Source organism: Boleophthalmus pectinirostris, unplaced genomic scaffold (assembly GCF_026225935.1).
Source record: "Boleophthalmus pectinirostris isolate CB_2022bp ecotype Guang Dong unplaced genomic scaffold, ASM2622593v1 HiC_scaffold_23, whole genome shotgun sequence".
NCBI lineage: Eukaryota > Metazoa > Chordata > Actinopteri > Gobiiformes > Gobiidae > Boleophthalmus > Boleophthalmus pectinirostris.
The window spans coordinates 33491652-33563740 of NW_026571207.1; the positions used below are offsets into that span (position 1 = coordinate 33491652).

The 72089-nt window shown below is 40.9% G+C and overlaps 2 protein-coding genes across 2 annotated transcripts in view; both read right to left on the reverse strand.

Annotated features, from left to right (window-relative positions):
* Nucleotides 1-4764: 4764 nt before the first annotated feature.
* On the reverse strand, nucleotides 4765-28270 carry mtnr1al (melatonin receptor type 1A like). Its single transcript, XM_020920573.2, has 2 exons — nucleotides 28000-28270; nucleotides 4765-5534 (listed from the first exon to the last, which is right to left on the reverse strand). Exons 1-2 carry the CDS (start codon nucleotides 28268-28270, stop codon nucleotides 4765-4767), a joined length of 1041 nt encoding a protein of 346 aa, XP_020776232.1.
* Nucleotides 28271-40787: 12517 nt separating this feature from the next.
* The window catches only part of fat2 (FAT atypical cadherin 2), a 230789-nt gene continuing 199487 nt past the window's right edge, over nucleotides 40788-72089 (reverse strand). Inside the window, 8 exon segments of the mRNA XM_055158976.1 lie at nucleotides 40788-44192; nucleotides 59006-59059; nucleotides 59062-59270; nucleotides 60554-60702; nucleotides 62418-62517; nucleotides 66265-66379; nucleotides 66382-66417; nucleotides 70684-71137. Of these exon segments, the coding sequence (XP_055014951.1) occupies nucleotides 43642-44192; nucleotides 59006-59059; nucleotides 59062-59270; nucleotides 60554-60702; nucleotides 62418-62517; nucleotides 66265-66379; nucleotides 66382-66417; nucleotides 70684-71137 (1668 nt within the window). The 3' untranslated portion in view covers nucleotides 40788-43641.

The following is a 72089-nucleotide window of genomic DNA, read 5'->3' on the forward strand; positions in this document are numbered from 1 at the left end:
CTTTCACCTGTCCCCTCCCCTCACCTGTCCGTTCCTCCCTCCCCTTACCCGTCTTTTCCCCCTTCCCCTCCGCTCACCTGTTAGCTCTTTTCACCTGGCCCCTCCCCCTTCTCTCACCTGTCTGATCCTCCCTCTCACCTGGTCCCTCTCACTCACCTGTCCCCTCCTCTCACCTGTCCAATCATCCCTCTTACCTGTCCCCTCCCTCTCACCTGTCCGATCCTCCTTCCCCTCACCTGTCTCTTTCTCTTTCCCCTCCCCTCACCTGTCCAATCTCTTCACCTGTCCCCTCCCTCTCACCTGTCTCTTCCCCCTTCCCCTCAATTTGCCTCTACTCTTACCTGCCCCATACCTCACCTGTCCCCTCCCTATCACCTGTCTTATCCACCCTCCCCTTACATCCTCCCCCTCACCTGACCCCTCCCTCCTCTTCTCACTTGGCCCCTCCCCCTTCCCCTCTCACCTGTCCTTTCTTCAGTCTCACCTGTCTTCTCTGATCTTCTTCCATCAGACCAAAGCCGGTACCCTATCCCACAGCGGTAACGTAGACAGCCTCTAGTGGTGACGTGCGAGAAGGCAACAGAAGGCGGGTCAGCCGGTCTATTTACAGATGGTAGCTTTAAAGTTTGTTTCAGGAGGTCGGGACAAACACACAGACTGAACACAGACAAATACAGAAGGTCAAAAACAAGACGTCAAACCCGACAGGAGGAGGTCATTTGACTCCAGGACAACAGAAAAAGGCTATTGTTTGAAACAGGTCAGAACTCTACGGTGGAATTTGTTGTTTAACTGTCAGACGCAGATTTGTTGACCTGGTTTACGGTTCAAGTCTCTAATTACTCGGCCTAGCCACATGAAACAAAAACTGGATCAAAGTTTGGCGTTTTCTCTGTCTGTATAAATCAAGATGTGAGTGTTGTCAGTTGAAAAGACTTTAAAGGTTGTATAGAGGATTTTTTTAAGGGAAGTGAAATTCAGCGACAGTCCTTTTTCAAATGTTGTGCATGAGTAACACCACCTTCCTCCTCCGCAGCTCCCTCAGTAGAAACACCTCCTCCTGCCTCCTTACTCTAGAAATCACGCTTGTTTACAGACCTGTCGAGAAATAATTTAGCGACCGACACATCAGTTTTTGGACCCTTTGTCTGCTTCAGTCGCGCCATCGTTGGAAGGAATCTCCAAGAATCACCTCAGTTTGTCTTCGTTCCTTTTCCCCTTCTCTTCTTCTTTCAGCGACCTCAAAAACAGACTTTGTTTTGCGGCGAACTGGTCGTAAATTCTCGTCCGCAATCGCAACAAACATTGTGCAAATTGCGAGGAAGCTACAGTTTGAAAAAACCTCTAAGAAGCGCTGCATAAACCACGTAATCTTCGCACACCGGCGAATCAGTTACACTAGAAACATAGGAAGTTTTATTGACAACCTAACAGCCAATAGATAAAGAGGGAGCCTCGTTGTCTATTGGTTGATGTTTATCTGGCCTCACTACATCCACAGTTGATAGATTTTCATTCTTTTTATTTGGTCATCATAATTACAAGGCTGCTGCTTCTCTGTAATGGTATTTTAAATGACAATTTGAAACAAAAAAAATCCTCCATACAACCTTTAAGCCATGAGATTAATATGACAAGTTTGTTGAGCTGATCCCAAACAAATAATAACGTTTCAACATTTTTGGATCAGACGTTTGGAAATTTCTGTTCTATGTTCTAAATTGTATGTAAACACCGCTTAAACAATGGTAGTTTTTTTACAAAATGCTGGTTTATGGTTAATATCTCTGTAATAATTTTCCTGGACAGGGTTCACATTTTTGGACAATATATCTAAAAAGAAAATGCACTGTTAAATAATTTTATGTAAGAAGTTCTGTCCACATACTCAAGCTTGTGTCGTCAACTATTATTTTTTACTTTTTGTGAGTTCTGGGTTATAAAAATCTAACCTTGGTTGTTTTGTGTTGACAGAGAAGACGTTGAACTTTGTCCCAGTGTTTGTTTCATGTGGATAACCCCGGTAATTACAGAAATATGAACCATAAACCAGGTCAACTAATCTGCATCTGACACTTACAGCAAACTCCACCAGAGACTCTGACCTGTCTCCAGCTCAGGTTCAACTCTTGGAACTCTACAATGTTGTGATCACATGACCTCAGTCCCCTGTTCTCATTCAGATTCTCTGTTGGTGACACAGTGTTGTGGTCAGAACTTTATTTTTTGTATTTTAACGTCCCCATAAAAACCATAACTTCAGCAGCGCCCCCTAGAGGTCGGTCTGGGAAGTCCACAATACAATGTTCATTAGAGTTTTTTTCAAATGAGGTCCAGTAATTAAAAAGTCTTCATTTCTCCAAAGAGGAAGTGAGATTGTCCTTTCAAAATAAAGTCTTTACTAAGCATAGTTCTTCATCACAGTGTTTTGCGTCCATGCTACGTGCACTTCTGTTAAAATACTCTGGTAAAACCAAAATATATTATTTCTTTGAGACAATTCTGCAAAACATTGATTTAAATTTGAAGACAAAATAGTTAAAATTTTGGCCCATTTTCGGTCCATGTACTATTGGTTCTTTTGAATTTCAATTACGAACGAAAAACAATAAAATGGGAAAATAGATTGTTATTTTGTTCTTACGTTTTAGTGTCAAACAAAAAACTGATTTCAACCTCTATGTCCAATATTTAATTTAAAGTTTATTTAAAATATCACCAGTCAAAAATCTGTTATTGTGCCATTATTTTCTCAGTTTTTTTTTTTTTTTTTTTGCCCGAGACATTCTGCTACCTGCTACAAGGACTTACCTGAAAAAACATAGTGAATTTGTGAACTTCTTTTATAGCAACGTGTTTACTTTTGCATCTTAGAAAGCAAATAAACCACAGACAATTAAATATCAAAATAGAAATAGGCACAATAACAGTTTTTTGATTGGTGTTATTTGTGGGAGGAATGTCTGAGGGAGCGAAACATCATACCGATAAAAGAAAAACCAAGAGTGAGACAGTGTGCGGGAGTTTTTCTTTAAAAACTGATTGGTGTTATTTGTAATAAACTTTAAATAAAATATTATAGATGTTGAAATCAATTTTTTCATTTGACACTAAAATGGAAAAATTAAATAACAAACCGTTTTCCCATTTTAGTTTTTTGTTCTTAAATGAAATTCAAAAAACGAATGGCACACAGACCATTTTACCTTATTTTTTTTCCCAGTTTACACTGTGTAACTTTACATTTTGCCTGTAATGTTCCACAGTAAGGCATTAAACTTTTTCCATTTAATAAGCATCAGCTGTTCTTCATGCTAAAAACAAATACCTTGCAAAACGTGCATTGCATTCTTACTGTGAGTGCTTGCCTCTTCACAGATCTTACCTATAATTTGGCCTGTTGGCTGTTTGTCTAATGCCATATCCTGGAACATTCTAGCAATAACATCTTCATAGAAAGGCGGCCAACTCTCCACAAGAAAAGTTATATAGTGCAACTTTTTATTATTATTATTATTTTAGGTGTTTAATTTAGATTTCAACTAATTATCTGCTCATTTTGACGTGTGGTTGGATAAATACAGTGCGTTCTGGAGCCTTTACTATAAAAATACTTTAAGACTGATACAGGAGTACGAACTTTTGTCCCAATAGAGGCTTTGCACCATCACGTGTCCCCATGGCAACAGTACCTACCCTGCCATGACACCGGGCACACTATGTCATTGACTTCACTAGCATCGGTTTTGTTGTGTATTTGGTTGTTCTAGACGCTCTGAAAGGGATAAAATGATTCGTTTCTTCACTGTTCCTCTGGAAATGACTCATCAGGAGCTCAAACAAGGGAATTATCGAAAAAAGACGGGAATTATGGCTAGAGAACATAAACCACGAAGAGATTTCCAATGGTACCATCAAGACACACTCACGTCACTTTCATCAAGGTATTTGCTATTTAAATTGTTTCATAGCTTATTTAATGAGAGAAGCACATTTACTGAACTAAAATGTAAAAAGAAAACATTTGCAGTGTGAGTGGCAGTAGAAACTGTATCTTCCAGTGCACATATAAACATGTCACTCGTCGTAGGACCCATGTTTTCTTTATTGTCTTGCTTATCCACAACTATGTCTTCTAGAATTAATCGCTTTTAGCGAGCGGATCTTTCTAACGTTCGTGAGGATCTTTTCATGGTCGATTCTTTCGAGGTTTGGCTCACAGACTCTTCGACTCGTGCTCCATGTTGATCATAGGAGCCCAGTGTGGGTTTGTTGAATCGTAAACTAGTGCGGGTTTTCCTGGATAAATTAATGAAATTTTAGTTCAGTAAATGTGCTTCTTTCATTAAATAAGCTATGAAACAATTTAAATAGCAAATACCTTGATGAAACTTCGGGGGTCTTGATGGTACCATTGGAAATCTCCAATGTTCTCTAGCCATAATTCCTGTCTTTTTTTCAATAATTCCCTTGTTTGAGCTCCTCATGAGTAATTTCTAAAGGAACAGTGAAGAAACAAATCGTTTTATCCCTTTCAGAGCGTCTAGAACAACCAAATACACAACAAAACCTGCCCATGTTCCTCCGATGCTACTGAAGACAATGACATAGTGTGCCCGGTGTCATGGCGGTGTAGGTACCGTTGCCATGGGGACACGTGACCGTGCAAAGCCTCTATTGGAGAGAGGGACTTAAATATACCGAAAATGAACAATATTTTGCAGAAATTTAGACCTACACATTTCCGTTTTGTCCAGTCTTTCCTCAGCAGTGAAACCTAAATATTATGAGCACGATCCTTTTGTACTCCTTCCTGAAATTATGATTCAAAACGCCGTACACCACTGCGTTCAAACAGCTGTTAAAATACGCCATGAAGTAGCTCGCCGTGAACAGCCACTCTGGTATGGCGGTCCCCAAACGCGAGTCCAGCGCCACGGCCAGCCCGATGAAGTTCAGCGGTGCCCAGCAAACGGCGAAGAGCACAAAGACCACAAACATCGTCAGGAAATTTCGGATATCGTGCGGTTTGATTTTCGCCCTCGTGTCCGGCTTCACTCTACGACGAACTTGAATAACCAAAATCCAAATCCGTAGATAGCAATACGTGACTATTCCGATGGGTAAAATAAAATGGACAACTACGACGGTTATGGTGTAGAGGGAGCTGACGGACTGGGCAAAAGTACAGGAATACACTCTTGGATCGTACTGCAAAGACTCTACGAACCAATTTGGCACGATAGCGAGGATGGTTAGCACCCAAACGAGCACGACGTAGCACATGGTATTGGCATTGGAGAAGAGTTTGTCGTATTTCAGGCTGTGGCAGATGTAGCAGTAGCGGTTGATGGCGATTCCGGTGATGTTGAAAATGGAGCCGATCACGCTGAGTCCCATGAGGAAGCCGCTGATCTGACAGTGGAGGTAGCCCGCGATCCAGCCGTCGTTAAAGATGGCCGACAGGACCAGCGGGTAAGGGTATAGCGCCACCACCAGGTCGGCCAGGGCGAGGCTCACTACGAAGGCGTTTCCTGGAAGAAGAGAGACAAAGAGAGAGTGTTGAGGAATATGGAGGCTATATTCAGTGAGAGAAGTTGGTAGACTTATCCTATTTTTTTTTTTTTTATTACATTGAACTGAAGACAGTATATATAAGTGGACACAGGAAACAGGAAGTGAGCATGGGCGCAGTTTAGCTCCATTGACTCACTTTTTACTGAAAAATCATCACCCCTTTCTCCATCACTGAGTGCGTTTACCTGCACAGCAGTGTCCCAGTTATGATCAGGTTTTTTGAATATCTCAGTTTCGTCATGGTACATGTATACACAGAATCCTGCTCTCAGTATTCCGAATAAGGCAGCATCCCGGTTATAAGAAACCTGGATACTGTAGCTGGGATATTCCAATAGTAACCAGGATACTGTGGCATGTATACACAGTATCTCGAATACGGCAGCATGAAGTTGAGTGCTCATGTGTCCAAAAGACAAACACACAGCGTCATGAGGTTGAGGACCAAGAAGGAGGAAGAAGCAGCAAGGAGAAGACGCTCTCACTGCTTTAGGTGGATCCTGTTCCTCCTAACCAGCGGTGGGAACAACAGCTGTTCAGTAAAAACTACAACCCCCAGAAAGTGCACCACCCTCCACTGCAGTGCGGAGTCTTATGAGAATTATTTACACCTTTCAGTCTGTTCATCACAACGGAGCTGATGTAAATAAAGTGACGGTACATGAATGAAATGACTGATGTTAAATAAAGAGCTGCGCTGAATCTGCACACGTATGATCTGCACACGTACGATCTCTGAAAAGTTGAACATAAACCATCTCCAATGCAATACACGCACAGAACAGACTCACCATCAGCAGCACATCCTTCTGTCACAGAGAGAACACTCATATTCCACTGAGTCGTGTCCTTTAGTCTGACAGAAACTGAACCGCATCAGGGCACAAGGAGCGAGCTGTGTTTTTCAGCACTTATAGTTTATGCAAATGAACCATGTGGCTTTAAGTTTTGTTTCTGTAAAACATAAACAAATGTGCCAAAGCTACATTAAACACATTATAATGTCAAACGGGCTGATGTGGCTCCATAGTGGTTATGATTTATGTTGTAAAGTTCAGTTTATTTATGCAGAAGATTTGTATTGTGTTGTGTTGTGCTCTCATTTTATTATTTGTATGTATTATAGTAGAGACTTATGTTTTGCCCAATGGCGTGTGAAAAGTCTTGATCACGTGAGGCACAAAATTCTGAATGGCCTGCACTTGTGAATAAAGTGAAGCGTGTGCCCGTGGGGAACAGGGTAACCACACAAAAAGAGAATACAACGTGAACTGTGTTTTAATGGTCATGACAACGCTGCTAACAATTTATGCAGAAGGTTTGTATTAATGATCTGATGCAGCCTCATAGCTCCTTATCACAGGTCAGGAACCTCCCAAGCGTCTTACGCTAAAGGAGCTCATGGTTGTTTGTATATTTCCTGGTTTATTAAATGTAAAATTTTTGTGCTTGCACATTTTAATTGTAATTATGTCAAGAAACAGGGATACTACGTTTGTACACATGGATATGAGTATCCCGGTTTTTAGTGCGGATGTAAACTGCATGTTCCGAATACTGTCATAACCGGGAAATGCCTAATAACCAGGATACTGATGTTCATATAAACACACTCACCAGTTCATTTCTCTGAAGTTCAAGACGCCATTTTGCAAATCTACCCCAATCTCTTACTTCTTCAGTTTTATTTTCTTAATCAGTGATACATGTTGGGCAGCATCACATAGTCATTTTGATCCAAATGTAAAAAAAAAAAAAAAATGCTCTGCTCTAGTGTGATGTGCAGTTATCCACAGGAGGGGCCCACAGCATGCAGCACTTTGTTGTCACGATGTTTACGGCGGAGTCAGCTCCCATTGGACACCACAGTTTTCTAATGCAGAAATCAGAGGACTTGTTTCTTTTGTTAAGTCATTTTAGATGAATATTGTGATTTCAAATGTCCAAATTATATCTTCATGATTCACAGATACCACCCACTAATAAATTAAAAAAAAATTCTTGGCTAATAAATATTGATTAGTTGAAGCCCTGTATTCCTGTTTATTTTTGTGACAGCAACAGTGAAATTTCCCATGGGGACAGTTAAAGGTGTTATATTACACAATATTGACCCTTGTCAGCTTTAAGACATGTTGTTATGTTTTTACCTCCTCAAAATCAGACCTGGAGTTGTGTTTTGTTTCATTCACACATGTTGGAGTAACACTGAGTTTGAATTGAGTTTATTATTAGTCCATCTACATCTCCAAAGCTCAACACGCTCTGTTCCAACTTGTGATGTCATGTAGTGGTAGTTTTCTACTTAACAGTTCCTTTTACCTTTAGTTCAGTAGAGTTTGGCAATTCCAGATCTGAAATTACTCAAATGATGAGTTTAAAAAGACAGTGGAGCACTTCCTGTATTACCACATGACATCACAAGGTGGAACAGAGTGTTTTTGATGTTTGTGATGATTGGAAAATAGTGCAATATGGGACTTTAAAGTGTGTCTGTTTGTATCATATGGATCTAAATGATATTTTCCACACCCTGTGCTCTTCTTTCTGTCTGGACTTCTCGTTTAAACCCTCCCTTCACTGTGATTACAATATTTGTACTACACGTCTGACTCTCTCAGCTCAGAGCCTATTAACCTCCTCTCCAGTCTTATTAGGCCAATGTAGAGATTTTATTGGGCTAGTGCCCTTTCACCAAACACTCCACAGTATGTTAATGGGAGGCAGAGGTTACAGGTTCAATTCCCCGGCTCCGTCACTGTTTAAGTGAGGCATCATGTGCACTCCGATTGTCTCATTAAAGCTATTAGCACTGACCTGTAGATTCATTTAAAGGGCCTGTACGTGATTTTAATTTATTCTCGTTAAAGAATTAAGCTAAAGGAATAAAGAATATTACTCTATTTTCTGATCTATGTTAGAATGTTGTTTCTTCATCACAAACAGACCTGGGGGGTGTTCCATAAAGCGAGCTAAAGTGAAAGCCTGGCCTTTTTTTTTTTGCCAATCCAGACTTATCAAAGCCTCAGTTCCACCAATGTGACCAACCTGAGGTGCTGCAGTAACAAACACCAGGGAACAAAACTGGTCAGGACCAGACTAACTGTCAAGATTATTTTAGCTCTGTCTCCAAGAGCGTCCAGGATATGACGGGGAGTCGTGTCTTTCCTCTCGCTCTTCAGATCAGAATGACAAGTTCCGTGGCTCAAACCCTGGCTGTGTGGTTGTGCGCTGTGGCTTCTCACTTAGTCAGATCATAAAAAACATCACATTTCTGCCCATTTTCTGTGATGTTGTTGCTCCATTGCTCTGCTCACACGTTTAACACACAAACCCTGTATATTTAGGCTCAAACAGAATACACTCTCATCCACCTTGTGATGTCATGTGGTAATACAGGAAGTGCTCCACTGTGTTTCTAAACTCCACACACCTTCACTAGAATCATTTGGATAATTTCAGCCCTGGAATTGCCGATCTCTAATGAACTAAAAATAAAAGGAGCTGTGCACTTGAAAATCACAAGGTGGTACAGAGCATTTGGAGCTTTGGAGATGTAGACAGACTAATAATAAAGAGTTACATAAATGTGTGAATTAAACAAAACACAACTCCAGGTCTGTTCTTGATGAGGAAACAACATTAGAACATAGATTTAAAAAATTGCATAATATGTGCCCTTTACTGTTCAAGGTTTTCAAGTCTCCACTGTCCTCTTGTCTCATTTGCATTAAATATTGACTCCAGCCCCTCGCCTCCCTCTTCTGTCTCAATCTGTTAAAGATGTCTGTTTAAAATGTATGAAGTGCATTTCTGTATCTTATCTCACGCAAACAGGAGATGTCTTCACTAATGAGTCCGTCACAAAGACAAATGACGACCAAACGAAGCGGTTGTGGTCCTCAGTGTGAGATGTTCCTCATTGAAATGCTAATAAATGCGCTGATCACAGAGTTATCTATTGGATCAGACATCACACTCAAGAACTTCACAAGAACTTATCAAGGACTAAGAGAGGACTAAACCAGGACTAAACCAGGACTAGACCAGGACTGAACCAGGACTAAACCAGGATTGAAGCAGAACAGAACAAGGACTAAGAGAAGACTGAACCACATCTAAACCAGCGCTGAACCAGGACTAGACTAGGACAGAACCAGGACTGAACCAGGACTAAACCGGGATTAGACCAGTACTCCTACGGGGGATCCCAGGGCGTTCCCAGGCCAGCCCAGAGACATAGTCCCTCCGACGTGTCCTGGGTCTTCCCCGGGGCCTCCTCCCAGTGGGACATGCCCGGAACACCTCCCGAGGGAGGCGCCCAGGAGGCTTCCAGAACAGATGCCCGAGCCACCTCAACTGGCTCCTCTTGACGTGGAGGAGCAGCGGCTCTACTCCGAGATCCTCCCGTGTGACTGAGCTCCTCACCCTATCTCTAAGGGAGCGCCCAGCCACCCTGCGGAGGAAACTCATTTCGACCACTTCTATCCACGATCTCGTCCTTTCGGTCATTACCCAGAGCTCATGACCATAGGTGAGGGAAGGAACGTAGACTGACGGTAAATTGAAAACTTTACCTTTCGACTCAGCTCCCTCTTCACCACAGCGGTCCGATACAACGACCGCATCACTGCAGACGCTGCACTGATCCACCTGCCAATCTCATGCGAGATTAAACAAAACTAAACCAGGACTAATCCAGGATCTGCTTGTCTGTGATTTACCAGTAACTGTTTTTGAGGGTCACTAATAAAATATATTTCTGTTGGCTGCATTGAAACAGAGCAAAGGCTCATGGTCTATGTAGTTCTAAGCAGCAAAACGTATTTACACAAAAGGGACAAAGTCTTCCTCAGAGACACAGTATTCACTTGGACACGATTGGACAGCTCATGTTAACCTATGCCCCCCCTTAAAGGTCAAATGAATAAAACTATACATCTGCTATACGCTATACTAACCCCTGTGTGAGGCATTGTGGGTAATTCTCTCCATAAAAAAGGTTTCGGATAGACACATTTAAATTTAACGCAGAGGTAAAAATCGTAAATATTCTCCAGTTCCTCGTAATAAAGCACACAAACAGACCAGACCGTGTTCTGTAGGAGAGACTGTATGATGGACACAGGTTTAGTGGTGGTGTTTTTGTTGTTGTTCAAGTTTTAACTGTTCACGTAACATTACAACATTGAAAATCTCTATAACCTAAACTGAGCTGGAGACAGGCCAGAATTCTCTTGTGGAATTCACTGTGTAACTGTCAGACTGCAGATTTGTTGAGCTGGTTTATAATTAAAAGGTCCATATGACACTATTTTCTCATATACTGTATGTTGTAATGTTGTTTCCTCATCACAAACAGACCTGGAGTTGTGTTTTGTTTCATTCACACAGGTTTAACAAACAAAACAATGCATATTAAGTTGAGTTCTTCTCTCAAAAACACCATCTTGTGATGTCATGAGGAAATACAGGAAGTGCTTTAATGTGTTTTATAACTCCATACACACTAGGGTGGTCCAAACATTTTTTTTTAGATCCTCTAGATTAGAACTCTGCATTTGGTTACATATGTGGCCAAAATATTTGGGTCCAAATTTGATGCAAATGAATTAATATTTAGAGGTTGCTCAAGACACTAGAAAACTGCCCTATGGCTTAGACTATAAGATAGAACCAAATAAATAAGGCGTATGTGAATAATTTGTCATTTTATTCTGGAAACTTGAAACTGAAACTTGCATAAAAATTACTTTAAAAGTCCATAAAACAGTCCACCACACATTTTGACTGTTTCTGATCTTCATTCTTTGTTCGGCTACAGTTAAAATCTTGCATAAGCTTCAGCCCCTTTCAGCAACATCACTGACAACTTTCCTGGGATGCACAATTTTGAAGCAAAAAGTCTGCAACATCAGCCCAGTCTGCTGAGGAAATGTTCAAAATGTTTTTGGCAAAGTTTTTTCAAAGAAACGCATGGTGCTGGTGGAGACAAACTCACTGATCTGCTTCCTTCATAATCTGCTTGATTAAGAGCATCACGTCGCTTTGGTGGAACCTCTGAACTTCCTTTTCCATAATATTGTGAAGCATCAGCTTCTTCTGTTCTTCTGTCACTCTGGAGTTGGAGGATCCAGTCCCACCATTTCTTCACTCAAGTACCAAAGATGTCGGCCCAAAACTGTTAAGGCTGATTTCTTCTGTGAAGCTTCTTAAGGAAAACCAAATCATCTGCAGGAGCTTCAGAACTTCATGCAGGAACTTCAAGCACCTTGAGCAACCTTTAAAACTTCTCCTTTTTCTTCCCAATGTCTTCATAATTCATCTTTTGGATGCTAAAACCTAATGCAGGGTTCTAATCGAGGTGATTTGAAACTTAATTTTTGACCATGCTTTGTTGGACCAGCCTGCTACACATTCACTGGAATCATTTGGATCATGCAGCTCTGCAATTACCAATCTCTACTGAACTAAACGGAAAATGTGTCTGTTAACTTGAAAACTGCCACTTTGGAGTTTTGGAGATGTAGACCGACTAATAATAAAGAATTACTCAAACATGAACAGTGTTGGGGAGTAACAGATTACATGTACCAGAGTTACATAATCAGAGTACAAATTATGAGTTGATTACAGTTACTGTTTCAGTGAGTGATAATTGGATTACAGTTACTTGGTTGAAATAAATGGATTACATAGAGGTATTTTCCAGTTTTTACATTTTGGGCTATATCCATTTTTTTTCTGGTAATTCCACTCATTGCCGGACACTAAAACCAGGTCCAAACCAGGACTAAACCAGGTCCAAACCAGGTCCAAACCAGGACTAAACCAAGACTAAACCAGATCTAAACCAGGACTAAACTATATCTCAAACAGGATTTAACAGGACTAAATCATGCTGCCGTGTCTCCTCTTCTTCTATCAATAATATTTTTAATTTGGTTCAGGAAAATCTGGGCTTTTTATTTTCTTTTATCAGACAAAACTTCTTATGTGAAGATTTCCTCATCATTGCTTCTCTACAGCAAATCAAGTAATCCAAAGTATTCAGATTACTCACTTTAAGTAATTTAATTGATTAAGTTACAAACTACATTTTGGGGTATGTAATCTGTAATCTGTAGGGGAATACATTTTAAAAGTCACCTTCCCAACACTGCACATGAATGAAACAAAACACAACTCCAGGTCTGTTTTTGAGAAGGAAACATTATTATAACATGTCTTAAAATGAACAAGAGTCACTTTTGTGTAACATAATTCTTTTAAAGTGTCCTTCACACAGTCTGTTTCTCCACCTCAGCGCTCTGACCTTGTTCTGCGTCACTCTAATCAAACCCGTGACGGATCATTTCATCAGAGACATTCATTTAAAATCATTAACGTGACGTCAGAGCAGAGCAGCTCCTGTTTGTGGATCGATGGATAATAAGGAACACGGCTGTAATGTGTCTTGTATTGATCTGAAGGAAAAAGAGCTCCTGCTTCAGTCTAAGGTTAAACTACTTTATTTTTAGAGACTCAAATGTGCTACCACTAATAACGCACATTTGTTTTTATTTAAAGTGCCTGTTCCTGATTTTTTTTTACCCTACATATTTGAGCAAACTGTGTCTTACTCCAGTGAAAAAAAAATACTAAGAAATCAAAATAAATCTAAATAAGTCCTCTGTGTACGGTCTGCATCTGATTAGAAAGCGTTTTATTCTCTGATATTCAGGAAGTGTACAGTTAGCATGCTAGATTTTGTTAACGTAAACATCACAGAAAACTCTGCTCTGGTCTCTTCTGAAAGTTGAGGAAAAAAAGGGAAAAAATAAATAAAAAAAGTGCTGATAAACTCAACACTGTGAATAATTAGGAGGCTCTGAATGGATAAAGTAAGTGACAAGGGAATGAACCAGGACTAAACCAGGACTAAACCAAGACTAAACCAAGACTAAACCAAGACTAAACCAGGGCTAAACCAAGACTAAACCGGGTCTAAACCAGGGCTAAAACAGGGCTAAAACAGGACTAAACCAGGACTAAACCAAGACTAAACCGGGTCTAAACCAGGGCTAAAACAGGACTAAAGCAGGACTAAACCGGATCTAAACCAGGGCTAAAACAGGACTAAACCAAGACTAAATCCGGACTAAAGCAGGACTAAAGCAGGCCTAAAGCAATACTAAACCAGGACTAAACCAAGACTAAATCCGGACTAACTCTGGACTAAACCAGGACTAAACCAAGACTAAATCTGGACTAAAGCAGGACTAAACCAGGGCTAAACCAGGACTAAACCAAGACTAAATCCGGACTAAAGCAGGACGAAAGCAGTACTAAACCAGGGCTAAAGTAAGACTAAACCAGGACTAAACCAGGGCTAAAGTAAGACTAAATAAGGACTAAACCCGGGCTAAACCAGGACTAAACCAAGACTAAATCTGGACTAAACCAGGACTAAACCAGGGCTAAACCAAGACTAAATCCAGACTAAAGCAGGACTAAACCAGGACTGAACCAGGACTGAACCAGGACTAAACCAGGACTGAACCAGGACTAAACCAGGACTAAACCAGGACTAAACCAGGACTAAACCAGGACTGAACCAGGACTAAACCAGGACTAAACCAGGACTAAACCAGGACTAAACCAGGACTAAACCAGGACTAAACCAGGACTAAACCAGGACTAAACCAGGACTAAACCAGGACTAAACCAGGACTAAACCAGGACTAAACCAGGACTGAAACCAGGACTGAACCAGGACTAAACTAAACCAGGACTAAACCAGGACTAAACCAGGACTAAACCAGGACTTAAACCTGAATCGAGCAGGTGATGTTTTGCACTTGTCTCTCTTCATTACGCTCAGACTCGTTCAGAATCACGTCTTTAAACTGTCACAGCTGAGTCCTCCGCACGGGGAAACACACACACCACCTGTTTCACCCTCCGCTTCAGACCACGTTTCATTATTAAAGCTGCACTGTGGAACTTTCCTGGGAGGCTCTGTCACCTGCCAGTCTAAATGGAGATTAAGTTTTATTGCATTTTTCAAATGAAATGCTCTTGGACATCTGTAGCCTCCTAGGACCTGGTGTCACACATTTTGGGTTGTTCAGACACTTAATAAATAGTTTTTTATTTTTTTATTCTCTGGCTTTTATTATTTTATTACCTCCGCCAAGGAGGTTATGTTTTTGCCGGCATTTGTTGTTTGTTGTTTGTTTGTTTGTTTGTTTTGTTTGTTTGTCTGTTAGCGACATAACTCAAAAAGTTATGGACCGATTTTGATGAAATTTTCAGGATTTGTTGGAAATGTGAAAAGGAAGAACTGATTTCATTTTGGGGGTGATCCGGAAGAAATCCTGGATTCTGGATCACTTTGAAATTTTAGTTAACATTGTGGTAAATGGGGCCAAAAATTTTGTTTCTCAATATCTCGGTTAATTATTGACCAAACCCCATGAAATTTGACTCAGGGATGAACAATGGGATCCTCTTTCATATTCCAAAGGCTGATCCGGATCTGATCCAGAAGACTGATTTTATTGCAATTATATAAAAAATGGGGGTAGTCCTTGGCGGAGGTCTGCGCTCTCTGAGTGCTTTTCTAGTTTTATTTATTTTTAATGTATTTTATTGGTTTGACTTATTTAGTGCTATTCTATGATTTTGCTCTTATTTTTATTTTTTATTATTTTAAGACTAGTATGATTATTTCAGTAATTTATTTTATCATGTTATTATTGTTATTATTATGTATTTGTGCAGCACTTTGGAAAATGTCTGTGAAATGTGCTGTAGAAATAAAACGGATTGGATTGGATAGTTTTTGCAAATCATTTTTCAATTGTGATTTTACTGCGTTCCATCGAAATGATTAAAACATAAAATCAAGGCTTTATATATCATATGTAGACATCATTTTTTCTCAGAAACTACATCATGTAAAAATATAATTCTTTGGTTTTGGTCCCAGTCATATGAAGGTAAATATGTTGCAAAATGAGAGAGTTTGTAAACTTGATTTGAGAACTTGTAGAATATAATGTGAGAATGTGTAGAACAAAACTTTGAACTTGTAATGACCTATTTTCATCTACGTGTGTGTTGAATTTGCAGTCAGTGAAAAAAAACACACGAGTGTCTGAAAAAAATGTGTGCACTTGCAGACTGAAATTTTCACTTGTGGAAAATATTTACACACACTGGAGAAAAATATGAATAAATGTGTCGATTGATATTTGCATGAACAGAGTGACATCTGCATCCATTATGACAGATACAAATACAGTTCATTGACTGCTACTTCTCAAATGTGTCCCAGCAGGTTCAAATCTGCGCGCCTTGACTTTTGCAACACGTTTTGCGATGTGGATGTGGCAAAACTGATTTGCACTTGTAGAGAGCTGAGGGGAGGGGGGGAGGAGGGGCTGACCAGTCAGAAAGCGGGAAGATGAAGAATCCACATATCATTCGTTTTTCAAAATAAAACCAAAAATAACAAAATGAAAAAACTACAGTTTTCTTCATTATTTGTCTACAAAACCAAAATGAAAAAAACAAAAACAAAAAACGAATAACGGCCGAAATTTCCCGTTTACGTGACTTAAACACACGTATATGAAAATAGGTCATTACAAGTCCAAAGTTTTGTTCTACACATTCTCACATTCTATTCTACAAGTTCTCAAATCAAGTTTACAAACTCTCTCATTTTGCAACATATTTACCTTCATATAATCAGCCCAAATAACAGAGAAATCAATAAAGCCACAAGAGCTCGGGTTCTAGGAGGAGAACTCCATTCACGAGAATCATTTGCAGTGTTGGGAGTGTTACTTTTAAAATGTATTCCCCTACAGATTACAGATTACATACCTCAAAATGTAGTTTGTAACATAATCCATTAAATTAATTACAGTGCGTAACGTAATCTGAATACTTTGGATTACTTGTTTTGCTGTAGAGAAGCAAAGACGAGGAAATCGTAACATAAGATGTTTTGTCTGATAAAAGAAAATAAAAAGTCCAGACTTTATTTAACCACATTAAAAATATTATTGACAGAAGAGGAGGAGATATGGTCCACACAGCATGATTTAGTCCTGTTTAAGTCCTGTTTTAGACCTGGTTTAGTCCTGGTTTAGACGTGGTTTAGACCTGGTTTAGGTCTAGTTTAGACCTGGTTTTAGTCCTGCTTTAGTCCTGGTTTAGACCTGGTTAAGATCTAGTTTAGGTCGAGTTTAGACCTGGTTTTAGTCCTGGTTTAGTCCTGGTTTAGACCTGGTTAAGATCTAGTTTAGACCTGGTTTAGTTTCCAGCAATGAGTGGAAAAAATGTGAAAACAGGAAAATACCGCAGTGTAATCCATTCATTTCAACAAAGTAACTGTAATCCAATTTGCACTCATAGATACAGTAACTGTAACCGAATACAGTTACTCATAGTCTGTACTCTGATTAAGTAACTCCGGTACATGTAATCTGTTACTCCACAACACTGATCATTTGGACAATTTCAGACCTGAAATTGCCAATTTCTACTGAACTAAAGGTAAAAGGAGCTGTTCACTTGACAATAACTGCTTCATCAATGAAGGAATGTGCAATCAAAACTGCACATAGGTTCAGGGAATGTGCAGTTGTTAATAGAATATAAGAATGCAAAGGGCTTGCCTGTTAAGAATAATTTAAAGGTGCTTTTGGTGCATCACTCGTGGTCATACTTGGTCTCATATTTGTTCTGTTCTGTGGTGTTTGTTTATGTGGTACTTTGTGTTGTGTTGTCCTGTTTTTTTGATAAAGCATGTTACCCCCTGTCCCAAGACAAGTTTCTCCCATGGGAGACAATAAAGGATTATCTTATCTTATCTTATGACAGTGTTGTGCAAAAAAAATAATGTATCTCTTGATAAATAATTGGTCCATCTGTGAAGCCCGATGATTTTATGTTATTAGGTTCTTTTTTCAGACCAAGAGTTTTGTTTCATACTTGACAGTTTCGACTGTTCCCTGCACTCTTCCTCAGAGTGGTCACGTGATGTTGCTGTGACATGTTTGGTCAACTGATTTAAACAGGTTTTGGAGTTGTTTTCCTACCGGGGGAGACAGGACGACAGCGCCATCTGCAGCCCGACTTCCTCAGGACAGTATCCCAGGTGTGTGAGAGTAAAAAAGCCCTGTCGTCCCGGTTTACTGTCCTGAGGAAGTCGGGCTGCAGATGGCGCTGTTGTCCTGCCTCCACCGGTGAGTGTCTATTGACCGATGTTGCGGTGCGCTCTCCGCTGTGGGTTTGTGGGTTCGTGGATGTGGTGGCGGTGTGGGGGAGTGGGCGCGGCCGGGGGAGAGAGACTGTGGGGCTTCTGTCATCTCGTTTTTATTTGGTAAGATTTTGTATTTATTGGGTTTTCATAGACGAGCCTAAATGTTTCAAATGTAATGCACAGACTTCCATATAATATCAACTATACAAACTGTAGAGTCGAGTCTCAGGTCTGACCTGATTCTGGTCTGGTTCAAAGCAAAATCCTGTTTGTTAAGTGAGAGGTGCAGAAGACAAACAGACTGAGCTGCACTTTCTTGTTCTTGTGGTTTTACAGCAACATCACGTCTTGGTCTCTTTGCAGTGGAAGGTGTTTCTTGGTGAATAGCTGGTGTCTTTCACTTTAGTGTTGACTTTTTAAATTCGTAACCAAGGTGGAGCGAGGGATTGTGATTTTGCTTTGTTGGTGCTTCACATACAAAATGTTCGCTGCAAACTTGGGATGATTTAGGCAGTCAAAGGTTTCCTTTTTCGTCTTTCCTGTGGATCAATACTGCTCATTGCCTTTGTCTTTCACTATTTTTCAATTCCGTTGGGAAGAGAAACAGTTTGAACAGAGGTTTGCAGTCACACACATCTGATTCCCTTTTACAGTTATGGAGTTCGCAAACAAATTTCTCGAGCCGTTTTCCGCTGTTAGGATCCAACAACCACACAATTAACGATGTCCGAATCCCAAAACTAAAATATGACAATATCAGAACCAGAAACAAAAGTGATATGGTTCAGAAGACTTGAAAAGATCGACTTTGTCAATAGACGCCTCCCACTGGGAAAACAAACATGGAGGTTTGATGGTCACTTTTTCGGAAAATCCTTCCCAATATGCAATGTGCAATGACCTGAAGTCCGAGATTCTTGATGTGTCTATTAAACCCTAAGAACACTAACAAATCCTCCCCTTCAACCAGTCAGTGAACACCTCATGTTATAACGGTGCTAGACTATTGATTGTTAGAGACTTGTAGGAACTTTGTGCATTTTTTTTTTTTTTCCAGTAAATAGCCAGAGCCATTAGACCCTCATGAATATTCAATACCGCTGCACTTCGGAGCTGTCTGTTTCCTGGTTAAGTGCTCTGAAAATGTGATTGGCAAAGTAGATTTTTGGGGAGGAATTATTTATGAACACAAACGCTCTCTCTTCTTCTTTTTGCCGTTTGAGTTGCAACCCATCTCCACCGCAGCAAGAGCCTCCTCAGCGTCTCATCTCCTCTTCTTTTTCTCCTCCACCAGTGTCGAAGGAGAAACTGATGAACAAATCTGTCAAACTCTACTCTGCAATTCATAAAACTGATATCGAGGTTCAGGCGGTCCGTGATGAGCTTATGAAACTTTTTAACGGAGAAGTCTACATCCGTAAACTTGAACAGTAAGACGTACTTCAGCCTATTTTAGCATCAGTATGGAATTTTTTGTTTGTGAAAAAGATGCAGAAGGTGAGAGCTTTGAGTATTTGTGGACAGGGGAGATGTCCGCGCTTTTCTCTTAACTGGATTTATCTAAAGTTTGATTTTGATGTTCTGCTGTTGTGATGCTTCACCCAATCAGATTCAAATAGGCTACGTTCAGACTGCAGCCTGAAGTGACCCAAATCCGATTTTTTGGCCCCTATATGACCTGTATCTGATCTTTTAATGACAGTCTGAACAACACAGATCCGATTTTTTCAAATGTGACCCAGGACACTTGGATATGTGCTCCTGAAACCGATACATATCTGATCTTTTGACATGCGACTTCAGTGTGAACGGCCAAAGTGCATTCATCCGACCTACACGTTATCAACAAGACACAAACGTCACTATTCTGCGCTGAAGTAGACGAAAATTGTTAATGAACTCCATGTCACTGAAGTGAAGCACATCACCACTCTTGGCTCCGTCTCCACATCCACACGTTCCTTTTCAACGGACGTCGCTGCCGCTGTCCCACAAAACACCACGGCCAAAAACCTCGTCCTTCTCCTTCTCAATCTCCTCCTTAAAACAAGTAAGTTGTTCATGTTCTGGCTCCGGTACGAGAGGAACTTTAAAATCTCCAGGTGCTCAATGCTGCGTCCATGTTTGGACAACTTCTGTAAACACAGAGCACGCTCGCTGCGGTTGACGTCGTCGTGTCTCCAGTGCACATGCGGGACACTTTTGGGCCGTTTAATGTTCACACTGGAGTCACACACAAGTTACATTTAATTGGAAATGTGAACGACCTCGCAAAAACATCGGATTTCACAAAAAAAAACTAAATTGAGCGTTAAGCCCTGCAGTCTGAACGTAGCCAAAGTCGGCATGATGTTCTGCATTTTCCAATCTCTTTCTTTTTCAGCGAAAGTCTTTCCTGACTGATCCTGTGAAGAACTCATTTCAGAGTGACAGATCAAGTCCAATGAGTTTCATTTGATCTTCTGATAATTTATGTTATTAGTTTCTTTTTTCAGACCAAGAGTTTGTTTTCATACCTGACAGTTTGGACTGTTCCCTGCACTCTTCCTCAGAGTCACGAGAGTCACATGATTTTGCTGTGACGTGTCACTCAGCTGATTTAAACAGGTTTTGGTGCTGTCTTCCTACTGATGGAGGCAGGACGACAGCGCCACCTGCAGTCCCACTTCCTCAGGACAGTATCCCAGGTGTGTGAGAGTAAAAAAGACCCCTCATCCCGGTTTATAGTCCCGTGGGCGTGGTTCTGTATTTCGATTGCCTCTTCGTCAATCCAGCGATGATGTTTGTTTTCTTCTGTCCCAGTGATGTTTGCTCCGTCCCAGTCCAGAATGTTTCTTCTCTCTTTTACAGTGTCACAAACAGCAGATTTTAGTGTTTTGTTGCTCGTGTTTCCTTCTCGCGTTCTGTCCTGTGTTCTTTTTCTCGTGGACTGAATGCCCTTACTGTTTCCCCGATGTTTGTTTTATTGCAGAACATGCAGGGTATTTCGTATATGACATTACATTTATGCTCTGGTTCTATTTTATCTTTTGGGTGGACGAGTAATTGCCTGAGTTGTCAGTACGATTTCACTGGTGTGCTGAAAGCGTGCCCACAGGACTATAAACCGGGACGAGGGGGCTTTTTTACTCTCACACACCTGGGATTCTGTCCTGAGGAAGTCGGACTGCAGGTGGAGCTGTCGTCCTGCCTCCACCGGTAGGAAGACAACTCCAAAACCTGTTTAAATCAGCTGAGCGACACATCACAGCAACATCACGTGACTCTGAGGAACAGCGTGAGTGAGCAGTCCAAACTGTCAGGGATGAAAACAAACTCTTTGTCTAAAAAAAGAACCTAATAACATATGACATGCATCAATCTGACACGAGCCAGCCCTCTGTCAGTAGGATATCAAGCATGAGTGACTTAGAGAGCGAAGGGAGGGGGGGACTCAGAGCTTCAAACATAATACTGGAACTTGAACTGGAAAAGATGTTAATACATTGTTTAAATGTAACATGGTCTTCTCAGTATGTTATGTGTAAGGACTAAACTAGATCTAAACCAGGTCTAAACCAGGACTAAACTAGATCTAAACCAGGTCTAAACCAGGACTAAACTAGATCTAAACCAGGTCTAAACCAGGACTAAACTAGATCTAAACCAGGTCTAAACCAGGACTAAACTAGATCTAAACCAGGTCTAAACCAGGACTAAACTAAACCAGTAAACGATCTAAACCAGGTCTAAACCAGGACTAAACTAGATCTAAACCAGGTCTAAACCAGGACCAAACTAGATCTAAACCAGGTCTAAAGTCTAAAACCAGGACTAAACTAGATCTAAACCAGATCTAAACAAGGAGTAAACCAGGACTAAACTAGATCTAAACCAGGTCCAAACCAGGTCTAAAACTAGGTCTAAACTGAGATCTAAACCAGGTCTAAACCAGGTCTAAACCAGGTCTAAACCAGGTCTAAACCAGGACTAAAACAGAACTAAAACAAGATTTAACAGGACTAAATCCTGCTGTGTGGACGTGTCTCCTCGTTTTCTATCAATAATATTTTTAATTTGGTTCAGTAAAGTCTGGGCTTTTTATTTTCTTTTATCAGATAAAACATCTTATGTTACAATATCCTAGTCTTTGCTTCTCTACAGCAAATCAAGTAATCCAAAGTATTCAGATTACGTTACTCACTTTAAGTAATTTAATGGATTCTGTTACAAACTACATTTTGGGATATGTAATCTGTAATCTGTAGGGGAATACATTTTAAAAGTACTTTAAAAGCACTGGACATTAGCATATTCAAATGCACAACATTCATTCCGATTCATTCCACTGCTGATGTGGAGCAGATGGTTAAACCTTGTCGTACGTGATCACACACAGATTGGACTCCGGTTAGACATATGGCAAATGTACACCATATAAATGTCTTAATTAACGGCGCAATATGGAACTTTTCTGGTGGACGTTCTGCCACCTGCTCTTCTCCATGGAGATGTTATTGCTTTGCTTCCAATGTTCCAGAGTCAGTATTTCTTGCAACGATTCAGTTAAAGGTGTTTCACTGCACAGAAAGTACTTACAAGAGCGGGGTCGCCTCTCCACAGATCTGGCCTGTATTTGGCCTGGTGGTGTTGTGGGGAAGCTGGCGCGATGTGGTCAAAGTAGGAGGCAGACTAAAACCAAAAACTGTGTCTTTGACGAGAAAAATGTATTTAAAACAGACTCTGTGTTAACGCAAAATAACTTAATCCCAAATAAACTGTTCAAACAAAACAAAAAAAAAGAAAATCACTAACTTCAATTAAATCAAACGCAACAGTCAAGTGCACCCAACTGCACAGAAGTCTCCCCTAATAGTCTCTTTTCACGCTTACATCACAAACCAGGAAGGCATTTGGAAACATGCCATGACAGCTTCCGGTGTAGTTCCTGACACTGGACTCGACGACCGACTGTGATCAAAGTAAATGTAATCAGCGGTAAAATGAAGACTCCAGACATATGTGCTGTTTGGAATCATCTCGTCTCTTCTAATCACATGTACCCAGTGCACTCGGAGTTGTGCGTCAGTGAGGAAATGATGAAAACTGAGGTATGATTGTAACTGTTGATTAGCTGAACATAACGGAACGAGATGACGAAAACTGGAACTTCCTAGATTTGATCAGACTTACTACCATGAACAGAGCCCGATAAAGCTAAACCTTTGTTTAACAAGGGCCTAAATTCCCTTAAACAAAGCAAATACTCAAACAATGAAACAAAACAGATCTTAAAGGGCCCATCTCATGTAAAATAACACTTTTCACATTGTATCTTCTGCACATAAACAAGCACAATTTGGGTTTTGGAACATCCATTACACAATAGTTCTGAAATCTTACTGATTTCTTGGAGACAGTCACAGACCAGGAACTATGAAAGACTGGCTGTTGCTCCTCCCCCCGCCCGTCCTGAGAAAGCACAGGCTCCGCCCTCCAAACGTGACATAGGCTCTGAGTGAGCCGCTTCAGTGTATCGAAGCATTTCATTGGCTCAGCGAATGTTCCGCTCTGTGATTGGTTCAGAGTGTTCAGAGTGTTCAGCGCACTTCTGTGGTTTGACAAGCGCTAAACTACTACAGTATAAAAGATGCACCAATATTTCTTAAAAATGTTGGGTCATGAGGAGTATTGTGTGACGTTAGTGGTGATTTTGGAGACTTTTGGCATTTTGTTTCATTTTCGATGGCATCTACAAGTGGAAAAAAAGCGATCCATGGTTTGGGATCACTTTGATCTAATTCCACCTAACAAGGAAACACCTGTTTTCTTATTTACAGCATGTTATTTATGTTGCTCTTTACATATTATTTTAAATCATCATTATTATTGTTGTTGTTAGGTACGGTGTCGCTCTGCACACAAGTATTGTCTTATTGTTAAATTTGTCCACTAGAGGTCAGTGTTTCTCCGAGGCCTCAGACACGTCGAACCATTTGAGACAATATTGTGACTGAGGTGTCAATGCTTCACAAGGCTCCATTCACCCTTCACTGCTGATTGGTAAAGTATTAATAAACACTAGTAGATAAACTTATTATATCGTGTACACTGCAGTGAAGAACAATGAGCTTATGCTGTCACTTTTGTTTAAGTGTTCATGTGGGAATTGTCAGCTGATGCGGGGAGGAGGCGGTGGAGTGGGGGAGGGGGTCGGGTGCGAAGCGCTTTCTGCTACGTCAAACGCGTCATAATTGTATCTGCTGCATCATCGTTGTAGCAGCTTTAGTTCGTTGTCACGTGGGAGGGTGGCAGAAATACACTGCAATTTGTGAAAAAAACACCAAATCAATCTAAAAAACACTTGGCCAACAGATACAAGGCCCACACATCACTCTTAGAAGGTAGAAAGCTCTGAAAAGTTGATTTTGCATGAGACGGGCCCTTTAAACTGACGTGAGCAGATATTCTTGTCTCCATGGCGATAGATACAGCCTCCATCAGAAATCAGAAATGTTACGCAGTGCTCCATTTAATCATCACGAAGATTACACAGCTGTTATTTACTCATTGTGTTTTGATTTTAGAGACCATGCTGCATATGGAAGTCAACAGTGACTTTTGTCCAGAAGACTTTTTGAAAAAAATTCACATACGAATTAAAAAACGCAAGAATCGCCAAAATGCTTTAATAATTTACCGGTTTATAAAGTTTCAGAGACAGACTTTAAATAAAATTATTGTTTTTGTTGTCATTAATTACCACGAAGCAAGCTATACTTTTTTTTTTTTTGGGAAAGTCTAATCAATCTAAATCACCGAATCAATCTAAAAACCACTTGGGCGACATATACATATACTTTTAGAAGATAGAAAGCTCTGAAAAGTTGATTTTGCATGAGATGGGCCCTTTAAACCAGCTCTCCTGTCCACATGGTCCAGCCCACGACCTTTAATGCTGTACTGTGGAACATCTGAAGCAACTTTATATTATAGCATTCATTTGTTTCGACTCATTCGTTTTTCTTTCAGACACACTGCAGCTGTAGATCACCAGACTACTCACTGCTAGAACTGCACGCTCCATTCAAAAAGATGAGAAGTCTAACCCACAACCGCCAAACTCAGAGGAGAAGGGAGACAGAACTGCTCAAAACACACATTATTACTGCAAAAAAACAAAACAACATATTGCTTCTCCACTGATCTGACCTGTAACCTGGCCCACGGGCACCTGCTTGGAGATACCTACAGTACGTTTAATGCTCCGTGGAGACAAGTGAAGAGATCGTCGTTACAGACTCGCTTTAATTTCAACTTAGACATCTGCTTATGTGAAACGTTCTTCTTTGTATTACACTGGCAGATCAGATATAGGCCTATAACTCTGGTAGAATAAGAAAAAAAGAGCTAGACTTAAACTAACATAACGACAGAATCACAGGTGGCGCACATTATACCAGAAAAGTTGCATCGTGCATCTTTAAAGTCCCGTGTTACATAATTTGATCTTTGTTCTAATATTGTTTCCTCATCACAAACAGACCTGGAGTTGCGTTTTGTTTCATTCACACATGTTTAACACACAAACCCTGCACATTTACAGTTCTTCTCTCAAACAGAAAACCCTCTGGTCCACCTTGTGATGTCATGTGCTAATACAGGAAGTGCTCCACTCTGTTAATTAATTAATTAATTTATTTTGCACATTTATAACATATGACAATAAAAAAAGCACACGAGATAAAAAAGTAGGTGCCGTAAGAGGTAACAAAACAAATTAACACACCTTAGATTAAATACATTTGATTCAAACTGAATGATTTGATACTGAAGGTTGTATCAAGTAATAAAGTATCGTGAGTGTACCACATGCAATTATTAAATACTGAAATATGTGTTTAGATATTGTTAATGAAGTCACATAATTAATGCCTAACAACTGAAATCTGATATATATGTTTAAAGATACTGCTGTGAAGGTTGTGTATTTTTAAGGACATTCTTTACAGAGCAGCTGAAGTGGGGTCATCCTGGCTGGCACCAAGTCTAAATAGACTCATCCTCTTATGGTAAAGGACAGCGGAGAAGCTTCAGGGAGGATCCAAGGCGTGAACCTGCTCAACATATCATTTGCATATTCATACTGATATTTTAGATTTCTGGGTTGAGGGACACGCAGTCAGTCAGATCGCCTGATTTAAGTCCTGTGTAGCTGTAGGCCATCAGGGACAGTGATTTGACCCAGAGTTCTGTATTAGAATTGTATTGAATAGGGAATAATTTTTTTGTGATTCAATCAATCGATTCCAGTCATTATTTCCTACAACTGGAACACGCTAACAATACACAACTGAATGATTATCAAACATTACCATAAAATATCAAACATTTCTTCAAACGACGTTTCAGATGTGAAAACTTGCTCCACAATTTACAGCCTCGATATCAAAGCAAAACTGAGCTCTTGATGTGACGCATTTTGGAACATGAACATTTAGATTTTGATGATTTTGATGAGTTTTGTATGATCTATGATCTATGCACTGGTTTTAAAGTGAAATGAGTGAAATGATCAGGGATCGTAGTTGTATTATAAAGAATTTTATACATAAATGTTACGACCCCAGGTTGGGTTTGTATTTTGTAGGGGCGTGTGTGCTGCTGCCAGTGTTGGGAAGTAACAGATTACATGTACTGGAGTTACGTAAGAGACGTCAGAGTACAAATTATGAGTAACTGTATTCAGTTACAGTTACTGTTTCAGTGAGTGGTAATTGGATTACAGTTACTTTGTTGAAATAAATGGATTACATGGTGGTATTTTCCTGTTTTCACATTTTGGGCTAAACCAGGACTAAACCAGGACTAAACCAGGACTAAACCAGAACTAAACCAGGTCTAAACCAGGACTAAACCAGGACTAAACCAGGACTTAACCAGGGCCAATTTAAAGAGAACAAACATGAATTTTCAGGATGTGGTCGCTACATTCATGTAGTTAAAAAAAAAACCATGACAATATCAAGTAATCCAAAGTATTCAGATTACGTTACTCATTTTAAGTAATTTAATGGATTACGTTACAAACTACATTTTGGGGTATGTAATCTGTAATCTGTAGGGGAATACATTTGAAAAGTCACCTTCCCAACACTGGCTGCTGCTGGCTCTCTCCCCTCCCTTCCACGTTCCAGAGTGGGAGAACCAACATAATGAGCTGCACCTGACTGTGGACGTGGCATAGCACCTTTAAAAACTGCTGCTGGAGACTGAACTCTCTTCTCTCCTCTCCATCATGCAGCCACAACTTTATTTGCACCTTGCTTTTAAACAAATATCTATTTTTGTACCATTTTTAAACATGTGTGGACTCCCTCTTGTTCGAACTCTGAGCCAGTTTGTAACAATAAAAATACAAATATAATAAATATTAATATAATAAATATTGAGAATGTTAAGTTTGATGAATAAAAGAAGACAGTGTTAGTGGTGGAATGAGTTGTAATTCGAATAAAACATTTTTGCAACAATAATTTGGATGATTTCAGCTCTACTGAACTAAAGGTCAAAGGGATCTGAACACCACCCCTTCATGACATCACAAAGTGGAACAGAGCATTCTGATCTTTGGAGATGTTGACAGGCTAATCATAAAGGGTTACTCAAACATGTGTGAATGAAACAAACACAACTCTAGGTTTGTTTTTGAGGAGGTAACAACATTCTAACATGGCTAGGATGACCAGACGACTCTATTTACCCGGGACAGTCCCAGTTTTGAGCCCTGTGTCCCCTGTCTCAGCAGATTTATCCAAAACCATTGATTTGTTCCAGTTTTATACAAGAAATGTCCCTGGTGTCTCTATTTTTGACCAATCTGATACCAGCCAACAGTAAAGAGAGACATAAATAGTTGTTTATTTAGGTAAAATACAGAAAAACCTGCTTAAAAATCAACAAAACGGAAAGAAAATGTGACTATACTGGCACGTGTTGGTCATGAATGGGCCGAGTGCAGAACAATTTTCCTTAATGACTCGTTTCACAGCCACCCCAAACCGAGTGTCCCAGTTTTTTTTTTTTTTTTTTTTTTTTTTTTGGAAAATCTGATCACCCTAAACATGTCTAAAAGTTCACACGAGTCTATTTTACTTTTAAAAACATTCAGTGGGCGGTGTTACCTGCTTTCCTGAGTTTGCGGTTCCTGAACACGGACACGATCACGAGCAGGTTCCCGATGACGTCCACTACGATGGTGGTGATGAGGACCCCCGCGAGCAGCGTCGCGACCCACGTGACCTGCTGCCGGTGCTGTGCTCCGTGCGCGCCCCCGTCCTCCTCCTCCGCTGCGGGCGCGCTCACGTTGCGCACCGGGGCCAGCGTCGCCTCCGCCAGCGCGCGCTCATGACCCTCCAGGGACATCAGCTGCGGCAGGTGCCTCGCGGTCCACATTCAGCATCGGGGGACCACCTCGTGACCGGGCGAAGCTGGGGCGGACTGGGGGGACAGGAGCAGAGGTGGGTGGAGGGGGCGAGGTTAGGATCGGGTTTAAATGTCTTAATATTACTTTAAATGAATAATGTAAGACGAAGAAATGAACTGTTTCCGAATATTCTGGCTACCCTTGACAAAAATGGAAACTGGTGGCATTTCCTAAGAATAAAAAATAATATTATCAATTCAGATACAAGAAGCACTTACTCTCAGATCTTATAAAGTTATCAAAGTTTTTTGGGGGGGAGGGGGCGGGGTAAATTTTGGACTTGTTCACAGTGTAGTATTGTGTGGTATTTCCAAAGAACATAAATTCATATTATCAGCTCAGATAAAAGAAGCACTAACTCTCAAATCTTATAAAGTCAACATTTTTTTCTCTCTTTTTTGGTTAATTTTGTGCTTGTTCACAGTCATCAATCATCGCCAGAAGTTTTCCTAATTCTTAATTCTGCAACTGGAAGTGATTAAAAGTATTTTTGAGCTGCTGCGATGGTGCGTAAAAATGAAATTTACGCATGGAATGCGTGGTTTTGTTTAACACATTCATGTCAGTTTTATGTGAAAAGTTTGGACAATGATGAAAAAGTTGGACATCTAAACTGTAAAAAAGCAATAAAGAGTCACCTCCAGAGAGTTTATCGGGATGTGGTGAGGACTGTAGCGGGGAAACCGGCTCCTGTTTCGGGACATGTGTTTGACTGTCCCGCTGTAAAGTTTTGGAAGTCACTACATGTATTTTTTGTTGTTGTTTTTGGATCAAACTTTGTCTAAAGTCTGTGTTCTGGATGTGAAGAGCTCCGTGGATGTTCAAGTGGAGCGTGAGTCAACCGAAGCCGGGGATGGTGCTCTATCTCCGGGCTGAGAGCGCAGACAGAGCCCCTGGAACTGCTGGACGTCTGTGCGCAATTTTTAGTAATTTCGTGCGTAACAGCGCGGTCTACTTTGGAAGATTATCGTCTCCCGGAGGTTATTTCTTCATTTTGGATGTAAATTAACTTTGGAAAATCGCTCCAGGAAATTCACCGGGTCTCGCTGCAGAGGTTGGACCGGGAAACGCGCTCTCTCCTCGGGCATCCTCTTCACAAGACGCTGCATTTGTTGGGGAAGTCAGCGGGAGTTTTTGGACTTTATTTAGTTCTTTTTACGCGCATCAAGTCTTGGATAACTTTGGATACGATTTGGAAGCCTGATAGTGTCACGTTTTTTGGAGAAGCCCGTATTTGGAACTGGACTCTCCTCGGAGGGAAGCTGGTGAAAAAAACCGAACCCCAAAACTGTTACTCAAACCGGGCTCGCTTTTCAGACATCACCGCGGAAGTCTTTACAATCCTGGCCGCGCACGTCTCCAAAAGTTTGGATTAGTCCTTTTGCTTACAATTTTGGGAGTAGTTTTGATCTACGGGGAAGTTTACCGACACGTGGTTGCAACTCAAGCCGGGGGGAAGAAGCGCTTTCCCGTTGCGTCAAAGTCAGAAAAGTCCGCAGGAAAGTTCTGGAAGTAAAGAATAGTTGTGCTCGTTGTAGATTTTCAGAGTTAAAATCTTCTTGTTCGACGCGCTCGCCGGTTCTGTGTCGATGTTAAAATGATGAATAAAGTCCATTTGCGTAAAGCGTCCGTTCATCCGCGTTTTCATTCACTAAATCCGCGCACGTTGATTCACGCTCCTCTCATTCATCCTCTGATCCAAACCCGAGCGACTCTGCGCCTTTTAACTCTCCCTCCCTCCCTCCCTCCATCCATCCATCCCCCCGTCTCTATCTCTCCATCCTCTCTCCTCCAGCTGTGAGCGTGCGCCCGTGTCACACATGTTATTAGCGCGTTCCCTCCTTCCCTCTTCTCTCCTCCCTCCCTCCCTCTCTCCGTCTCTGTCTCCATCTCTATCTCCATCTCTAGCTCTATCTCTCCATCCTCCACACGTGTTATCTGCGCGCGTGTCCCTCCTCCTCCTCCTCCTCTGTCACTCCCGCTCTCCTCTGATCCAGCTGTGCGTCTAGAGCGTCTCTCTCTCTCTCTCTCTCTCTACTGCTCCTTTCTTTCTCCCTCTCTCTGCTGTTCCTATCTTCCTTCCTTCCTTTCTTTTTCTCTCTCACTCTCTCTTTCTCCTCTCTACTGCTCCTTTCTTTCTTTCATTCTTTCTCTCTCTCTCACTGCTGCTTTCTCCTTCCTTCCTTCCTTCCTTCCTTCTTTTTCTCTCTCACTTTCTCTTTCTCCTCTCTACTGCTCCTTTCTTTCTTTCTTCCTTTTCTTTCCTCTCTCTTCCTTCCTTCCTTCCTTCCTTCCTTTCTTTCTTTCTTTCTTTCTTTCTCTACTGCTTCTCTCTCTCTCTCTCTATTTCTCCCCTTCTCTCCTCTCTTTCACTCTCTCTCTCTCTACTCTTGCCCCCCTTCTCTCTCTTTCTCTCTCTGCTGCTTCTCTCTCCCTCCCTCCCTTCCTTCCTTCCGTCCTTCCTTCCTTCTTTCCTTTCTTTCTTTCTTTTTCTCTTTCACTCTCTTTCTCCTCTTTACTGCTCATTTCTTTCTTTTTCTCTCTCTCTGCTGCTCCTTCCTTTCTTTCTTTTCTTTCTCTTTCTTTCTCTCTTCTCTCTCCCCCCCCCTCTCTCTCCCCTCTCCCTCTTTCTCTCTCCCCCCTCTCTCTCTTTCTCCCCTCCTCTCTCTCTCTCTCTCTCGCTCTCTCTCTCTTTCTTCCCCTCCTCTCTCTCTTTCTCTCCCTCTTTCTCTTTCATTCACAGTAGTTGCGGTGTGAAGATGATTGGTTGAAGATGATTGGTTGAAGATGATTGGTTGAAGGGGACGTGTTCATTCCCGCAGCTCAAACAAAAAGACCCAGACTCGTTCATTGAGGAAGAGGAAGTGGAACAGAGCACATCTTTTCTTTCACTCCCTCCTCTCCGTTTGACTCAGATTCACCAAACTGAACACGTGGCTCTGGTGTTTTTGTCACGATATAAAAATAGTCTTGAGATATTTTGGTCCACATCACCCTCCCGTCCCCAGCGTGTGGAGTTTTCATGTCATGTTCAAACTGAAACACCGTGGAGAACCAGTAGGAGGCGCCACTGGACACGTTTCACAAACCTGGACTCTCACTGCTGCTGCTGTTTGAAGATGGAAACTGATGGGAAGAACATTTAAACAAACATTTAAACCAAAGAACATCTAAACCTAAACTGAAAAACATCTAAACCTAAGCCAAAGAACATCTAAACTAAACTGAAGAACATCTAAACCTAAACTGAAGAACATCTAAAACTAAACTGAAGAACATCTCAAACTAAACTGAAGAACATCTAAACCTAAACTGAAGAACATCTCAAACTAAACCTAAACCACAAAAGAAAACCTGACCACACTGACACATGTTTGTCGTGGATGGGCCGAGTGCAGAACAGTTCTTCTTAATTACGCACTCGTTTCACAGTTTTATTATTATCACAGCTCCAAACCCGTGGTGTCCCAGATTTTGGTTTTGAAAATCAGGTCGCCCAACTTACCCAGCGAGACAGAGTGGCATCATTTGTGTATCATTCGTTCATTTGTTTTCAGTTTTTTCAGTTTCTGATTTTGTGTTTAAATGAATAATGGAAAAAAAAATGATAACGGCTGTTTCCCGTTTCCATGACTTAAACTGTGATGCTGGACTGTTGCACCGCGTACGGACTGAACCAGGACTAAAACAGGACTAACACGTTTTCAGTCCTGGTCTGGTCCTGGTCTAAGTCCTGGTCTAAGTCCTGGTCTAAGTCCTGGTCTGGTCCCTGGTCTAAGTCCTGGTCTAAGTCCTGGTCTGGTCCTGGTCTGGTCCCGGTCTAAGTCCTGGTCTAAGTCCTGGTCTGGTCCCGGTCTGGTCGTGGTGCAGTGTTGTGCATGAACGAGTTCAAAAGAACGCGTTCATTGAACACGTTCATTTTTCAGTGAACTTTGAACTGAACGCAACACTTTTGTAAATCAAGAACTTGAACGTGAATTTGTTCAAATTATGTGTGATGAACGACGTACGTCACTGTTGGGCTTCAGTTAAACGTCGGAATTTGTTTTCACCTGACGAGTGACGATCTGCTCGCACTTCACCTCGTGAAACCACAGCCGCGTGTCAACGTGAAGGCGACTCCACCGGCAGCTTTAGCGGAACGTACGGGCTCTTGTGTCTCTCAATGGGAAAGTCAATCAAACTTGACTGGGCGCGTTTAGCAGCTTGTATTTACCTTCTGTACAGGCTGACTTTCAAAGCACTAATTAACAGTCTGTGTGGATCTGGGCTCTTTCACATGATCCACAACTGCCCAGGGAGCACAATGTGCTGATGGTAAATGCACAAATACAACAATAGATACATGCTCTCTGTGGATTTTGACGGAGACACGCGCCTCAGCTCGTGTAGAGCGTCAAAAAATAGGATGGATCCTATTTTCTGAAATCTACACGCACAGGACGTGCTGCTCCGCGCGCGCATTATTTTACTTGGTACATATGTCAGTAACGCGCGTCACAATGCTTTTTTAACCTGGATTGAAATGGTGGGTTTTTCGTTTTTCTTCATACAAATTTGCTAAAATCACCGCGATATCAGCAGCGGTGAAACGCCGGAGGTGCGCCCGCGTAGACCGTGATCCTGAGCGAAAGGACCGACGCACAAGTCCGCGCTCCACCGAGATAAACGCAGCTGACGCCCGAGCGCACTCGGGGTTCACTCAGGGGCGGTGCTAGATTCCAAGTTCTAGTCCAGGATTAGTCCTGGTTTGGTCCTGGTTTAGTCTTGGTTTAGTCCTGGTTTAGTCCTGGTTCAGTTCTGGTTTAGACCTGGTTCAGTTCTGGTTCAGTCCTGGTTTAGTCTTGGTTTATTCCTGGTTTAGACCTGGTTCAGTCCTGGTTCAGTTCTGGTTTATTCCTGGTTTGGACCTGGTTCAGTTTTGGTTTAGACCTGGTTCAGTTCTGGTTTAGTCCTGGTTTAGTCCTGGTTTAGACCTGGTTTAGACCTGGTTTAGTCCTGGTTTAGTCTGGTTCAGTCCTGGTTCAGTCCATATACGGCGCAAAGGTTCAGCATCTTAACAGTTCTTTTGGTGAGAGTAAATTAAAAGTGCTGCAATAGTCATGTAATGTTTTACTTTTTAAATACAGTAATATTGTAATGTAACAAATGACTTTGAAATGACAGTAACAAGTCATAAATAACACATTACAGTTTTAAAGTCACTTGTCCAACAGTGGATCTTGTAAAGTTGTTGTAAACTAGAAGTCAGTTTGAAAAATAAATGCAGCCTTTCATTTACAGATCTCATCTAAATATAAAATGAACTGAACTTTGAACTAGTTCAAAATTAAAATTGTGAACTATGAATGTGAACTATTCACTTTGAACAAGTGTGAACTGAACTTTGAACTAGTTCATGAAAAGTGTGAACTTTGCACAACACTGTCGTGGTGTCAGTCCTGGTCTCAGTTCCGGTCTCAGTCCGGTCTCAGGTTCCGGTCTGGTCCCGGTCTGGTTAGTCCTGGTTTAGTCCTGGTTTAGGTGAGAAGAAGAAGAAGAGGAGAAAGAGGAGAGGAGGAGAGAAGGAAAAGGAAGGAGGAGAGAGAACTGGACGTGACCACAGACTCCAGTTGAATATAATAGCCTTATTTTGAGAAGAGGAGAAGGAGAGGAGGAAGAAGAGTCCTCCAAGGAGAGTAGGAAAAGGAGAGTAGGAAAATAATTAGTGTATCACTCGTCTTTCAATATAAAACCAGAAATAAGAAAAAAAAACAATGTTTTCATTATTTGTCTCCAAAACCAAAATGAAAAAACAGATAACAATTTGTTTTTGTCAGTTTTTGATTTTGTGTTTAAATGAAGAATGGAAAAAATCTGACAAAGGGCGTTTCCCATTTATGTGACTTAAACTGCGACGCTGGACTAAACCAGGACTAAACCAGGACTAAACCAGGACTAAACCAGAACTAAACCAGGACTAAACCAGGACTAAACCAGACTAAACCAGGACTAAACCAGGACTAAACCAGAACTAAACCAGGACTAAACCAGGACTAAACCAGAACTAAACCAGAACTAAACCAGGACTAAAACCAGAACTAAACCAGGACTAACCAGAACTAAACCAGAACTAAACAGACTAAACCAGGACTAAACCAGGACTAAACCAGAACTAACCAGGACTAAACCAGGACTAAACCAGGTCTGGGACCAGACTGGGACTGAGACCGGGACTGAGACCAGGATTGAGACTGGGAACAGGACCAGGACTGAGACTGGGACTAGATCAGAACCAGATCAGAACCAGACCAGGACTGAGACCAGGACGGAGACCAGGACTGAACCAGGACTGAACCAGGTCTGGGACCAGACCAGGACTGAGACCAGGACTGAGACTGGGACCAGAAACCAGAACCAGACCAGAACCAGACCAGCACTGAGACCAGGACTGAGAGCGGGACCAGACCAGGACTGAAAATGGTTTAGTCCTGGTTTAGTCCTGTTTTAGTCCTGATTCAGTCCTGGTTCAGTCCATCACATGAACGAGAAACGACCGTCATCTGTTTTTTCTATTATTCATTTCAAAATAATGGAAAATCGAAAAAAAAAAAAAAAAAAAAAATAAAATAATAATATAATAAATAATATAATAAATAAATAAATAAAATCATTATCTGTTTTTTCATTTTGGTTTTGGAGACAAATAATGAAGAAAATAGTTGTTTTTTGTTTTGTTTTCTTATTTTTAGTTTTATTTTGAAAAACAAATGAATGACACACGGATTGAAAAGGAGGGAGGAGAGAGAATTGGATGCGGCCATAGACTCGAGTTGATTATAGTAGCATTATTCTGAGAAGAGGAGAGGAGGAGAGTAGGAAAAGGAAGAAGAAGAGAGAATTGGATGCTGCCATAGACGCCAAGCGATTACGTTAGCCTTATTTTAAGAAGAGGAGAGGAGGAGGTGAGGACAGGAGGAGAAAGACGAGAGGAAGAAAGTAGGAAAAGGAAGGAGAGAGGATTGGATGCGGCCGTAGACTCCGGTCGAATTATAGTATAGCCTAATTTTGAGACGAGGAGAGGAGGAGGTGAGGAGAGGAGACCAGAGGAAGGGAGGTAAGAAAGAGAAGAGGAGGAGAAGAAGAGCAAGAAGCAGAAGAGGAGGCAAGAAGAGAGGAGGCAAGAAGGAAAAGGAAGCGAGGAAAGAGATTTGGACGTGGCCATAGACTCCGGACGATTATAGTAGAATTATTTTGAGAAAAGGAAACCAGAGGAAGGGGTGAGAAGAAGAAAAGGAAAAAGAGAAGAAGAGGAGGTAAGGAGAGGAGGAGAGGAGGAAAAGGAAGCAAGGAAAGAGATTTGGACACGGCCCTAGACTCCAGTTGAATATAATAGTCTTATTTTGAGAAGAGAGGAGGAGGTGAGAAGGAGAAGAAGAGGAGAAAGGAGGAGAGTAGGAAGAGAATCTGTGTATCATTCGTTTTTCAATATAAAACCAAAAATAAGAAAAAAAAAACTTCAGTATTTGTCTCCAAAACCAAAATGAAAAAACAGATAACAATTTGTTTTTTCAGTTTTTGATTTTGTGTTTAAATGAAGAATGGAAAAATCGGACAAAGGGTATTTCTCGTTTGTGTGAATTAAACTGCGACGCTGGACTAAACCAGGACTAAACCTGGACTGAACATGGACTGAACCAGGACTGAACTAAGTCTGGGACCAGACTGGGACTGAGACCAGGACTGAGACCAGGATTGAGACTGGGACCAGACCAGGACCAGACCGTGATTGATACCGGGACCAGACCAGGACCAGACTGTGACTTAGACTGGGACCAGACCTGGACTAAAAATGGTTTAGTCTTGGTTTAGTCCTGTTTTAGTCCTGTCCAGTTGAATATAGCAGCCTTATTTTGAGAAGAGGAGAGCAAGTGAGTAGGAAAAGGAAGGAGGAGGAGAGAGAATTGGACGCGGCCGTAGACTCCAGCAGATTTCCTTTCGTCCTGTTCGGTGGTGACGAGTGTGAGCTTCATGTGACGAGTGTGTGCACATGTGGAAGTGGGTCAGTGTCATTCCCGGCGCAGACTTGCCGCCGTTACCGCGCGACAATCAATGCAATTTTAACAGAAATGTTCGGAAAGCACCAACAAGGGAAATAGGTTTCTGCGACCTCTGACCCCGCTCCTCTGTGCTCTCGGCTCGTCACGTGACCCGGCTGCGGTAATCAGCTGTAAATAGGTTTTTAAAGTTGGAAAACACGTGCAGGATGATGACAGGAGAGAGAAGAAGAGGAGTGGTCCACTGAGAAAACAGCAGGGATCATTATGCTCTCATTATTATGTCCATGTGAATGTTTACGCTGAAGAACGAAAAAACACAAAAGGAATAGACGCATCAAGAATCTCAGACTTCTGGTCATTGTGCAATTCATACTGGGAAGGATTCTCCGAAAAAAGTGAGCATCAAACCCCATGTTTGTTTTCCCAGTGAGATGAATCTATTGTCAAAGTCGATCTTTTCAAGTCTTTTGAACCATATCACTTTTGTTTCTGGTTCTGATATTGTCATATTTTAGTTTTGGGATTCGGACATTGTAAGTGTGTGGTTATTGGAACACAATAACAGCGGAAAACTCCATAAATGCAAAAGGGAATCGGATGTGTGTTACTGTAAACCTCTGTTCAAACTGTTTCTCTTCCCAAAGGAACTGAAAACTAGTGAAAGGTGAAGATGATGGGCAGGATTGATCCACAGGAAGAACCAAAAAGACTGCCCTAAGAAATCATCCTGAGTGTGCAGAGAACATTTTGTATTTTGTTGTATTTATTACGCTGAAAATCATCTTCATAAACCTGACTTTTATTTAGCCTGGAGGAGGGTCTTCTGTAAACCGGGGGGGGGTAAACAGTAAATATCATTGTTTTGACGAGCTGCTCAGACTGGGAAGAGTTTATGTTCTGACTAAACAATGAAAAAGTGAGGCTACTTTACAAAAATGTCATTAAAAAAACACCTCTAAAATAAAAGTAATGCAGCTTTAGTCCATTCATGAGGTCAAATTATAACATTTATTTTGTAATTCCGTCCATCCATCCATTTTCTTTTGCTTATCCGGGTCTGGGTCTTGGGGGCAGAAGTCTAAGCAGGGACTTCCAGACTTCCTTCACCCCAGACACTTCCTCCAGCTCCTCTGGAGGGACCCCAAGTCGTTCCCAGGCCAGTCCAGAGACATAGTCCCTCCAGTGTGTCCTGGGTCTTCCCGGGGCCTCCTCCCGGTGGGACATGAACACCTCCCGAGGGAGACGTCCAGGAGGCATCTGGAACAGATGTCCGAGCCACCTCAACTGCTCCTCTCAATGTGGAGGAGCAGTGGCTCTACTCTGAGCTCCTCCTGTGTGACTGAGCTCCTCACCCTATCTCTAAGGACACTCTGCAGAGGAAACTTATTTTGGCTGCTTGTATCCGCGATCTCATCCTTTCAGTCACATATTTTGTAATTCCAGATTCCAGATCTTAAAATGGGCCGGTCAGAGTCAACCAAAGGGTCGTATGTGGCCCCGGGAGCCGGGCTGTGTCACATTATTAAGGCTTACCCTTTTTTTCCCTGCAGGAAACAAACCTTCCAACCTTAAACTGAATGGACTGAACTGGTGTTTTTTATGAACTCTGAATGAAGAGACGTATTAATACACGGTCTTTAATCACCCACAGAGGCTCTGGTGAACTGCAAGATATTGTAAAAATAAACAAATGTGAATAAGTTTTATGTTTTCAAAACTCTGTCCTGACTCCAAACACAGTCAAATATAAAGTGTTATCCAGACATGATTACAGTCTTCAGAAAACAGCGCCGTCTTTTCAACTTTCACCACAAACTTCCAACAAAACGCCCCAAAAATGTGAAAAATGACACCCTTGTGAAATATGTGTTTGTGCAGAGAAAGGTCTACACAAATAAACCGACTGCATTTGGTCCTGATTTCACCTGTTATAAACTCCTACACACTGTGTATTCTGTTATTTTGAAGTTTTTATATTAAGGAAACACATTGGCCTTTTGCTTTGCCTCGGGCCTGAAATCTGTTACTGAAATCAGAGACACATCGAGAAAGTTGAGGGTCGGAGCAGTTCTGTCTCAGTGTTTTAAATGAACCAAAACAAAAACACACATCCTCTTTCTGAAACTTCTCCCACTTTTGAAGAATCCTCCAGCTCAGTCCTCCTGACCACAATCATGTCGTATAATATCAAAATGCAAATGCTCTGACGCTAAATGTTTAAAATGAGATTTAATTATGTTTATTTCAGTCGTTTGTTGTGTTTTTTGTTAAACCAGGTCTAAACCGGAACTAAGCCAGGACTGAACCAGGACTAAACCAGGACTAAACCAGGTCTGAACCATGACTGAACCAGGAATAAACAAGTACTAAACCAGGACTAAACCAGGACTAAACTGGGACTGAACCATGCCTGAACCAGGTCTGAACCAGGACTGAACCAGATCTAAACCAGGACTAAACCAGGACTGAACCAGGTCTGAACCAGGAACTGAACCAGGACTAAACAGGTACTAAACCAGGACTAAGCCAGAACCAAACCAAAACTAAACCAGGATTAAACTAGGACTAAACCAAGACTAAACCAGGACTGAACCAGGTCTGAACCAGGACTGAACCAGGACTAAACAGGTACTAAACCAGGACTAAGACAGAACCAAACCAAGACTAAACCAGGATTAAACCAGGATTAAACCAGGATTAAACCAGGACTAAACCAGAACAAAATCAGGACTGAACCAGGTCTGAACCAGATCTAAACCAGGACTAAACCAGGACTAAACCAGGACTGAACCAGGTCTGAACCAGGACTAAACCAGGACTAAGCCAGAACCAAACCAAGACTAAATCCAGACTAAACCAGGTCTGAAGCAGAACTAAACCAGGAAAACTCACAAACCCTTTATATAAAACCAATAAGGAGTAAAATTTGACTGAACTAGGTCTAAGAAAAGACTAAACCAGGACTAAACCAGGACTACATCAAGCACAGCAGTAGTAGTTATAGTAGCACTAGTTGTAGTAGTTGTTGTAGTAGTAAATGTAATCCAATTTCATGATTCACAAATAAATCTTGAAAATCTTGACATAATTGTTCAAATTCTTGTGAGAAGAAACGTCACAAAGTTCACGTTTACAATAAAATCTTTATTCATGATCATTTCTTTTACAGACTCTAGTTGAAGATTACAACATTGACATGGCTCTGCAGAAACTCAGAGAGACTCAGGGTCGAACATGGGGAGGCCCACATTATACAAAAATAAAAACTATCCACAAAAAATATAAAACAACAAAACAAAAAAACAACTCAGAAATGTCACGGTACATTCAAATTCATCTGCACAATATAAAAAAGGACCTCATCTTTCAAACACATTGCATTGTTCTTTTCTCTTAAAATACAACATATTTTACATTTTTTTCTGAATAAAAACGGTAATTTGCATAAACTTTGTGAAATATAACGTCGACTTGACACGTTTTCGTAGCACGTTTGAACATGACGCACACAGAACGGCACAGAGACCACACACACGAGTCCAAGTGCGCGACTCAGAACATTCACACGAGCAAAAAATACAAATGTACAAGGTTACAGTGAAGGCACCATCAGGCCCCACGGGAGAAGAACTGTGGTCAAAGGACTAAACCGGGTCTGGGCCGGGACTAATCCGAGTCTAAACCAGGAGTAAACCAGGACTAAACCAGGATTACACCAGGACTGAACCAGGAGTGAACCAGAACTGAACCAGGTCTAAACCACATCTAAACCAGGACTAAACCAGATTTAAACTGGGTCTGAATCAGGTCTGGACCAGGACTGAACCAGGTCTGGACCATGTCTGGATCAGGACTAAATCAGGTCTGGACCAGGACTAAACCAGAACTAAACCAAGACTAAACCAGGTCTGAACTAGGACTAAACCAGGTCTAAACTAGGATTAAACCAGGTCTAAACTAGGACTAAACCAGGTCTGAACTAGGACTAAACCAGGTCTGAACTAGGACTAAACCAGGTCTGAACTAGGACTAAACCAGGTCTAAACTAGGACAAAACCAGGTCTGAACTAGGACTTAACCAGGTCTAAACCAGGACTGAACTAGGACTAAACCAGGATTAAACCAGGACTAAACCAGGACTAAATCAGGTCTGAACTAGGACTAAACCAGGTCTAAACTAGGATTAAACCAGGTCTAAACTAGGACAAAACCAGGTCTGAACTAGGACTTAACCAGGTCTAAACCAGGACTGAACTAGGACTAAACCAGGATTAAACCAGGACTAAACCAGGACTAAATCAGGTCTGAACCAGGACTAAACCAGGTCTGAACTAGGACTGAACCAGGTCTAAACCAGGACTAAACCAGATCTGAACCAGGTCTGGATCAGGACTAAACCAGGACTGAACCAGGTCTGAACCAGGACTAAACCAGGTCTGAACCAGGTCTGGGCCAGGACTAAACCAGGACTAAACCAGCCAATATTTCTAAATATACAAAATAAATCTAAATGAGAAGAGTTTAGTTTTAGCGATGGTCCTTGTTATAGTAGTAGTAGTATTATTAGTAGTATTATAAGCAGTAGTAGTATCAATAACAGTAGTAGTAACAGTAGTAGTAATAGTAGTAGTAGTAGTAATTGACCATAAACCATTGACCATCCTACAGTTTTTCCCCAGGTCTGAATGAGCCTTGTTCAACAGTGTCACAAACAGCAGTAACTTCACAAAAACACCACCTCCTCCTCTACCTCCCCCTCCTCTTCCTCCTCCTCTTCCTCACTTCCTCCATCTTTGTTTTTGTTCCGAGGGTCCAGCCCCTTCACTCAACACAAACAAGTTTCAACGTCTATGAAATGTTTTCTTTAAAATGTGCTTAACGTCAAAAGTACTCCCACAATTCTTATCATCGCCTCCGCTCGGTAAACTTAAAATGAAGTGTGTTTATCTGTCAAAAGCAGGTGTTTTTCCCAGAATGCAACAGTCCTGGTTATCACATTTGTTGTAAATACATATTTTTTTGAATGTCATTTTGTTATTTCTGGAAATCTATCACAACTTGCAACGTAAACAAAAAAAATGGATCAGAAATTTACCACAACACATTCTCATTAACAACACATTTCTTAATACTTTTCACTGAAGGATTTTTGGAATCCATATAAAGCTGCATCATGTAACTTTTCTGGTGCGCGTTCTTGCCACCTGCTCGTCTCCATGGAGATGCGATTGCTTTGCTTGAAATGTTTCCCAGTATGGCACTGAACATATCCGTCGTACATGTAACTGCGAGTGGTTTTATCGCTTAAAGGGCCCGTCTCATGCAAAATAACTCTTTTCACGTTGTATCTTCTGCACATAAACAAGCACAATTTGGGTTTTGGAACATCCATTACACAATAGTTATGAAATCTTACTGATTTGTTGGAGACAGTCACAGACCAGGAACTATGAAAGACCGACTATTACTCATCCCCCCGCCCGTCCTGAGAAAGCACAGGCTCCGCCCTCCAAACGTGACGTAGGCTCTTGAGGCAGAAGTCATAATTGGGCAAACTTGAATCCTATAATAATGTTCGATCAAATGAGGTGGTCATAATCTGTACAGGCGACCACTAAACATCAGTGGTCGTAATGACTGAGGTGTAATCGCCATTTTGTTATCGTGCAGAAGCATTGAAGTCGACTCACTAGAATAAAATGATGCCCTAAGTCTGTTGTTAGTATCAATGTAATATCGTAGGGCTACGCAACGTTTGTCAAACTAAAACAGGTAGAACAAGGGGAATGACACGCATATTGAAATTATATGTCAGATAATCTTCAAAAATAAACGCTGCAGTTTGCTTTTAGTTCTCTTCAGCGGTTTACTAGCAGTAAACTTACAGATCCAGGATCGCCATCACTGGACCCTGGTATCGTGGGAACAGCATCCTTTTCCAAAGTGTCGCTTCTGCTTCGTTGTAAGTCCAGTTTTAAAATAGCCGTAGTTCTTGAAGCAGTCTTCATTGAAGTGTTGCTCACAAACAGAAATATTCTTGGGGACCTTTTTGTCTGTTTTCCCAGAAATAAACTCCAGCCACTTAGCACGCCTTGCTTCTTCTGTCGACATGCCAAATCATTTCGACTTGCCATCGCAGCCAAATAAGTGTATTAAGTGTAATAAGTGTGTCTGAAGCGGAAAATAAAAAAAAAATAAAATGATGCCCTAAGTATGTTGTTAGTATCAAAGTAATATCGTAGGACCATGTAACGTTTGTCAAACTAAAACAGGTAGAAAAAAAGTGACGACACGCTTATCGAAATTATATATTGGATAATCTTAAAAAAAAAACGCTGCAAAGATAAATAACGCAGAACAGTAGACCTGTACGGTGCAGACGCAGGACGGTGTGTGAGTAGGTGGAGGCGGGGCGGAGGTGGTGGAGCGTCATAAGTGTATCTGCCGCGTCATCGTTGTAGCAGCTTTAATTCGTTGTCACTTGGGAGGGTGGCAGAAATACGCTGTAATTTGTTTAAAAAAAAACTCTGAATCAATCTAAAAACCACTTTGGCGACAAATACAAGGCCCACACATCACTCTTAGAAGGTAGAAAGCTCTGAAAAGTTGATTTTGCATGAGATGGGCCCTTTAAACCGACGTGAGCAGATATTCTTGTCTCCATGGCGACAGATATAGCTTCCATCAGAAATCAGAAATGTTACGCAGTGCTCCTTTAATCATCATGAAGATTACACAGCTGTTATTTACTCATTGTGTTTTGATTTTAAAATAGTGCATATGGAAGTCAACAGTGACTTTTGTCCAGAAGACTTTTCGAATTAAAAAACGCAATAGTTGCCAAAATGCTTTAATAATTTACCGGTTTATAAAGTTTCAGAGACAGACTTTGAATAAAATTATAGTTTTTGTTGTCATTAATTACCACGAAGCAAGCTATACTTTTTTTTTTTTGAAAGTCTATCGGAAAAATGAACGAGAAAGTTAATTCGGAACCCATCACTGTTCAGCTCCATTGTAGTAAAATTTCTTTCTTTTTTATAACACAAACTTCAAGAAGATCCTGCTTCTTATAACGCTGTGAGTTAAAGTCATTTGCATGTTCTGCCTGTGTTACTGTAGCTTCCTCCTTCATTCATCCAAAGACATGAACGTAGAGATGAACCGGAGACTCTAATGAACTGGACCGAACGCACGTCTGTCCATAAATTTTCTCGAATTTACTCCAAAAATGAACCAAAAAAATACTATCTTTTTTTATATCTAACCACTTTTTGGTGCAAACTTTTCACTCACTCCTCTCAAAACATCACCTCCTCGCAGCTCCCATAGTCACTTTCAACCGTGCTCCCGCCATCGAAAGTCCTTTGCGTCTGCCCGGTGGCGTGCGGTCTGATCTGGGGTTGCTGGTTCGATCCCGGCACTGGTGTAACTTCAGGATTCTCGGCGTAGGACGGCATGGCCACGCTCAGACGCATGCTCAGACGCTTGTAGCCGGTGGAAACGTTGTCCAGACTGCGTGTGTGGTGTTTGGTCGGGTAGTAGCTGATGGCGGTGTACTCGTTGGGGCACTGGTTGGTGGGCAGAGGGAGGCCGTCGGGACCAAGGAAATCGTCCAGGTTTTGGTTGCTGTAGCAGGGGGGCAGGGGGGCGCGCCGGTCCGTCCGCTCCAGGGGGAAAGGGAAGCCTCCGAAGCGCGTGTTTCGTCTGGAGTCCAGGGTGGAGTCCAGGGTGGAGGTCTGGGTGGAGGGGAGGGGGGAGGTGGAGCGAGGGGAAGGGGAGGAGGTGATGTCGAAAGTGGGGAACTCCTGGACGGTGGGGCGGCCGTAGTAGTCCGGGTCTGCGGGGTACACTGAGAACAAAGAGAGAGAAGAGGTTATTTTATTTTGAAAGAGATGATTGGGAAAAAGTTTGTCTTTAAGCCCCCCCCAAAAATCTTTAATAGAGGCTTTGCACCGTCACATGTCCCCCATGGTAATGGTAACTACGCCGTCATGACACCGGGCACACTATGTCATTGACTTCAGTAACATCGGAGAAACATGGGCAGGTTTTGTTGTGTATTTGGTTGTTCTAGACGCTCTGAAAGGGATAAAACAATTAGTTTCTTCACTGTTCCTCTAGAAATGACTCATCAGGAGCTCAAACAAGGGAATTATCGGAAAAAAGACGGGAATTATGGCTAGAGAACATAAACCGCAAAGAGATTTCCAATGGTACCATCAAGACCCCCGAAGTTTCATCAAGGTATTTGCTATTTAAATTGTTTCATAGATTATTTAATGAAAGAAGCACATTTACTGAACTAAAATGTCATTAATTTATCCAGGAAAACCCGCACTAGTTTACGATTCAACGAACCCACACTGGGCTCCTATGATCAACATGGAGCACGAGTCGAAGAGTCTGTGAGCCAAACCTCGAAAGAATCGGCCATGAAAAGATCCTCGTGAACGTTAGAAAGATCCACTCGCAAAAAGAGATTAATTCTAGAAGACATAGTTGTGGATAAACAAGACAATAAAGAAAACATGGGTCCTACGACGAGTGACATGTTTATATGTGCGTTGGAAGATACAGTTTCTACTGTCACTCACACTGCAAATGTTTTCTTTTTAAATTTTAGTTCAGTAAATGTGCTTCTCTCATTAAATAATCTATGAAACTATTTAAATAGCTAAATACCTTGATGAAAGTGACGTGAGTGTGTCTTGATGGTACCATAGGAAATCTCTTCGCGGTTTATGTTCTCTAGCCATAATTCGTATCTTTTTTTCAATAATTCCCTTGTTTGAGCTCATGATGAGTCATTTCCAGAGGAACAGTGGAGAAACTAATCATTTCATCCCTTTCAGAGCGTCTAGAACAACCAAATACACAACAAAACCTGCCCATGTTTCTCTGATGCTGCTGAAGTCAGTGACATAGTGTGCCCGGTGTCATGGTGGCGTAGGTACCGTTACCATGGGGACACGTGACGGTGCAAAGCCTCTATACTAGATTGTGGTTGTTACAATATCAGTGCTTAATGAGAACCTTTGTCACTCTGTTAAATGACGTCAATGGGCCCCTGACATTACAGATATTTGTAATAAATGTGCAAATGATAAGGGCACTTTGAGACTGCTGGAAAGTTCAGAACTGTTGGAAATCACTGATTCATACCATTTCCACTACAGTTGGTATAGAGCAGGGGTCTCCAACATTTTCCCTCCTGTGAGCTACTTTTTGTAAAACGAAAATGCCAGAGAGCTACTCATTTTAGCAGTTGATAGAAATGTTGTAAATATTAGAGCCATGGTAAGCCGAAGATGAGGTACAGTTAGACGTCTACAAAACATAACCCAGTTATCTAATTATCAGTGCACAAAATGAGGCATGAAAATGACACTTTTACAAAGAAAATACACATTTAATCAATCAAAAAACCAGGACTGAGACCAGGACCAGGCCAGAACTAAGAACAGGACTAAGAATGGGACCAGACCAGGACCAGACCAGTACCAAGACCAAGACTGAGACCAGGGACTTTTTAGTTTAGTTTAGTCTTGGTTTAGTCCTGGTTTAGTCCTGGTTTAGTCTTGGTTTAGTCCTGGTTTAGTCTTGGTTTAGTCTTGGTTTAGTCCTGGTTTAGTCCTGGTTTAGTCTTGGTTTAGTCTTGGTTTAGTCCTGGTTTAGTCTTGGTTTGGTCCTGGTTTAGTTCTGGTTTAGTCCTGGTTTAGTCTTGGTTTGGTCCTGGTTTAGTTCTGGTTTAGTCCTGGTTTAGTCTTGGTTTGGTCCTGGTTTAGTTCTGGTTTAGTCCTGGTTTAGTCCTGGTTTAGTCCGGCATCTCAGTTTAAATCACGGAAACGAAAAATGGCCGTTTTTTTCATTCTTCATTTAAACACAAAATCAAAAACTGAAAAAATTACTCATTATCTGTTTTTTTCATTTTGATTTTGGAGACAAATAATGAAGAAAATTTATTTATTTTTTGAATAAACGAATGATACACGGATTGAGTGGAGATGCAGACAGACTACTAATAAAAAGATTATTCAAACATGTGTGAATGAAACTATTTATTTATTTTTATTTTTTTATTTATTTTGTACTTGTGAAAACGTGGGTGTTAGCGAAGTCATGTGTGACCATCTTGCCTCCAAAATAATAATAATAATAATTAATAAAATGAATAAATAACAAAAAACCTTGAAAATGTTTATGCAAATCAGTTAAACCCCGCCCACTAAACCTTCAGTCCTTCAGCAGATTGTGATGAACGCTGGGGGTTTGATTGGCGGTTTTATCCGTGCTTTTCTAGGTAGAGTGGGTGGGATCAGAGCCAGAGGGGGCGGAGTTCGGGCAAGAGGAGGCGGGGTTTATCGGTCTGACTTTGAACTGAACCTGGAGACTTTGAAATGGAGTGTGTGAGAGTTTGGGAGGATTAGAGGCAGAGGTGTGATCAGACTCGTGCTGCTTCAGTGTGGACCTGACTGAGAGAAGCAAATGACACTTTAGAGGATTTAGGATCATTCAATTAATTCTAAAAGTTTGAAGAACACAAAGTTTGAAAGGCACCTGAGTACTACTACTTATACTACTCCTAACAGATATTACTACTTTCAATGCTACTAATACTTCTACTGCATCTACTGGTACCATCACCACCACCACCACTACTACTACTACTACTACTACTACTGCTACTGATATGCTACAACTACTATTATTAATACTAATACTGCTACTGCTACTACTAGACTAGTACTACTACTGTTACTGCTACTACTACTGCTGCTGCTACTACTAGTACTACTACTGTTATTCCTACTGCTGCTACTTCTACTACTACTGTTACTACTGCTAGAACTATTACTACTGTTACTACTACTACTACTACTACTGCTACTACTGCTACTACTACTACTACTACTACTGCTACTACTACTACTACTACTACTACTACTACTACTACTACTGCTACTACTACTACTACTACTACTACTACTGCTACTACTACTACTACTACTACTACTACTACTACTACTACTACTACTGCTACTACTGCTACTACTAGTACTACTAGTACTACTAGTGTAACAGCAGTAGTAGCAACAGTAGTACTACTACTGTTACTACTACTGCTACTACTGCTATGACTACTACTGTTGCTAATAGTACTACTACTGTTACTACTACTACTACTACTACTACTACTACTGCTACTGATAGCCTATGCTACAACTACTATTATAAATACTACTACTACTACTACTACTACTACACTAGTACTACTACTGTTACTGCTACTATTACTACTACTACTACTACTACTACTACTACTACTACTACTACTACTACTACTACTACTACTACTACTACTACTGCTGCTACTGGTGCTACTACTACTAGTACTACTACTGTTACTACTACTGTTGCTACTAGTACTACTACTGGTACTACTACTGTACTACTAGTACTACTGCTACAACTATTGCTACTACTACTGCTGTTATTACTATTACTACTACTATTGATACTACATCCACCACCACCACTACTACTACTATTCTTTCTGTTACTGCAGCCGATCATACTACTAGAAAACTACAACAATAGAAGCAGTAATAGTACTAGTGCTACTGCAACTGCTACTGCTACTCCTGTTACTACTGTGACTTCATTTCTTTATATATACTCATAGATAAATTTGTCCTCCAGACTGAGCTCTCCTTCAGCCCCTCTTAGGACGAGTGAGTGAGCGTGTGCAGGGTCACGAGGGGGACGACTTACCGCTGCGGTTTGGATTGAAGCTGCTCTTTTAAACACAGGGAGAACATGCAAACTCCACAGAAGAGGACTTTTAACAACAGGAGAGAAAGTAGCACTGTGGTTTAAGCATTTACCCCTGAACTACTGTATAGCACCAACTTTTAAAGGGCCCATCTCATGCAAAGTATCTCTTTTCACATTGTATCTTTTGCACATAAACAAGCACAATTTGAGTTTTGGAACATCCATTACACAATAGTTATCAAATCTTACTGATTTCTAGGAGGGAGTCACAGATCAGGAACTATGAAAGGCCGACTATTACTCATCCCCCCGCCCGTCCTGAGAAAGCACAGGCTCCGCCCTCCAAACGTGATGTAGGCTCTGAGTGAGCCGCCCTTCGCCCATCTCAGGGAGGGAGGGGGAGACAGAAGCAGAATTGGGCAAACTTGAATCTTATAATAATGTTCGATCAAATGAGGTGGTCATAATCTGTCCATTTTGTTATCGTGCAGAAGCATTGAAGTCAACTCACTAGAAAAAATGATGTCCTAAGTCTGTTGTTAGTATCAATGTAATATCGTAGGGCTACGCAACGTTTGTCAAACTAAAACAGGTAGAACAAGGGGAATGACACGCATATTGAAATTATATGTCGGATAATCTTTAAAAATAAACGCTGCAGTTTGCTTTTAGTTCTGTTCAGCGGTTTACTAGCAGTAAACTTACAGATCCAGGATCACCATCACTGGACCCTGGTATCGTGGGAACAGCATCCTTTTCCAAAGTGTCGCTTCTGCTTCGTTGTAAGTCCAGTTTTAAAATAGCCGTAGTTCTCGAAGCAGTCTTCATTGAAGTGTTGCTCGCAAACAAAAATATTCTTGGGGACCTTTTTGTCTGTGTTCCCAGAAATAAACTCCAGCCACTTAGTACGCCTTGCTTCTTCTGTCGACATGCCAAATCATTTCGACTTGCCATCGCAGCCAAATACACACTTTCTCCATGAGGACATGGTTACAAAAAATGTGTTTGAAGTGAAAAATAAAGATAAATAACGCAGAAAAGCAGACGTGTACGGTGCAGATGCAGGACTGTGTGTGAGTGGGCGGAGGTGGGGTGGAGGTGGGTCAGGTGTAAGTGCTTTCTGCTACGTCAAGCACGTCATAGGTGTAGCTGTCGCGTCATCGTTGTAGCAGCTTTAGTTTGTTGTCAGGTGGGAGGGTGGCAGAAATACACTGCAATTTGTTAAAAAAAACACAGAATCAATCTAAAAACCACTTGGGCGACAGATACAAGGCCCACACATCACTCTTAGAAGGTAGAAAGCTCTGAAAAGTTGATTTTGCATGAGATGGGCCCTTTAACTATAAGTACTATTAGCTGTCAATGTGACAGCCTTGGACAGAAATAAATAGTACTGAATGATACTGCCAGTTAAGCACATTGAAACGTAATTAAACATCCATTCATTTAACATAATGAGTCACTAATCACAGGCGCTGTCTGCTGCCTGTCTGGAGGTGGGACCAGGTGACAGGGACACAAAATGAATGAGTAAAAATAAAGAACGGAAGACGAGAGGGAAGAACGGAGCAGATGATTCAGTTAGGGCCAAGGTCACCTTAGACACACAAAGGTATCTGGTTTCCATAGTTTTTACTTCAAACTAAATCTCACAGTTAAAAAAGATATTCATAATACGCCAATTTTTAGAAGCTCGATGTAACTTGTCTGCTAATCTCGGTCTCCGTGGAGATGTTAGTGCCTGGTGTGTTTGACAGTATGGCATTAAAGGGACAGTCTGGAATTTTGGACCTTGTAGTGGACCAAACATTATCCACTTCATACCTCATTTCCTAGTGAGCCAGAGTGTTGGAGATATTTGGAGACAGTTTTTTAAATATTCCATCCAGTCCTTGTATTTGCAGAGGTCACTGGTTGCTGGTCTTACCCACTCCACAAAGCACCCGAGGCAAAACAATTATTACACCAGACTGTCCTTGTGAATGTCTGTGTTGATAGAATAATTTTAGAAGTAAAACCAATGTTGCATTTGAACGATTTATGTCTGAGCAGCAGTAGTGAGTTGTACTTCCTGATAGAAGAGTTTGGCAGCGGCGGACTGATATCACCTAGCACCTATCTTACCGGCAAAGTGAAATTCCACTGCTGCTGAGAAAATAGTCCAACAACATACAACAATTCATGTGATTATAGGTTACTTGTATTTCAAACATTATTCTATCAACACAGACATTCACATGGACAGTCTGGTGTAATAATAGATTTTCTTCGGGTGTTTTGTGGAGTGGGTAAGATTGTTTTTAGTGGCAGGAAAACTATGACCATTGACATGCACTAGTCTAGCACCAGCGACCTCTGCAAATACAAGGACTGGATGGAATATTTCAAAAAGTGTCTTCAAATATCTCCAACACTCTGGCTCACGAGGAAATGAGGCCCTATGTCCAAAATTCCGGACTGTCCTTTTAAACTGATCTGCATGAAGACAACCTGGCCAAGTTACAGATCAAATCTGTGGAGAGGCTTGTTTTTCAAGATATGTTTGAATAATAAAAACATAAGTGAACAAATGCGAAATACATGTGTTTAATGTCACACTGTGGAAATTTCCACAGCAACAACATCTCCATGGAGACAGAAAAGCTACAAGATGCATCTTTAAGTCAAACAATCTTGAACCATGAAATTTAAAGCAACAGCCAGAAAATGTTGTTCCTTTGGTTATAATATTCTGCAGTAACACTTACCTATTTCTTTCTTCTTTCTACTTCCATGGAGTCATACAGGTGTCCTCCAGAAAGTCAGGCTACGTTCAGACTGCAGCCTGAAGTGACACACGTCCGATTTTTTCGCTCTTATGCTCCTGTATCTGATCTTTGAATGACAGTCTGAACGACACAGATCCGTTTTTTTTTTTTTTCAATTGTGACCCAGGCCACTTGGATATGTGCTCCTAAAACCGATACATATCTGATCTTTTGACATGTGACTTCAGTCTGAACGGCCAGGTCACAGTCATCCACCTACTCCCACATGGCCCAAAACCTCGTCCTTCTCCTTCTCAATCTCCTCCTTAAAACAAATAGTCGGTACATGTTCTGGCTCCAGTACAACAGAACTTTACAATCTCCAGGTGCTCAATGTTGTGTCCATGTTTAGGTGACTTCCGTAAACACTGAGCATGCTCACTGTGTGTGACGTCATCGTGTCTCCAGTGCACATGCAACACTTTTGGGCCGTTTAAAGTTCACACTGGAGATCACATACAAGTCGCATTTAATTGGAAATGTGAATGACCTCCCAAAAAAATCATATTTCACAAAAAAATCTGAATTGAGCATTAAGCCCTGCAGTCTGAACGTAGCCTAACATGTTGTACCTTTAATGTATTTTTTCTTCTTCTTTTTAATTGTACTGATCCAGATAACAAATATTACAAATTTGAAATAATAATCACTGTTGCTTTCAGTAGATTTTGTATAAAAATTGAATGAATTGTTTTCACAGTGGAGAGTTTGTCCTGTTTAAATGTGATCTTGGCCCAAATGAATCAGATGAACGAAGCCAAAACCAAACCAAGACTGATCATTAGTGCAGTTTCCACACAGCAAGAACCACCAGACTTTAAATTCAAACACACAGAATAACAGACTTCTGAATGTTTTGATTTTCACAGACATATTAGAGAAAAAGTTGCGAAACTTTATTGAGTACGTTTTTGAACTTGAAGAGTCATGAACTAAAGTCAAACTGTGATGAAATGTGATCAGACACTTTACTGACAAAATTTACTTCATTTATTCTTGTTCTGCTTTATTTTGAGTTCATTTTCCAGAGTTTGCATGATCTCCCTGTGGCTGTGTTTACTTGGGTGTTGACCTGGGTTTTGTCAAACTATTCATGAAGTATTGTGATTGTGATTACATTTGCATTATATTTTTTTTAAATAGAATTCTATAGAGGACAGTAGGGCTGGGTATCATTCAGAAGTTGCAGATACGATTTTTACCTGGATACATAGGCCACGATTCGATACATTGATACGATTCAATTCGATACGATTCAATACGATATATTTATCAAATTGATTCGATATGGTTCAATAAATAATAAAGGCTAAATCATGGCTGCAATACTAAAAGTCTTTGTTAAATCACATCTTGCGCAAAGTTCATATGAAACACAAACATTTTAATCATCAAAACTGTGAAAATATCAAATGTGTTGCATAAATGAGTTTCCTTCCTCTAAACAAGCAGCAAAACTGTAGCTCTGTCACAAAATAATTCAATAAAATATACCAAAAAATACTCTCTGCGATATATATCGATACAGCAGCTCATGATATCAGTACTGTATCATCACATTAAACGATACGATATATCGATATTTCAATATTTTTGCACACCCCTAGAGGACATTGTAAACAACTCCAACAACATTAATATCTGAGAGAAGACTGACACATGAACTGATAAAATAATATAAGAATCCAATGTATTTTTTTTCTTTGCAGACAATATTCTGTCTAAATTGCTGCAGCCTTGGCAATTCTGACAAGTGGCAATTTTAATTCAGTTACAATTACCATATTTTCCGGGCTATTAGACGCGCTCTTAAGCCTCTAACCCCATCAAAAAACGACCGCGCGCCCCACAATCCAGAGCGCCCTATACACGAATCCACTCGGGTGTCCCAGTACGACTTCAGTAAACTACAAAGCCGCACCACCCGCAGCGCACGCAAACACACACGGAGCAGACAGCGACCGCGCAGCGAAAAACACCCACAGACAAACTCACCACTCCACGTCGACGATGAACGGAACGGAGGAACGAACCGAAAAAGCGAGTGCAATGTGCCACTTCTAGACACAATTGAACAACTGAGTCACTGCGAATGCGGCAACAATCCGTTGGTCCCAGACAGCACCCTCCCTACACGCCACAACTGAACAAAGCCCAGAGTCACCGTGAATTCGCCAAACAAAGTCCCACTGACCCATCCAACTGTTGTGTTTCGTTTAAAGTCCGGTGCGGTTTATTTGTGAAAAAAGTTCGAAAATAGACCATTTAATGACAGTGCGCCTTATAATCCAGAGCGCCTAATAGCCCGGAAAATACGGTACAGACTATCGTAAACCCACATAAAAGCTTTGTATATTCAGTTTTCTGCAGTTTCATCTTCACAAAATCTTTCTCAAGAACACCTTAGATATAATCCTTCTTTTTCTAACTTTACACCTAACATTATAACTGTCCACTTCAGTCTAACAAGGATTTAAAAGGTCTGCGCCGTGAATGTCGTCCAAGGTCGCCGTGCGGAGGACTTTGATCGGCCCAGTGCATCATGGGAAGTGCTCAGTCAACGCGGCGCTCTGATTAAACACATTAAGATGACACTTTGGGTATACAGCCATTTGTCGCTGTCAGCACGTCTCTCTCTCTCTCTTTTGTTTTTGATGGGAGAGTTTGATCTATACGCATGCATTACTCGGAGCTCAGATTGATTTTATAATGAGGATACATCGTCTTCAAGGAGGGTCTGCGCTTGTGAGATCACTCCTCTCTGTGCAACGGGACTCAAGGGTCACACATGAAACCTATGAAAACCTATTTGATCTGCGTAGGTGTATGTACCATCTGTTCTTTTGAATTTCAATTAAAGGTTGTATAGAGGACTTTTTAAGGGAAGTGAAATACACTGACAGTCCTTTTTCAAATGTTGTGCATGCGTGACACCACCTTCTTCCTCCACAGCTCCCTCAGTAGAAACACCTCCTCCCGCCTCTTTACTCTAGAAATCACACTTGTTTACAACCAGAAGTACTGTTAAAGTGACCTGTCTAGAAATAATTTAGCGACCGACGCGTCAGTTTTTAGACCCTGTCTCACTGGAAGGAATCTCCAAGAATCACCTCAGTTTGTCTTCACTCCTTTTCCCCTTCTCTTCTTCTTTCAGCGACCTCAAAAACAGACTTTCTTTTGCGGCGAACTGGTCCTAGATTCTCGCCACCGCAACAAACTTTGTGCAAATTGCGACGAAGCGACAGTTTGAAAAAGCCTCTACGAACCGCTGCATAAACCACGTAATCCCCGCACGCAGAAACGTAGGGAGTTTGATTGACAACCTAACAGCCAATAGAAAATGAGGTAGCCTTGTTGTCTATTGGCTGATGTTTATCTGGCCTCACTACGTCCACAGTTGATAGATTTTCATTCTTTTTTTTTTGGTCATCATAATTACAAAGCTGCTGCGTCTCTGTAATGGTATTTTAAACTTTCATTGACAATTTGAAACTGAAAAAAAAAATCCTCCATACAACCTTTAAGAACGAACAACAGTAAAATGGGAAAACAGTTTGTTATGTTCAACCTCTATTTCCAATATTTAATTTGCAGTTTATTTCAAATAACACCAAACAAAAAACAGTCATCGTGCTTAATTCAGTTTTGATATTTTATTCTCTCTGGTTTATTTGCCCCGGAAATTCTGCTGCTTAGAGCGCTGTGTGTGAATTCCGTGTCAGCTGAACAAAGGAGAGTTTATCGCTGCTTCCTGTTTCTCATCATGAGTTCAACAATGACGCGAAAGTGAACGCGTCGCTATAAAAGAAGACGACATGTTTTCCACAAAATGAACCCATTACAGCTCTTTCCAACTCTGCATCTGTAACCAGTCCTTTGCATTTTAGTTTGTGTTTTTCACAAAATCTTCAAATACTCATTTCTGAGCACATCTTAATTCCATTTTGCTTCAGTGTGTCTTTTCTGATGTATTTAGCACATTTATTTAACGTGGATCTGGATGCAGCCACGGCCCATAACATCCACTGACACAGACAGATGCATCCACAAACTTCAAAATACACACTAGAAGGTAGAGCAGCAGAACTTCTGGGGCAAATAAACCTGGGAGAACAAAATATCAAAATTGAATTAGATGAAATAGAAACTGATGACTGCTTTTTGATTGGTGTTACTTGAAATAACCTTTAAATGAAATATTTTAAAAAAGATGTTGAAATCTGTTTTTTTGTTGACACTAAAAATAAACAGTTTTCCCATTTTATTGTTTCTTGTTCTTAATTGAAATTCAAAAGAAGGAATGGTGCATGGACCCTATTTAAAGTTATTTTGCATGACTTAAAGTAATGTATGTAAACAATACTGAGTCAGCATGTGGTGTAAGGCACATATGCACTCTGGCCATGTTTTTCTATCTGGTTATTTTTAAAGCACTGAAAAACATACGACATGTGTCCTTCCTCTGTGAGGGCTTGCATCTTCCACAGACCTGACTCTTATTTGGTCTGGAGGAGGGCCTCTTCCTCCTTTCCATGGAAATGTTGTTCCTTTGTTTATATATATCCACAGTATGGCACTTTTGTCCAGTCCACAAACTGAATTTTCTCCTCGCCATCCTGAAGTATGATGATGTGCCACCTCAAGAACGTTACATACTGTGGCTTTAATTAATAAAAAAAACTTAAACAATAATAATAATGCAGTCAGTGATCTATAAAAGTGTTGTTTTTTTGGATGTTTGTTTTTGATAAAAAATTGTGACAAATTAAAAAACAGTTGCTAATGCCGGCTTGTGACATATCAGCGCACTAGTTTTTGTTCTTGGGCTCGGTCAAGCAGAAGTAAACAGCAAGGCCAAAATTTTAAGTTAATGCATCTGATATAAAAATGTATTGAACAGATACATATGTACTCTAGTTTGTACTCTAGTGAAACTGTTTACCTTTTTTCTGTACCATTTTTGGTTCTAAAGTTCCATACGTTTTAAACAGACCATGTATGAAACATGGAACAAAAATTATTTCCCAAATTTCAAAGACCTGCAAATCATGTAAATAAATGGATGTATTTCATCATATCTTGTGTTATTCCATCATTGACCTGTTGATGAAAGGTACATGGATTAAAAAAAAAAAGATTTAAAATGATAAAAATTTGCTTGGAAGGACTGACATATTTTATAGAAATAGTTTCCTTTCATTTTGAAGTAATATTAAAGTATTCAGAAGAAAAAAGTTGACAAATGATGTAAAATCCTGCACCTTCTACTTGTTTGCACAATTTTCCCTCCGTTACTTTTCCCTCCGTTACCATGACCTTTCTTAATAAAAAATCTCATGACTCAAAAAGTAAGAGGTTTTTCAACCTAATCTTGTACCATATGGTAGAAAACTATATGAAGCAAATATTCAAACCAGTTTGTTAAGGATATGGAAGTGAGAACCAAGAGTTATCACTGTTTGGATTTATTGCCCAAAAAGTGCTGCATATTTCATTCCCTCCGTTACCGACATGAGTTTTAAAATTTTTTGTCAACAACTTGAAAGAATATCACAGGTTTAACTTGACCCTGTTGGAGTGTAACTCTTTCCTACATTCTGATACTTTACTTATTTCAATAGTCCCTCTAGTTTCTGAATAAGAGACATTTGAATGTCAAAATCTGCCCCTGTTTCCCTCCGTTACCACTTGACCGGACCCTCTTGTAGATGTATCTAAGACAGAATAGTGCCTCCAATTAGCTTTATTTAAGGTTCATTAACATATAGATATGACATCAACTGAAAGGAAAGATATCAGTATGTTTTAGTCGTAGCAGTGAGCCATAATTCTTCAGTATGTCTGCTGTATGACTTCTGCTCTGTTCTCGTGTATGTTCTCCGCAGAGACAGGGGCGACAGGAGTGGGGGACAGGAGCGGCGGTGCGTGGCTCGCCGTTTCAGACATGTGTCGTGTGATTGGCTCCAGTTGTCTCCGTGGCGACAGGTCATCCATCTCTATGACCTCATCTTTTCGCAGAGGACAATGTTAAACACGGCTAAGTCCCCTCGCCGCCGTACGCTGCCAGAACACTGAAGCCTATTGGGAGTGTTCAGTTTATGTATTGATTTATACTTTAAATCCAGTCTGTTAACTCGTCCTGCCCGTAAACTCCCAAAGGAGCAGAGACGGTTGAAGGTAAGGCTCCTGTTAAAGTCAATCTGATGAGATGTTTAACCGGAAAACTTTGCACAGACTCCATATTAGTGTCCTTGTGTGTTTTTACAGTAATAGAGCTGTCATGAGCAGAGGCGTTTGTGTGTTGGCTGCTCTGATTGGCTGTTCTGAAGTTTATCTAAAAGGGGAATCGTAAATATCAGGATGTAGGATTTTTATGGTTTGAGGTTTTGGAGCTGGGAGCTGACAGACAGAGGTAACACAATCACACTGACCCTGAGACTTACAAACTCACGGAAAATTTAAAACCAGGGGTGTAGTGGGCATGACAAATAAAAAAATAACAAATATTAAATAGCTACAACTTAAATGTCAAGCTACTGGCAATGGTGAAAATAACCTGCATAGGCTCATGTTATCTGCTCTACTGTCCTATAGTGACCTGAGACATGAGGGTCAAGGACTGAACCAGAACTAAACCAGAACTGAACCAGGATTGATTGTTAGGACGGGACTAGAGATGCGTGGATGGGCTATTTTTTCATCTGCAACCGCGACACAAAACTCATCATCCGCCCGCTGTCCATTTGCACCCAAGGTTTTGACCAATTGATTTTAGATTTTAGAAGAATCATATAGCAAACAAACTAAGGAGCCTCGATAAAAATGCAAACTCTATAGCTCATTCAATCCAAAATTCACTCAACGTGCATGTTCACATTGTTAATTGTCCGTAACAACCCCAAACTTGCCTGGTTGTCTTGTGCAGCTAATTAATTGACAACGTTTTCTGACTAGGCTATTTTTTAACCTTCTTACTACTGTACTACAAGCACAGACTGTACAATGACACTCGTTTTTTCAGATGTAGGTAGCAATACTTAACAATATAGGCTTTTATTTGAGTAGTTAAACCGCCACCCGCCCAAATTTAATTAAAACATTATTTTTTGTCACGTCATCCGCCCGATACCGCGGCTGTAACCGCAATCCATGCATCTCTAGACGGGACAGAGGTGCACCCGCGTAGACCGTCAGGTGGCCGCAGGTGAAAGGACGGACACAGAGCTCCGCACACCACGGGGTCAGTGCAGCCGTCGCCTGATCGTCTCGGCCTCTGGGTTCTCTCTCTCCCTCTCAAGTCCAAGTTTAGACCTGGTTTAGACCTGTTTCAGTCCTGGTTCATGTGTTGTAGTCTGTGGTTTATGTTCTGTGGTTCATTATAAACGGTGTTAATGTTAATAACATGATTCTGCATAATTTTTAGTAAAAAATAAAACAAAAAAAACCCCATCAAATATTACTGATTTTTACTGGACTGACACCTTTATGTTTGTTTGGGGGGGGGTCACATCAATGACGTCATGAATCTCTTGCCCCCACTTAAAAAATCCCCACTAAATCACTGTTTAAAACAGTGCTAGAAATCTGTGTGAAGTCGGTTTAAGCATATTTAAGATGAATCACCATAATGTCATCTCAATATCTTTATTTGCAAAATCTAATTTTAAAAAAATTACTATTTGCAGTACTACTCCAAACTGAGAGGCTAAGATTTTATTTATTAAAGCCACAGTATGTAATTTTCTAGCTAAAAAATTGACTACACAAACCTCTTATTTGAGAAAGTTAACCGTTTCTGAGTTGTTTCTTTCCGCACACTTCACGCTAAATGAGACAAATTCGATGAGAATGACAATGACAAACCAGAGACATTCAAAGGCAGCGTTTTCAAACTTATTCTCCATTCAGTTACTCTAAAGTTCTTTGACGCAATAGTACTTAACATGAAAAATAACTGGATAATTACTTTGTTGAGTATTTTAAAGTAAAATGCCCAACTATCTGAAATGAAAACAAGATAAAAACAATACCAAACTGAAACAAAATCTCCCCGTGTGACTGAACACGATCAGCCTCTCACCTTCGTAGTCCTGGTCCCAGCGGCTCTTCCTGATGGAGCCTGTGTCGGAGGTGGAGGGGGGCGCGTGGGGAGGTTGGGGGCCACGCTGCAGACCACGGGCCCCTGGGGTTTGGACAGGGAGCCCCCGCTCACGGACGAGCCCAGCTGAGAGCGAGGTCTCAGGGAGCGGAACGGAGACGAGTCCTGGTCCATGGAGGTCATCTCTATGGGGGTCATCACGGCACCTTCAGACTTCAGGCTCTTACACAGACCGGACGGGAAATACCTGAAGAAAAACAGGAAGGGGGAGGTCAATTATGATGTTTTATGTAATGAACGATGTAACTTTTTTGGTTTTAAATGTATTATCGTCAGTGTTGGGGAGTAACAGATTACATGTACCGGAGTTACGTAATCAGAGTTCAAATTATGAGTAACTGTATTCGGTTACAATTACTGTTTCAGTGAGTGGTAATTGGATTACAGTTACTTGGTTGAAGTAAATGGATTACACAGCGGTATTTTCCTATTTTCACATTTTGGGCTAAATCCGTTTTTTTTTTTTTTTTTCTCGGCAATTCCACTCATTGCTGGACACTAAATCAGGTCTAAAGCCAGGTCTAAACCAGGACTAAACCAAGACTTAAGCAGGAGTAAACCAGGACTAAACCAGGACTAAACCAGGACTAAACCAAGACTTAAGCAGGAGTAAACCAGGACTAAACCAGGACTAAACCAGGACTAAACCAGGTCTAAACCAGGACTAAACCAAGACTTAAGCAGGAGTAAACCAGGACTAAACCAGGACTAAACCAGGACTAAACCAGGACTAAACCAGGTCTAAACCAGGACTAAACCAGGTCTAAACCAGGACTAAACCAGGTCTAAAACCAGGTCTAAGCCAGGACTAAACCAAGACTTAAGCAGGAGTAAACCAGGACTAAACTAAACCAGGTCTAAAACCAGGTCTAAACTAGATCTAAACCAGGACTAAATCAGGGCTAAACCAGGACTAAAGCAGGACTAAAATGAGGTCTAAACGAGGTCTAAACCAGGACTGAAACTGGAACTAAACCAGGATTAAAACCAGGTCTAAACCAGGTCTAAAACCAGGTCTAAACCAGGACTAAACTAAGACTTAACCAGGAGTAAACCAGGACTAAAACCAGGTCTAAGAAAACAGGTCTAAACCAGGACAAAACCAGGACTAAACCAAGACTAAACCAGGACTAAACCAGGACTAAACCAGATCTAAACTAGATCTAAACCAGAACTAAACCAGTACTAAACCATGCCGTGCAGACCGTGTCTCCTCCTCTTCTATCAATAATATTTTAAATTTTTCTCTACAGCAAATCAAGTAATGCAAAATATTCAGATTACATTACTCACTTTAAGTAATTTAATGGATTATTTTACAAACTACATTTTGGTGGTATGTAATCTGTAATCTGTAGGGGAATACATTTTAAAAGTCACCTTCCCAACACTGATTATAGTTGTAGTGTAGCTCTCAAAAATAACTTTACTACATTTCAAACTGAGCAGAGTGGCGTTTTCTAGACTCACCCGTTGGAGTCTTGTACACAGGCGGGCTTCTTCTTCTGCTGCTGAACGTAACGCTTCCTCACACAAACGAAGATCGCCACCAGGAGGACAATACCCAGAATGCTTGCGCCGATCTCGATAATCTCCATAAAACCCACCAAGGGCTGAGACTAAACATGGACACAAAACAGGAACAGACTTTTAACACTCGCTCATACACAGAGGCTTCGACTTGAGTCAGACTCGAGTCACTATTTTTAGGACTTGAGACTTGACTTGATGGATGGACTAAGACTTGGGACTCGACTTGGACTTTGAAGGTCAGTGACTTGGGACTTGACCCAGATTTGAGGCCTGTGACTAAAAAAGTATATATTTTTTAGAGAATTCTTTTCTCTTTACAGTTGATCCTTTTTGTGCTTAATTTTACTGAAACAAACTGGAACATGTCCGTCTGATGTAACTGAAGTACTGTTAGATGGTATCCTCAAATGTACTGCAGTAATATACAGTACAATACAGTAAAACAGAGGGAACCACAGAGAACATGATCCTTCCATTTTAGCGCAGACGACATGACAAAGTAACTGTTGTTTAGCACTTTTAAATCTGAATTGTTTCTGTTCTGACTGGAATGATCCACACTCAGATCTTGTCAAGACATGTGAAAAGAAAAAAAAAAATTCTACAACACTTATAGAAATTCTTATATATATATATATATACCATGACTTTTTAAGTATTATTAGGCGCTCTGGATTATAAAGTGGACTGTGACTGAATGATCTATTTTGGAACTTTTTTCACAAATAAACCACGTGGGACTTTAAAGGAAACACAACAGTGTGATGGGTGAGTGGTTTTGTTTGTTCGTTCACAGTGACTCTGGGCTTTGTTCAGTTGTGGCGTGTAGGGAGGGTGCTGTCTGGGACCGCTGGATTGTCGGCGTGTTCGCAGTGACTCAGTTGTTCAGTTGTGTCTAGAAGTGGCACATTGCACTTGCTTTTTCGGTTCGTTCCTCCGTTCCGTTCCTCGTCGGCGTGGAGTGATGAGTGTGTCTGTGGGTGTGTTTCGCTGTGCGGTCGCTGTCTGCTCCGTGTGTGTTTGCGTGCGCTGCGGGTGGTGCGGCTTTGTAGTTTACTGAAGTCGTACTGGGACACCTGAGTGGATTAGTGTACAGGGCGCTCTGGATTATGGGGCGCGTGGTCGTTTTTTGATGGGGTTGGAGGCTTAAGAGCGTACGCCGATAGTGCGGAAAATACAGTACTTGAGTTACTGGGACTTGGCCAGTGACTTGAGACTCGACTTCAACTTGAATGTCTTTGATTTGGGACTTGACTCGGACTTGAGGTCAAAGACTTGAGACTTACTTGAGACTTGCAAAACAACGACTTGGTCCCACCTCTGCTATTAAATATACCATGCTTCAAACACAAGTTACACTTCAAGAATAGAAATCTGTCTACAGAGAAAAAATGATAAATGTTATGTTTAAATCAGACTTGAGCATTGTCCAACTCCAGGGCAACATACGGCCCTTTGGTTGGCTCTGACCGGCCCGTTTAAGCTCATTTGGAATCACAAAATAAACATATTTCATTTGACCTCATGCATGGACTAAAGCTGCATTGCTTTTATTTTAGAGGTGGTTTTTTAAATGACATTTTTTGTTAGGCAGCCTCATTTTTTCATTGCTTAGTCAAACATAAACTCTTCCCAGTCTCAGCAGCTCATCCCAGCAATGACATTTACAGCTTTTTATAAAGAAATACAATTCATATTATTGCGTTAAGCATTTTGGCACGGTCCTTCACAATATTTTCTGTTTCTCATGTGGCCCCATGAAAAAGAATTGCCCACCCCTGGTTTAAATAAATGCACTGACCACAGCCATGGGGTCACAGTGGATGGAGCCCAGCACCACTTTACAGCCGAAGTCTTTGGGACATGAGTCTGGAGGACAGTCTTCTACCATGTTATGACACCTACGAGAGAAGAAGAAGAAGAGACAGTTTAGACACAGAACAGCAAACAATCCCTGAGCCTTTGTGCTACGTCCAAATACACACATCACATTACAGGCTGCTACACACTGTTATGCTGATACATCTGAAACAGTAACGAAGAAAAAAATCAAGCTTTCTTTTTTTTGAGAATCTTTCTGGAGCCCGATTGCTGCTGGGAATAATAACCAAAAATATATTAATTCCTCTAAATGTCATGTTTAATATTTATACTACTTCATTATTACCATATTTTTTGGACTATAAGTCATGCTTTTTTTCATGGTTTGGGTGTTTCCTGCGACTTATACTCCAGGTGCGACTTATTTATTCATATTTTCTTGTGTGTCAGTATCTAGTACTATTACTCCTGTACCACTGTCACTTTGCACTCTACTGTGGATGTCTTCTGTAGAAAAAGTCACTAGCTTGCTGCCAATAGTGCAATACTCAGCCGAAAACGGTAATCGAGCAGCAGAAAGAAAGTATGGAGTGAGAGAGAAAACTGTGAGGGTCTCGTGGAAAGCGGGGATGGAGAACACAGCTTCACGGTAACCAGGCGGGTGCGCCATGAAACTTTCCTGGAAGTCACTGGATGAATCGACAAAGCCTGGACTTCAGTGACATCGAAACCATCCTGTCAGGATTAAGAAAGGCTGGAATAATTCTAACTGAAACTGATGCTGAGTCTGATGACAGCGACACAGAAGAGGAAGCGGCGCTCTGTTTACATCATGGATCTATGGTTTATCTCTGGAGGTCACGCAGAAGTGACACAGAGGATGAAGAATTCTATGGATTTAGTGATTTGGAGTGAGATCTTGAGTTTGGTAAACTTATGTTCTGTTGTTTATGCTATATTATCTGAAGAACTGTTCATATGTGACATTAACAGCCTGTTGTTCTCTGTTCTATTGTTATTTCTAGAACTTGACTTTCAAGATGAAATGTCAGTTCCTGGTCTCTGATTTGATAAAATACATTTCCCCAAAAAGTGTGACTTACAGTCCAGTGCAACATATATATGTTTTTTTTCTTCTTCATTGCGCATTTTGTGGCTGGTGTGACTTATAGTCCGGAGTGACTTGTCTGAAAAATACGGTGCTGCTGTATGAAAAAAAAACAAAAAAAAAAAACTATGGAAGATAATTTGTTCCATTAGATTTTGAATTTTAAATACCGCTGAATTTCTCATTTTAAATTTTTATTCTGAATTCGAGTTGCTGAAATTTTAAGAAAACTTTTTCAATATGCTTCAAATCCAAAATAAAAAAAAAAAAAAATCATCTTTTAAATATTCAGCACAAATATTTTGAAGCCCTCAGATTGCTTGTACCTTGTCATCTTGGAACTTTCCTGCAATTTTTTTTTTCACTGTGAAATTTGCACTCTGAATTTGAACTGTTGAATTTGAGGGCTTGAAAATATTTGTGCTGAATATTGAAAAGGTGATTTTTAAACACTTCGAAAAAGTACACTTAAAATTTCAGCAACTAAAATTCAGAATAAAAATAATCCAAACATGTTTTTTCAGAGTGAGAAAGTGAGAAATTCAGCTGCATTTAAATTTCAAAATTCCATAAAAACCGCACACACTTTTATGAATTGTGATTATTGTCGCTTGAAATCTGTATTTGATTTGATTTGATTTGATTGGAGCGTTTGTCTGTGGAGGCCGGACTGTGACAAAACTCCTTTATTCACTTTTACATAAAAAAACAAAAACAAAAAAACAATAATAATAAAAAAAAATAAAAAAAAACTGTAATCTGTAATCCCAAAATTCATCTCTTTCAAATATATTCAGTTCAGAGAGAATGGGAAGGAGAGAACGCGAGAACGAGAGAGAGGAGGAGAGAAATGAGGCAGGAATGGAGAGATTAGAAAGAGAGGAGGAGGAGAGACAATTAAAGAGGGAGAGAGAGAACAGAGTAAGGGAAAGAAAGAAGACAAAGGGCAGACAGAGGTGAGAGAGAAAGAACAAGAGAGAGAAGAGACAGACAGACAGACAGAAAGAGAGGAAAGAGGAGAGAGAGAGAGACGAGAGGAACAGAGGTGAGAAAGAGAGAGGCTGGAAAGTTGGATGAAAAAGAGGAGTAAGAATGGAGCTAGAGGGAGGTTTGAGTGAGAGAAGACAGGAAAGACAGACAGAAAGAGAATGAGAGAGAAGGACAGGGGAGAGGGGTTGCATTGATTGAACATATTTTATTTTTTCCAAAGTTGGAGTAAAAGACAAAAGTTTAATAAAGTTCCGTCCTGTCAATGGTTCAGTCCCAGTCGCGGTATTCCCAGTGAATCTGTGAATCACTCAGAGCTGCAGCACTGGAAAAAATATCGACTAAAAGCAGACCATCTGAGGACAGCTACAAATCTATAACAGCTCCAGCGTTCATTCATTCATATCTTCTCTTTTTTTTTTTTTTTTTCTTTGAGAGGTGTCCTTGACCTCGGCACTAGTCAATAGGACAGATGGTGCACTGGTGGCGAGCTCAGCTGAATGTTGTATTCGCTGGAGGGAGTATTTCTCTGGACTGGCCTGAGGAACACCGCCGGAGGAGTTGGAGGAAGTGCCTGGGGAGGGGGAAGTCTGGGAGATCCTGGTTAAACTGCTGCCACCGGCCCCGGATAATGGAAGGAAATGGATCGATGTCTACAGCCACTTGTACTTGTTACTGCTCATATTGATGAATTGATTGACTGGTGGCATCACGGTGTCTGAGCTCCGTGTGCTGTGTGTCTGTGTGGCATTGGGCATAGTTGTGTGGCATTGGGCATAGTTGTGTGGCATTGGGCATAGTTGTGTGGCACTGGGCATAGTTGTGTGGCATTGGGCATAGTTGTGTGGCACTGGCATAATTGTGTGGCATTGGGTATAGTTGTGTGGCATTGGGCATAGTTGTGTGGCACTGGGCATAGTTGTGTGGCACTTGGGCATAGTTGTGTGGCATTGGGCATAGTTGTGTGGCATTGGGCATAGTTGTGTGGCATTGGGCATAGTTGTGTGGCACTGGGCATAGTTGTGTGGCATGGGCATAGTTGTGTGGCACTGGGTATAGTTGTGTGGCATTGGCATAGTTGTGTGGCACTGGGCATAGTTGTGTGGCATGGGCATAGTTGTGTGGCACTGGGCATAGTTGTGTGGCATGGGCATGTTGTGTGCATTGGCAGTTGTGTGGCATTGTGTGTGGCATAGTTGTGTGCATGGGCATAGTTGTGTGGCATGGGCATAGTTGTGTGGCATTGGCATAGTTTGTGTGGCATTGGGCATAGTTGTGTGGCATGGGCATAGTTGTGTGGCATGGCATGTGTGTGGCATGCATAGTTGTGTGGCACTGGGCATAGTTGTGTGGCATTGGGCATAGTTGTGTGGCATTGGGCATAGTTGTGTGGCATTGGGCATAGTTGTGTGGCACTGGGCATAGTTGTGTGGCATGGGCATTGGGCATTGGGCATAGTTGTGTGGCATTGGGCATAGTTGTGTGGCATGGGCATAGTTGTGTGGCATTGGCATAGTTGTGTGGCATGGGCATGTTGTGTGGCATGGGTATAGTTGTGTGGCATGGGCATGTGTGCATGGCATGTTGTGTGGCACTGGGCATAGTTGTGTGGCATTGGGCAGTTGTGTGGCACTGGGCTTAGTTGTGAGGCATTGGGCAGGTTGTGTGGCACTGGGCATAGTTGTGTGGCATTCGCATAATTGTGTGACACTGGGCATAGTTGTGTATTTACCTGGCGTGGGGGTGGTCGTGGGAGCAGTTGCAGATGTGGCCCTGCTCTTTGGGGACACAGACTCGCCCGTCGGTGCAGGGTTGGGACACACAGGGGTTCTGGGTGAGCTCACAGAAAGGCCATGAAACTGCCCCGAGCACCTGCACACCGCCTCTGCGACAGGAGACCAAACAAGACAACAATGAAATGAAAAACATACAATACACAGAACTATGGCATTTTAGTCACTTTGGTTATTCCAGGGTTCTCATTCTTTTTCACTGACAAAATTTCAAAACATTTAAATGACTTTTTCATGACCTAAAGAATGAATTTTCCATGACTTTACGGCACCTACATGTGTAGAATTTATCAGATTTTAGGGCTAAATATGAAATGTTAACTCTTTCCACTCACCTTATGGTTTGGTATTTAGTTAGTTTAGTTTAGATTTTGAACATTCTAAATCCTGTCAGTGCATTTATTGTGTTTTGTCTATTGTCTCATATTATTGTCTTGTCTTTTAAACAAAAGGTGCAGATGTTCAGAAATAATCAGAATAGCCTCATGAGAACTTAAAAGAATGCTGTAGTTGTGTGAAAGAGATACTAAAATGCCATGATTTTTCCAGGCCTGGAAAATGGCATTTTCAATTTCCATGACTTTTCCAGGATTTCAATTTTAGACAATTTTAGAATCCAAATTATTCACCGCAATGAGTTTATGAGTGCTTTTCACAGCTTTCAGAGGCGTAACAACAATTAGCAATTTAATTCTGTGTTCAGACCAGGCAGTATTTTGGCATCAAAGGCTTCTGTTTCAGATGCAGCTTTTGGTAGTTTTATGTAAACACTTGTGTCTGCCCCACATGCAAAGGCATCCCACTAGAGACCGCGCAAGAGGTTAGCTAAGAAACTGTGGTTATTTGAGATGTGGCAGCAAATGTGGCAGAAGACCTTCTAGAGGGAATACTTTGAGGGAATGAATCATTTCATCACAGAGCAGAGCAAAAATGAGGCTTTTCCTGTTGTGTTCACCTGGCACCCCTGGAAGCTCTATCTCTCTCCAGAGGCATAACATAACCAGTGTTGGGAAGGTGACTTTTAAAATGTATTCCCCTACAGATTACAGATTACATACCCCAAAATGTAGTTTGTAACGGAATCCATTAAATTACTTAAGGTGAGTAACGTAATCTGAATATTTTGGATTACTTGATTTGCTGTAGAGAAGTAAAGACTAGGATATCGTAACATTAGATGTTTTGTCTGCTAAAAGACAATAAAAAGCCCAGATTAAAAAATATTATTGATAGAAGAGAAGGAGGAGGAGACACGGTCCACACAGCATGGTTTAGTCCTGTTAAATCCTGTTAAATCCTAGTTTAGTCCTGGTTTAGTCCTGGTTTAGTCCTGATTTAGTCCTATTTTGTCTCGGTTTAGTTCTGTTTTAGTCCTGTTTTTGTCCTGATTTTGTCCTATTTTAGTCCTTGTTTAGTCCTGGTTTAGACCTGGTTTAGTCCTGGTTTAGACCTGGTTTGAGTGTGGAATTGCTGAAAAAAAAAAAAAGGGATATAGCCCAAAATGTGAAAACAGGAAAATATTGCCGTGTAATCCATTTATTTCAACAAAGTAACTGTAATCCAATTACCACTCACTAAAACAGTAACTAACTGAATACAGTTACTCATAATTTGTACTCTGATTACATAACTCCGGTACATGCAATCTGTTACTCCCCAACACTGAACATAACAGCACACAAGTCTTACTTCCTGGTTCATGGACGATAAAATGCTTTATAATTAAACACAGACAGCGCACAGTTTATTTTAGAATCAATCTGTACTGCTATGTCCAACTTTAAAGAAGTCAATGAACAATGTGATATTCATAATAACTGTTCCACTGTGCTGAGCCCTTCCAAAAACTACAGTACAGTACAGTATTCAGCCACTGACAACATTTTACCAGAAACCAATGCCACTGTTTTCCAGAGCATGTCTCTTTCTACCCCTCCCCTGTGCGCTCCCTGGTCCACAGAAACATGTAATATTAATAATAATCATGTTGTCTCCATTGCCTTTGTGCACCTGTATGAGAGGTCACCGGGGTCACGGCCAACATTTTCTATTTTCACAACTCAAAGCTAAACCCGAGCTTCAGAAAGACCCGTTCTGATAAAGCTTTTATACTACGTCTATGTTTACACCAACAAAAAGCTGATCTGCAGCAGCTGGTCAGGTTTCAATTCACCCCGAACGCGCTCAAAATGGGAAAGAGCATAATCATTTTAAATCCAGGGACAGTTTTATCCAATACTTTATGGAGGCTTATCTGGTTGTTATTTTAAAGTAAGTAAAGACAGATTTTCTTTTATGATTTTTTACTACTTCAGGGTTATCAGACCAGGTTTGGATATTAGTTTGTGTGTTCAACAAAGAGTCAGTGCCTTCAAATGATTTATAGCTGGAGTCTCCAACCTTTTTCCTCCGCTAAGCTACCTTTAGAAAAAACAAAATGCCACAGAGCCACCATTTTTAGACGTAGCAAGAAATTATGCAGCTAAAAGATATAATGGCACAATGATAATAGTTACAATAATAGTGGTAATTTTGGTTATTCAGCAAATTATGTATGATTCAGATATCCCTTGGCGAGCTACTTGATTTATAGTGTCCTTAAAAAGTGCTGTGCTAGGTTTTTATCATGTATTTGAGCACAATATGTCTCGCCCCATTAAAGGTATATTGTATAAGCAGCTCTTGAGTTCAAAATAAGGCTAATTATGAGGACTGATGAGGAAATGCACATTAGCATGATAGTTATTAACACAGCAAAACTCCAACTCTGGTCTCTGAAAGTTGCGAAAAGAGCTTATACTGAATCATTTGGGTAATTTCAGCTCTGGACTCGTCAATTTCTACTGAACTAAAGGTAAAAGGTAGTCAGGCTGGTGCCACCTAGTGCCTCCGCTCAATTTCATTTCTCTCTAGCGACTAGGTCAAGAATCGGAATACACTAGACGATTTGCAAGAACCCTGGAAGTGTAAGTTTGGGCACTCGCCAGGTAACAACTCCCGAGATTGAGGATTTAAAACCGGAACAAAGAGAATGTTTGGTGAAATTTAACAAGGGGAAAGACGTTATTGTCCTTCTTCCTACGGGATTTGGGAAAAGCTTAATATACTAAACAAAAACATGGCAGAAACCATTCCAGACGGACAGTATCGTATATGGTGCCTGGGAATGTGTTTTATATAACCGGGCATAACTTTCCAACCATAAAAGATAGAAACTTACGTACTATAAGTGGCTTTCCAAGCAGATTTCTGACATTTTCCTACATCACGAGCTGCGTGATGATGTAGCGAAAACAAGTGTCCAATAGGAACTTTGTTTTCCAGCAAACTGATGTGCTCCGTCCATTTTGATTGGGCCAAACTTTGCCAAAGAGTGTAGTGAGTCAAAATGGTCGATGCTCTGAGCGTCTGTGTTCGTAACAATTGAAAATGTCGCTCTAAGTGCAGTTATTTCTCAAATAAATGGCAAATTATGCATCTTGGTCTGTGGAATTGTGCATATATAATAAACCCCAAGGAAATGCAGGAAGTGATTTGGCTCTGCCCTGGACCTGACATGAGACCAGGAAAGTCATGGAGCCATTGCACTTTTTTTTGTTTTGTTTTGAGGCAATAAGGATATTTTTAGTTTACTTACAGCAGGGGTGTCAAACTCAAAGTCACAGAGGCCAAAATTAAAAACTGTGAGTAAGTCATGAGTCAAAATAAATATTTATTGAAAAATTTCCACAACATCTGCATGTTTTCTCTGTAATATTAAACCTTTTCTTATTAAAATAAATGTTTAATAATAGTTTTGCTTAAACATTGAATCCAGAATAAGCATAATTTAAAATAATAACAATATTTTAAATAAATAATGTCTCTATAGTCTATCTGTAGCCAGCGGGTCAGCTCTAATACATATTTAATATGATCTCGCGTGATAAATATAATCATATATAAATATATAATTATACTTGACATGTCTGACATACAAAATTTATATTTTGGACTTTTGTAGCTAAGACCCTAAATTAAGCATTTTTATGTCCAAAAAGTTGTTTATACATGTTTGCTTTGTGTTTTGTATGAGAGAGTGTGAATTTTATTTTCCGTTTTTTTTTTTTTAAATGGTAATTCTGGTCCTATAGCTTTTATTACAGCCACATGACACAAGAACAGCATGCAGATTGCGCTGAGAAAAAAAAAAAAAAAAGGATGTATAACACTTCATTAGGGGGTAAAAGTGGGAGTTTTAAGAATAAAATTAAGAATAAAATCCAGGCCAATTGCTCTTAGGTCTTGAAGGAGCTCACAAGAGTTCATTTTGTGTAATATAGGACCTTTAATGTTGAGAAATGTATGGTCTCACTCACCTCCGCTGACGTCTTCTTCACAGACTCCTCCGTTCAAACATGGCTGACCGCTGCACGCCCCGTCGCTCTGGCAACACTGGTAAACCCCAAACACCCTCCTCAGGCCAGGCCCCGCCCACTCCGCTCCATTGCTCACTCTGATTGGCTCCCCGTTCAGCTTCATGTCATCCAAGCAGCCGATAAAACTGCGGGACAGCCTCGGTGTCATCTCCGGGGAGATCTGGGTGGCGTTGGCGAACAGCATTGCACCGTGGGGAGAGGTCATGTGACACGGGTGGGGGATGTGGGCGGAGACTGTGGGCTGATCGTCCAATGAGAGGCTCAGGATGGTAGAGTTGACCTCCAGTAAGACGGCGTGCCATTGGCTGTCGGAGAGAGGGGAGGATCGGACCAGTAGGGACCCGGGAGGAGACTGTCCACAGCGGTATCGAAAGTGCAGTTCATCGTTGGTCAACTGTGAAAGAGACGAGAGAAAATATAAATACATAAAGTTAATGTTCAGTGCAACAGGTCACAATTTTTTGTTCTGTTTTAGTTCCATTGTCAGTGTGAATGTGGTACTCTGTCTGACACAGATGTAGAACCGAGGAAGAACAAATAAACAAACACACAAACAACGATTAGCCCTAAATTCCACAAAGAAAATAGCCCACCTTGTTTGAGAACCAAAACCTAAGACTTTCAAGCTGAAGTTAAAGTTCTAGAGGACGCAGAGGAGCGGTTGAAAACTAAGATATAAGGTCATTCCACGCCAAATCTCCAAATGCCCAACTATCTCAGATTTGACAGAAAAAATTCTAGGAGGTTCACACACACTTTCCAGTCCAAGTTCCCAACTCCTTATAGTTTTGTTATTAAAATATATTTTGTCAACTCTGCCCTGACCTGTTTTGAGCAGAGTTTTCCAAGGAGCCACTTTCAGATTGCTGTATCTGAAAAAACTATTGAAGGTAGGTCCTTCAAATTTTCAAGGGTAACATTTTGGCAAAAAGGTGTATGTTCAAAATCTAACCTCTGTCTTTAAAATTGCACTTTCCACAGTCCTTCAAAGATGCCCTCAGATTAGAAGAGCAGAATTTTCAAGCAAATTTAACCCCCCAGAAATCTGTAATAAACCAAAAGCACGTGTAAAAGTCCAGATTCTACAAGTACCGTATTTTCCGCACTATTAGGCGCACTGGATTATAAGGCGCACTGTCATTAAATGGTCTATTTTCCAACTTTTTTCATAAATAAACCGCACTGGACTTTAAAGGAAACACAACAGTTGGATGGGTCAGGGGGACTTTATTTGTCACGTTCACGGTGACTCTAGGCTTTGTTCAGTTGTGGTGTGTAAGGAGGGTGCTGTCTGGGACCAATGGATTGTCGGCGTGTTCGCAGTGACTCAGTTGTTCAGTCGTGTC

Excerpts from the sequence above, each read along its gene's own strand:
- mtnr1al (XM_020920573.2), bottom strand. The coding sequence starts at position 28,270 with ATGTGGACCGCGAGGCACCTGCCGCAGCTGATGTCCCTGGAGGGTCAT. Across the intron at positions 5,535-27,999 it reads CCGCAAACTCAGGAAAGCAG|GAAACGCCTTCGTAGTGAGC; the intron begins GTAACACCGCCC and ends CTCTTCTTCCAG.